Source organism: Gymnodraco acuticeps, unplaced genomic scaffold (assembly GCF_902827175.1).
Source record: "Gymnodraco acuticeps unplaced genomic scaffold, fGymAcu1.1, whole genome shotgun sequence".
NCBI classification, from domain to species: Eukaryota; Metazoa; Chordata; class Actinopteri; order Perciformes; family Bathydraconidae; genus Gymnodraco; species Gymnodraco acuticeps.
In genome coordinates, this window is record NW_022990277.1 from 1,255 (window position 1) to 73,343 (window position 72,089).

The 72,089-nt window shown below is 41.0% G+C and overlaps 3 protein-coding genes across 4 annotated transcripts in view; 1 reads left to right on the top strand and 2 right to left on the bottom strand.

Moving 5' to 3' along the window:
- LOC117549646 (dedicator of cytokinesis protein 3-like) overlaps positions 1-12,403 on the top strand; it is a gene marked incomplete at its 5' end in the record, with an annotated part of 12,857 nt that extends 454 nt beyond the window's left edge. Inside the window, 5 exon segments of one of the 2 annotated variants that reach the window (XM_034221702.1) lie at positions 502-617; positions 814-904; positions 2,259-2,375; positions 8,011-8,096; positions 9,021-12,403. In XM_034221702.1, coding sequence (XP_034077593.1) covers positions 502-617; positions 814-904; positions 2,259-2,375; positions 8,011-8,096; positions 9,021-9,530 — 920 coding nt within the window. 2 annotated transcript variants of the gene reach the window in all.
- Positions 12,404-25,754: 13,351 nt separating this feature from the next.
- On the bottom strand, positions 25,755-48,872 carry LOC117549644. Its single transcript, XM_034221700.1, has 6 exons — positions 48,687-48,872; positions 31,605-31,943; positions 31,304-31,339; positions 28,195-28,470; positions 27,968-28,108; positions 25,755-27,534 (listed from the first exon to the last, which is right to left on the bottom strand). The coding sequence occupies exons 1-6, from the start codon at positions 48,751-48,753 to the stop codon at positions 27,359-27,361; spliced, it is 1,035 nt and encodes a 344-aa protein (XP_034077591.1). The 5' UTR covers positions 48,754-48,872; the 3' UTR covers positions 25,755-27,358.
- A 2,960-nt stretch (positions 48,873-51,832) lies between these two features.
- On the bottom strand, positions 51,833-56,398 carry LOC117549637 (CD276 antigen homolog). Its single transcript, XM_034221691.1, has 5 exons — positions 56,101-56,398; positions 55,801-55,836; positions 52,660-52,935; positions 52,433-52,573; positions 51,833-51,999 (listed from the first exon to the last, which is right to left on the bottom strand). The coding sequence occupies exons 1-5, from the start codon at positions 56,378-56,380 to the stop codon at positions 51,896-51,898; spliced, it is 837 nt and encodes a 278-aa protein (XP_034077582.1). The 5' UTR covers positions 56,381-56,398; the 3' UTR covers positions 51,833-51,895.
- Positions 56,399-72,089: the final 15,691 nt, after the last annotated feature.

Below are 72,089 nucleotides of genomic sequence, written 5' to 3' on the forward strand. Positions count from 1 at the left end.
TCTCATGTTTCATTTCATTATTATTTTTTTAATTTTGTATTATCTGTTGGGAAAATCCTGAATGTCCTCTTCCAATGAGAGTAACATGATAACAAAGGTATCCCAACTGTAGCTGTGAACATGACAGGATGTGTGATTACCTAGAAGAGCATCAGGACTGTTTGAGGCATATGATAGCTCTGTGATTAACATGATGATCCAGCCTCTATGGAGAGAGACATCAAGCATGCTCATTTCTGACGTGGAGCTAATCTGAAGTAAACATTGAATACTGCTTTCTGTTCCTCCATCTTGTGACTGTGTAACTCCCTCTCTTGGATATCAGCATGTGAAGGACACTGTTCAGGAACTAGTTGATGCTCTGTATGTGATGACTCCTTCCATTCTGGAGAGGATCAGAAACACATGGATCCTGAGATTGAAGCTCAAGCCGGGGACGAGATGTTTCTAACAATTATTGTTTTACACGTTCAAAATAAATCAAATCTCTTGTGTCTGCAGTGGGCTCTCCTTCTCTTCCGGACAAATATCGACACAACCGAGAGATGTTGATGCTGCTGCCGCCTCACAGAGACCGGCCGAGCAGCGCCATGTACTCAAACATCGAGAACGGACAGGTAGGAGGCCAGAGAGTGACTTAATGATGCATTGAAGGTTTTTAAGTGTTAAATCATTATCTGAATCATACTCAACTCCTTTTTATGTCTGCTACTTGGAATACCTTAAATTACAATATTTGTATTTAAATATCTACGGTGTGTTTCAAGGACATTTAAAAAACCTTAAATCTTAACATGATTTATGTCTCTTCAGCCTACGAACCTCCAGAGGGCTTTGTTCCACCAGGTGATGATCGGACCGTGCAAACCCTGCAGCGACCCAAACCTCTCTGTGGCCGAGAAAGGTGAGAGGACCGTCAGAAAAACAGGAGGAGAAAGATATACAATTGGCATAAGTTGCATGAATTAGCATTAGTTAGCATATGCAGAGAATAGCTAAATAATGGCTTGGGCGATTTGGAACATTTTGGTGCTTTTTAAAAAAAGTATATTGAGGATGTTGAATTAATTTCATCTTTGAATCTGAGTTTTGAATCTTCTAAGACTTTCAAATCGACACAAAATGCAGTATACTCATCCCACCAGGGGTAAAAATACGGCCACTTTCTGGTTAAAACTAACATTTCTTTTTGCATTAGTTAGCATATGCAGACGATAGCTAAGAAATAGCTTGGCCGATTTGGACAATTTTGGTGTGTTTTTTTAGGTATATTGAGGATGTTGAATCAATTCAATCTATGAACGAGAGTTTTGAGTCTTCTAAGACTTTCAAATCAACACACAATTCAGCATAATTAGCCCACCAGGGGTACAAATATCAGAATCAGATTTAGAAACAGGTTTATTACCTAATAAAGGTTGACACCAGTGGTTGCGTTAACCGAACAAACAATAACGGAAAAATCTGAAAGCAGTCTGTCATTTTGACGGATTAGAACAAACTCGGAACAGCGCCAAAGTTTCCCCGCAGCGAGGCTCCGGTGTTATGCCGTGTTATGCATGCCCGCCAAAAAGGAAATGATATCGTTTCCAAACCTGACTTTGCAGAACAGATCATTGACATGTCTGGGAGAGTTTACGCTGCGCGTGCTCCCGCGAGGTGCAGTGAGCATGGGTAACACCGGTGCTAACAGTTCACGAGCGTGCGCCCCTCGTCAGAGTCGTGTACCGACCGACGGGTAGTAATGGATGTTGATGGAAATGTCGATCGATCCTGTCCGTCAAAATGACCGGCAGCGAAAAGGTCTAGCGCCACCTCTGGTTGACACGTGCGAGGAATTTGACTTGGTGTCATGGTGCATACATAAAAGTAAAAACACAGATAAGAGAACTATTTAACTTATAAGAAAACTATAATAACATAAAAAAACATTATAAATAATAAAAAATATAGTCAAATATAGCAGTTTTTACATATAAATAGACTGGAGTTAAATGGAATAAAATGTGGCAGTAATAAAAAAAGGAAACAAATATGGCGGCTTTCTGGTTACAACTAACATTCCGTTTTACCAAAGTTTGATGAAATAAATAATAATAATACATTTCATTTATAAAGCACACTTTAAAACAACGTCATCGCAACGTGCTTCACAATGCTATGAGGAGAAAATAATAAAACAAATAAAATAAAAAGTTATCGAAGGAGCATATTGAATAAAATATGAAATAAATAAATAGATGTTGATTCTCCTCCAGTCCTCACCACCCCCAGTAGCTGGAGTTTGGACAGCGGCACGAGAGACGTCCTCCCTTTCCTCTCGGCTCACGTTGGCGTCATGGCGCCTCCCGTTCCCCCCCGCAATCTGCCACATGGTACGACCCTCTCACTGTGTGTGTGTGTGTGTGTGTGTGTGTGTGTGTGTGTGTGTGTGTGTGTGTGTGTGTGTGTGTGTGTGTGTGTGTGTGTGTGTGTGTGTGTGTGTGTGTGTGTGTGTGTGTGTGTGTGTGTGTGTGTCACCTGCATGTTGTCTTGTTTGTTTGTATAAAATGTGATGTAAGTAGAAAGAAATACTGACATATTCCTGTAAATGCCTTAGTATGTATGAACTTAATAATTTTACAACTTTACAGAAGCGCTCCCACACATTGTATGTGATAGGCTAAGGGGCGGGACATCTCTAAGCAGTCGACCAATCACAACAGAGCCGGCCAGCTAACAAATCAGAGCAGACTGGGCTCTGGTTTCAGACAGAGGGTGAAAAGAGTTGCTGCAGCACAGGCAGTATGAGAACAATAAAGAGCTTTTTGAACATTAAAGCATGGAGACATGTAGAGACACTACATACTGATATACACCTGAACATCAGCAGGAGAGGACTCTTTAAAGTAGAGACACTACATACTGATATACACCTGAACATCATCAGGAGAGGACTCTTTAAAGTAGAGACACTACATACTGATATACACCTGAACATCAGCAGGAGAGGACTCTTTAAAGTAGAGACACTACATACTGATATACACCTGAACATCAGCAGGAGAGGACTCTTTAAAGTAGAGACACTACATACTGATATACACCTGAACATCAGCAGGAGAGGACTCTTTAAAGTAGAGACACTACATACTGATATACACCTGAACATCAGCAGGAGAGGACTCTTTAAAGTAGAGACACTACATACTGATATACACCTGAACATCAGCAGGAGAGGACTCTTTAAAGTAGAGACACTATATACTGATATACACCTGAACATCAGCAGGAGAGGACTCTTTAAAGTAGAGACACTACATACTGATATACACCTGAACATCAGCAGGAGAGGGACTCTTTAAAGTAGAGACACTACATACTGATATACACCTGAACATCAGCAGGAGAGGACTCTTTAAAGTAGAGACACTACATACTGATATACACCTGAACATCATCAGGAGAGGACTCTTTAAAGTAGAGACACTACATACTGATATACACCTGAACATCATCAGGAGAGGACTCTTTAAAGTAGAGACACTACATACTGATATACACCTGAACATCAGCAGGAGAGGACTCTTTAAAGTAGAGACACTACATACTGATATACACCTGAACATCAGCAGGAGAGGACTCTTTAAAGTAGAGACACTACATACTGATATACACCTGAACATCAGCAGGAGAGGACTCTTTAAAGTAGAGACACTACATACTGATATACACCTGAACATCAGCAGGAGAGGACTCTTTAAAGTAGAGACACTACATACTGATATACACCTGAACATCAGCAGGAGAGGACTCTTTAAAGTAGAGACACTATATACTGATATACACCTGAACCATCAGCAGGAGAGGACTCTTTAAAGTAGAGACACTACATACTGATATACACCTGAACATCAGCAGGAGAGGACTCTTTAAAGTAGAGACACTACATACTGATATACACCTGAACATCAGCAGGAGAGGACTCTTTAAAGTAGAGACACTACATACTGATATACACCTGAACATCAGCAGGAGAGGACTCTTTAAAGTAGAGACACTACATACTGATATACACCTGAACATCAGCAGGAGAGGACTCTTTAAAGTAGAGACACTACATACTGATATACACCTGAACATCAGCAGGAGAGGACTCTTTAAAGTAGAGACACTACATACTGATATACACCTGAACATCAGCAGGAGAGGACTCTTTAAAGTAGAGACACTACATACTGATATACACCTGAACATCAGCAGGAGAGGACTCTTTAAAGTAGAGACACTACATACTGATATACACCTGAACATCAGCAGGAGAGGACTCTTTAAAGTAGAGACACTACATACTGATATACACCTGAACATCAGCAGGAGAGGACTCTTTAAAGTAGAGACACTACATACTGATATACACCTGAACATCAGCAGGAGAGGACTCTTTAAAGTAGAGACACTACATACTGATATACACCTGAACATCAGCAGGAGAGGACTCTTTAAAGTAGAGACTCTACATACTGACATACACCTGAACATCAGCAGGAGAGGACTCTTTAAAGAAGAGACACTACATACTGATATACACCTGAACATCAGCAGGAGAGGACTCTTTAAAGTAGAGACACTACATACTGATATACACCTGAACATCAGCAGGAGAGGACTCTTTAAAGTAGAGACACTACATACTGATATACACCTGAACATCATCAGGAGAGGACTCTTTAAAGTAGAGACACTACATACTGATATACACCTGAACATCAGCAGGAGAGGACTCTTTAAAGAAGATACACTAAATACTGATATACACCTGAACATCAGCAGGAGAGGACTCTTTAAAGTAGAGACACTACATACTGATATACACCTGAACATCAGCAGGAGAGGACTCTTTAAAGTAGAGACACTACATACTGATATACACCTGAACATCAGCAGGAGAGGACTCTTTAAAGTAGAGATACTACATACTGATATACACCTGAACATCAGCAAGAGAGGACTCTTTAAAGAAGAGACACTAAATACTGATATACACCTGAACATCAGCAGGAGAGGACTCTTTAAAGTAGAGACACTACATAATGATATACACCTGAACATCATCAGGAGAGGACTCTTTAAAGAAGAGACACTAAATACTGATATACACCTGAACATCAGCAGGAGAGGACTCTTTAAAGTAGAGACACTACATACTGATATACACCTGAACATCAGCAGGAGAGGACTCTTTAAAATAGAGACACTACATACTGATATATACCTGAACATCAGCAGGAGAGGACTCTTTAAAGTAGAGACACTACATACTGATATACACCTGAACATCAGCAAGAGAGGACTCTTTAAAGAAGATACACTAAATACTGATATACACCTGAACATCAGCAGGAGAGGACTCTTTAAAGTAGAGACACTACATACTGATATACACCTGAACATCATCAGGAGAGGACTCTTTAAAGAAGAGACACTAAATACTGATATACACCTGAACATCAGCAGGAGATGACTCTTTAAAGTAGAGACACTACATACTGATATACACCTGAACATCAGCAGGAGAGGACTTTTAAAGTAGAGACACTACATACTGATATACACCTGAACATCACAGGAGAGGACTCTTTAAATAGAGACACTACTAATACTGATATACACCTGAACATCAGCAGGAGGACTCTTTAGTAGAAGACACTACATACTGATATACACGAACATCAGCAGGAGAGGACTCTTTAAAGTAGAGACACTACATACTGATATACACCTGAACATCAGCAGAGAGGACTCTTTAAAGAAGATACACTACATACTGATATACACCTGAACATCAGCAGGAGAGGACTCTTTAAAGTAGAGACACTACACACTGATATACACCTGAACATCAGCAGGAGAGGACTCTTTAAAGTAGAGACACTACACACTGATATACACCTGAACATCAGCAGGAGAGGACTCTTTAAAGTAGAGACACTACATACTGATATACACCTGAACATCAGCGAGAGGACTCTTTAAAGAAGAGACACTACGTACTGATATACACCTGAACATCAGCAGGAGAGGACTCTTTAAAGTAGAGACACTACATACTGATATACACCTGAACATCATCAGGAGAGGACTCTTTAAAGAAGAGACACTAAATACTGATATACACCTGAACATCAGCAGGAAAGGACTCTTTAAAGTAGAGACACTACATACTGATATACACCTGAACATCAGCAGGAGAGGACTCTTTAAAGTAGAGACACTACATACTGATATACACCTGAACATCAGCAAGAGAGGACTCTTTAAAGAAGAGACACTAAATACTGATATACACCTGAACATCAGCAGGAGAGGACTCTTTAAAGTAGAGACACTACATACTGATATACACCTGAACATCAGCAGGAGAGACATCTTAAGACACTACATACTGATCTACACCTGAACATCAGCAGGAGAGGACTCTTTAAAGTAGAGACACTACATACTGATATACACCTGAACATCGGCAGGAGAGGACTCTTTATAGTAGAGACACTACATACTGATATACACCTGAACATCAGCAGGAGAGGACTCTTTAAAGTAGAGACACTACATACTGATATACACCTGAACATCAGCAGGAGAGGACTATTTAAAGAAGAGACACTAAATACTGATATACACCTGAACATCAGCAGGAGAGGACTCTTTAAAGAAGATACACTAAATACTGATATACACGTGAACATCAGCAAGAAAGGACTCTTTAAAGAAGAGACACTACATACTGATATACACCTGAACATCAGCAGGAGAGGACTCTTTAAAGTAGAGACTCTACATACTGACATACACCTGAACATCAGCAGGAGAGGACTCTTTAAAGAAGAGACACTACATACTGATATACACCTGAACATCAGCAGGAGAGGACTCTTTAAAGTAGAGACACTACATACTGATATACACCTGAACATCAGCAGGAGAGGACTCTTTAAAGTAGAGACACTACATACTGATATACACCTGAACATCAGCAGGAGATGACTCTTTAAAGTAGAGACACTACATACTGATATACACCTGAACATCAGCAGGAGAGGACTCTTTAAAGTAGAGACACTACATACTGATATACACCTGAACATCAGCAGGAGAGGACTCTTTAAAGTAGAGACTCTACATACTGATACACACCTGAACATCAGCAGGAGAGGACTCTTTAAAGTAGAGACTCTACATACTGATACACACCTGAACATCAGCAGAATAGGGCCCTTTTAATATTGTATTTGTATAACACAAGATCAGAGTTATTTACAGTTTCTCAGCTCATTCTAAAGCTTTAAACAAAATGTAAAAACATATGAGTGTTTTATTTAAGCCGTGGACAGTCAAATGTATGTTTCCCTTTCCAGCACAATATAAATGTATTGTTGAGAGCTTGGAAAAGGATGAAAAAAGTTCCCCTTCACACACTTCCTCATTCACACACTCCCTCCTTCACAGACACTTTTCCTGCTGACTCTCTCTTCCCTTCCTCTCCGTCCCCCCGGTCTCTATTTCGGTCCACCCTCGACTGAATGAGACGTCCTATTTAAGTCGGAGGATGTAAATAAAGCTGCAAGATTCTCGACAGACTTCCCCTTTTCTCCGTCAGAAACAGGAAGTGTCGCAACTCTTGGAGGAAACATTTTTCACTCTAATGTTTATGAGCTGCTTGGATTTAGCAGCAGTTCATTGTTTGATTAAATCTACGGTGGCCGACAAATGCAAACGCGTAATGAAACCAAAAATGATTATATAACGACTGCTACTACTGCTCCTTTTATCTCATTTTCAGAGACACTTTAATGATAGTAGGGATAATTCAAACAGCTCTCATCACGAGGTACTTCAGATTAGTTTCACTACGTTAGAAACCTAGCCAAACTCACAATTCGAACGCAACCCATTACTCTTCCTCCTCCTCTTCTTCTTCTCTGGTTTGAGGTTGTCTCTCAGTCAGTCCTGCTGTGTCTCCCCCTGTAGGGCAACACCTGTCGATGCACTTTGACGCTTTCCACCACCAGGTCAGCGACCTTCCTCCAGCTCTCCCTGCGCGATCCTTAAGAAAGGTACCCTCCTCTTCTTCCTCTCCCTCCTCCACCTCTTCCTCCTCCTCCTCCTCCCCTTCACTCATGCTGTTGGTCTGGATGAATGTCTGTCTGTTAGTCTGCAACCCCCAAAGAAACGTTACTATTTGAGTGCATTTCTTTGTTTCCATTTCAGGTTGCAAGAAATGGGCTTTTTTTCTTTTGGTCAGATTTTGGATGCTGATACACTGATCAGCCAAAGTGGAAAACAGACACACTGTTAGCGTGTGCTGTTTCAAGTCCAGCATGTCCCTCTGAGTTTCTGTTTAATGCTCACAGCTCACAGTTCAATATATCAACGTTGACTTTAAAATAATCTGAGAGTTTTCAGATTGCAGTTTCTGAAGCAAAGAAATATGATATTCTTCTCCTTTATTGTACCGTCTGGTTTCCTGTCTGTGTTTTCTGGTTTTCCTCCTATTTTCTGATGTTTTTCTGTCTAGTTTTTTGTGCTTCTTTTCTATCCTCCCCATGGATATGAATATGATCATTAATTCCTATCACGCAGAAATATATACTAGCAACTGCAAAATCTGTTTTGTTAATGTATACATTTACCACTTTATATCACTACTGTTTATTCTAAGCAACAGTTTGTACATTTATTTTCATTTTCAGAGACACTTTCATGATAGTAGGGTGTCAGTATTAAGGTAAAACTTAAGGAGAAACGCACTGCAGTTTCAAAAAACATGCAAATAAAAACACACGTGCCATGCTTTGTGTTTTATAACTTATTAATTATCCCATCGAAGATATGAACTGGTTTCTGATTCTCACGCTCATTTTCTCCATTCTACACATTTCATCTACTAAATCCTGCCATTGTGCTTGAACTAAGTGATCCTCCTAATAACAATAACAACAATAATAATAAAGTATGTGTGCTGTTCTCTCTCTCTCCAGTCTCCCCTTCACCCTATACCTGCCTCGCCCACCAGTCCTCAGTCCGTCCTGGATGGCAGTAGCTCCACTCTGTCGGGCAGCGCCAGCTCTGGGGTCTCCTCCCTCAGCGAGAGTAACTTCGGCCCCCCGCCCTCCTCCTCCTGCGACCCCCCTATCGGCCCCCTAGATTCAGCCCCCATTAGCGCCGTGGACCCCGAGGACCTGGACTACCAACCCATCCGATTCAGTGGCTCCGAATCCGAAGTTGTGGGAGGAAACATCCAACAAGACCTCCAGAATATTCACTATTATCATCACTACATCCCCCATCTTCCGCCGCTTTACCACCTCCATCACGAGCCCCCCGCCCTGCCCCCTAAACCCTACCTCAGAGAGGGGTGCATCCCTGAAGAAGACACCCAAACACCGATGCCTCGCCCCATGCCGAGAAAAATCTCCCAGCCGATCATCGCTGCGACGAAAGAGGAGCAGGCGAAGGTGGCGTGGGAAACTGGGGTCAGCGAGGAGTAACGGGTGGGATCTAAATGTATAAACTTTTAATTCCAGAAGAAAGAATAAACTCAGAGTCGCTCTGATAACCAAACTAATGGAACATTTATATACTCGACTTTATCAGCTGAATCACTTTCACCAGACCCTCATGTTTCTTCCTGTCTGAGCACAATCAATGAATTCATCATCGTAATGTTGCACCTGTACCGGAAAGGCCACCATGGAGGGTTTGGAAATACCTTTTTTCGCCATAGAATCCCCCCTCGACGAATGATGTTGGTGTCAAATCATACATTTCTGATCACGTAGAAACCAAATTCAGACGTCAGGAATTACTCAGAAGCTTCTTCATACGACCTCTGAGACCATACCATCGAAACCATCTGCCAATGGAAAACTGGACCGCTAATAACGTTGCATCCTTACTGAAATTGCACAGACTCATGGGATTTCACTTTGACTCATAGGATTTTAATGTACATACTTTTTCCAGAAGCGGGAATAAACCAGGACTAACTCTCTCCGTATTTGAATACTCAACATCATCAGCAGAAACAACGTTTAACAATTCCTCATTAACTTTAAGATCCCCATTTATTTATCCCTGAGGGGAAATTAAATGTTTTTACATATTGCATCCTGTCTGAGCACAGTTAGCTTGATTTATTTTGTACTATTTAATCACTAAATCCATCGTAATAACGTTGCACCTGTACTGTAATTGCACAGACTGATGAGATTTCATTTTGACTCATAACATTATCATGGGGGGTCAAACACGCGTGATTTAAATTGACAAAACCTTTCCCAGAAGATAGATTACGTTAAGATACGTTAAGATACGACACGTTACTATTCAATACGTTACTATTCCATACGTTACAATTCCATACAATCCGTTACTAATCGATACGATACTTTTCGATACGATTCGATACAATTCGATACGTTACTATTCGATACGTTACTATTCGATACGTTACTATTCGATACGTTACTATTCGATACGTTAATATTCAATACGTTAATATTCGATACGTTACTATTCGATACGTTACTATTCGATACGTTAATATTCGATACGTTACTATTCGATACGTTACTATTCGATACGTTACTATTCGATACAATCCGTTACTAATCGATACGATACTTTTCGATACGATTCGAGACGTTACTATTCGATACGTTACTATTCGATACGTTACTATTCGATACGTTAATATTCGATACGTTACTATTCGATACGTTACCATTCGATACGTTAATATTTGATACGTTAGTATTCGATAAGTTACTATTCGATACGCTACTATTCGATACGTTACTATTCGATACGTTACTATTCGATACTTTACTATTCGATATGTTACTATTCAATACGGTAATATTCGATACGTTACTATTCGATACGTTACTATTTGATACGTTACTATTCGATATGTTACTATTCGAACGTTACTATTCGATACGTTAATATTCGATACGTTAATATTCGATACGTTACTATTCAATACGTTACTATTCGAACGTTACTATTCGATACGTTACTATTCGATATGTTACTATTCAATACTTTACGATTCCATACATTACTATCAGATTCGATTTGTTACTATTCGCTACGTTACTATTCGATACGTTACTATTCGAACGTTACTATTCGATACGTTACTATTCGATATGTTACTATTCGATATGTTACTATTCAATACTTTACGATTCCATAAGTTACTATCAGATTCGATTTGTTACTATTCGATACGTTACTATTCGATACGTTACTATTCGAACGTTACTATTCGATACGTTACTATTCGATATGTTACTATTCAATACTTTACGATTCCATAAGTTACTATCAGATTCGATTTGTTACTATTCGATAAGTTATTATTCGATATATTACTATTTGATACAATACGTAACAATACGATTCGAAACACTTAATTTTCCTCGTAAGGAAATATGTTTTGGACCCAAATCATAAACACTACACGGTACACGACAGAAGACATATTCACACATGACTACATGAACACAAATACACAGAATAACCCGGGAGATGCTCCGATAAACAAACTCAGCGGACATTTGAATAACTTTATCAGCAGAAACACCATTCACCAAACCGTCGTTGCATCCTGTCTGAGCAGTCTGCTTTATTTACTATTTAATCACTAAATCCATCATAATAATGTTCCACCTGTCCATCTCTTGTGATTTAATTTGAATTCATAACATTATCACGCAGAAGGTTAAAGATTTCATATAAAAATGAAGAATCATCCCGTGCTGTGACCTCGCTCTGAAGACAAGCAGGACTTTAACAAAGCAACAGAGCACCAAAACAAAAAGCAATTACAATTTAAACTTATTTTTACGTGTGCATTTTAGATTCTACACAAGCAGAGTGACGACCTCCCTGTAAACAAATAATTAATAATAATAAACACAAACAAACGACGGATTCTCCAACAAACGACCGGCGAAAAAGTATATATATTTTCCCAGAGGAACATCAAAGTATGTAGATAAATGTAACACAGTATATATAAGTATATAAATCTAATTTATATTTAATCGTAACACTTTTGACTGAAGGTGAAGTGTAGAAATATGCAAGATGAACGCCGTCCCGAGCCGAGGACGTGCACAAACACGCAGAAATAATTTAATTTAAACTTGAGGGTTTTATTTTTGACGAGGCGACGAAGGGAAGAGGATCAACAACGTTTTTAGAGAATAATAACTATAATAAATATACACTTTTTGCCATTTTTTAAAATAATGACTGTACATTTTTAAAGTGTTTTGTATGCATGTTCATTTATTAAGACTTTGAGCACTGGATGTCTTGATAGACGTGGAGTAAAACTACTGTGAACGAACATTTTATTTTATTTTTTGTTATGTTGGTATCTTAAAATGTGAAACTCTTTTCTTTTTAAGCCACCAGTTTAAATGATGTACATATTGTCCTCTGTTTAATCGCGCCTCTCCTTTGTGTTGGACACATTTAAAGGACCTTTTAAAGTTATATTACTTTAAAATATGTTAAAATATATTGCAGGGGATATCTTTCTTCTTCTTTTGTTGCAATTAATACAAGAACTGCAAATGTGGATCCTTCCGCCACTGAAAATAGTCCCCATGAAACCACAGGAAAATAATGATGTTTTTTTTATTTTTAAATATAATTAAACTACATATTTACAAGCCATTTCAACCCCAATAAGTCCAGGTCAATTTTGCTTAATATTGCAGATTTGTTAAGATTTTCTTTTTTATTATTTAGCATTTTCTATTTTTTTTCTTAAAATGGTATTTTCCTGCACAAACTCAGCTGTTACACTTGCTTTTATTAAGTGAATTTAACACGTTTGAAAACGGCTAAAAGCACCAGTTTAGGATGAAATCCCAACACGGCTGTGTGGTGTTATTCTCACACTGTACATTATGATTAACAAGTTTATATTTTATTTATTTAAATCATTTGAGTGATATTGGAGATAATTAACACAGAGAGAGAGGAAACAGTTATGTTGATATACTGTACACACACTGACATGATAAGATACGGTGTTAAATGTATTACATTTAAAGGCTGATTCGCTCTGTCCACTCTAATCAATAGGTGCACCAAGCTAAAGCTAATGCTAATAGAAGCATCCTGCAGGAAATCCTTCATTATATTTCTGTATAAATTCTGTAATTTTTGTATATGCATGATAAAAACCCCTTTTGATTCAACAGAATTAAGAATCTAAAATGGTCATAAAGTTACTAATACAAATGACGAACTTCAAAAAGATGGATTTATTACAGGACTGACTGTTAGCTTGGTGTAGCTAATGATAGCACACGTAGTTTATTCTCACTCCTCCTGTGAACACAATAAAGTAACGTTTGGGGAAAAAAAGTTAACTATGCAAAGCCTGCTACGATCACAAGACGTTTTAATATTCGATGTCCACTTTAAATTATTTAGGGTTTTTGGAGTTGGTACGGTGGCCGACAGGTGCAAACACGCTGCAGCTTCAGAAAGGATGCAGATATAAAAACACAAATGTTCCAGATGAAGAAACATCTTCAGCAACTTGCAGCACATGCAGCGTTTAGAGAAGATTCAGCAACTTGAGGAGACATGGCAGCGTTTACTAAAAGCTGCAGACACCAAACGCTGCAGATACAAAACGCTGCAGAAGCTCAACACACAACGGAGACCAGGGGACACTAAAGAGTGACGCACACAGCTGGGAGACCAGGGGATACTAAAGAGTGACGCACACAGCTGGAGATCGGGGGACACTAAAGAGTGACGCACACAGCGGGGAGACCGGGGGACACTAAAGAGTGAAGCACACAGCTGGGAGACCAGGGGACACTAAAGAGTGATGCACACAGCTGGGAGACCAGGGGACACTAAAGAGTGAAGCACACAGCTGGGAGACCAGGGGACACTAAAGAGTGACGGTCAGACACTCTGTGACTGGTCAGACTACTGCTTGACCTTTCATCTAGAACCCACCTCACCTCTGCCCACTTTGACAACCTAGGATGGCTTAGAGTAGACGACAGAGTACAGCTACTTGCAATGGGCCTGGTCTACAAGATCCACTACACCTCTATGGTACCCATGTACATGTCAAAATTCTTCCCAAAGGTCAAGGAATACCATGATCATAACACCAGAGGGAGCTCCACAAATCATGTGAAACCCAGATTTGGCACAAAAAAGGGGGAATACACGTTTCGCAATTATGCCACATCAAGGTAGAACGCTCTTCCCACAACTGTAAAGGAAAGTAAAACTATACTTACCTTCAAAACCTCTCTTAAAGAGCACCTTCGGGGGAGAGCATTGCAAAACTGGCCCCGGTAATGGTACAAATCTCAACCTGTCGTTCAATGGACAGCTTCCCCCCCCCCATCTATGTATATACTCGCATTTTAGACTCTGTTACTAACTGTATATCTGTAGACTTGGTATGTCTTAAATGTCCGGTTAGGATGTATTAGAACGAAATCTAAAATGAAAATTGTAAACAAGCAATCTGTATGTAAAAAACCACCTGTATGTAAATTGTAAATAAGCCATCTGTATGTCAAATATGTCTTATATGTCTTAAATGATATGATGAATTGGAAATGGGGGACCCTGATGTAAACAAGACGAAAGTCTTTCTCTGGTCTGCATCCCCTTAACAATTGTATGTTTTGAGCTGTACTGTACTATACCCAATATACAAGCTGTTAATAAACTTTTCAATCAATCAAAACGCACACAGCTGGGAGACCAGGGGACACTAAAGAGTGACGCACACAGCTGGGAGACCAGGGGACACTAAAGAGTGACGCACACAGCTGGGAGACATTCAGGCCCAATCCCAAACCACTCCCTTGACCCTACCCCTCCGTGACGGAGTGAACTCCGTCTGTAGCCTCACTCGCAGCTCAACGAGGCTCCCTCCTGTCAGATGGAGGGAGTAAATACAGCAGCAAGCTTTGGGACGGCCTCCCCTCTCTCCGGCAGAAACAGGAAATGCCGTAACTGTATGTAACAACGGTTTCAAATCAGCATCTCTTAAACTAAAAGTTTAAATGAATAACTCAAATAAAACTCCAAACATCTTTCATTGTGTTTCAAAGCTCTTTTAGTTTTAAACCTAATGTTTATAAGCTTTTTAGTTTTTGCAACAGTCTGTAAATGTACACAACTTTATAATAAAATGCACACATTTACCTTTTTCTAGACTAAACACAGGTATGATCCTAAGTTAAAAACATATGAGGTTATCATGAGGTTGTTAACATCGCAGTTTATCAGTGGATGTTTGCTGGAACTACTTGTAAACAGCGTGTTTCCTGACGGACACACACAGCGTGACTCCGGTCAGGTAGAGACCGGTCTCAAGTCAGCACCGCTGCAGACTCGCTGTTTGAGGGCTTGATAGCCCACTCCCCCTCCACACCGCTCCACACTCGTTGCTTTGGAACAGCCCTCAATATGGCGGACCCTCCGCGTGAACGCGCAAACGGAGGGGTAGGGTGTAGGGGTAGGGTGTAGGGGTAGGGTGTAGGGGGCGGTTTGGGAATGGGCCTCAGGATTATAAAGCTGAACAACTGTATCTGTTATTCTGGCTCATATCTGTGAGAGTTTGTCAGTATATCTGAAATGACTAGCTTCACTCTTTAGTGTCCCTTGGGGTGTTTCTCAATGTCCAGGAAGAATGCTCCAGAGCCACTATTCCAAGCATACTAGGTAATCGAGTGCCGCCGAAGGACGGTTCCAATGTCCAGCATACTTGGAATTCTACCGAGGCCGGCGTACTTCGTAGCGAGAAATTTCGAGGCTGCACATGTGTAGACTCCGCGGTCTTAGAATCCCCACAATGCTTTGCGAACGGACCAATTTCCAAATCTTTGGTGGAAATCGCCCTCCATTTAAGGCGGGGCCTCGCATATGACGCACACCTGTTAGCCTGTTCCACCATTCTTTGTTTTCCGAGGCTAGGAAGGATTCTTGCCTCGCTTCTGAAGGACCTGACTCGGAAGACATACCAAGGAAGCGTCCTCGACATTAAGAAACACCCCTGGTCTCCCAGCTGTGTGTGTCACTCTTTAATGTCCCCTGGTCTCCCAGCTGTGTGTGTCACTCTTTAATGTCCCCTGGTCTCCAGCTGTGTGTGTCACTCTTTAATGTCCCCTGGTCTCCCAGCTGTGTGTGTCACTCTTTAGTGTCCCATGGTCTCCCAGCTGTGTGCGTCACTCTTTAATGTCCCCTGGTCTCCAGCTGTGTGTGTCACTCTTCAGTGTCCCCTGGTCTCCCAGCTGTGTGCGTCACTCTTTAGTGTCCCCTGGTCTCCAGCTGTGTGCGTCACTCTTCAGTGTCCCCTGGTCTCCCAGCTGTGTGCGTCACTCTTTAGTGTCCCCTGGTCTCCCAGCTGTGTGTGTCACTCTTTAGTGTCCCCTAGTCTCACAGCTGTGTGCGTCACTCTTTAGTGTCCCCTGGTCTCACAGCTGTGTGCATCACTCTTTAGTGTCCCCTGGTCTCCCAGCTGTGTGCGTCACTCTTTAGTGTCCCCTGGTCTCACAGCTGTGTGCATCACTCTTTAGTGTCCCCTGGTCTCCCAGCTGTGTGCGTCACTCTTTAGTGTCCCCTGGTCTCCGCTTCTGCAGTGTTTTGTATTAGCAGCGTTTGGTTTCTGCAGCTTTTAGTAAACGCTGCCATGTCTCCTCAAGTTGCTGAATGTTCTCTAAACGCTGCAGGTGTTGTCAAGTTGCTGAAGATCTTTCTTCCAGTGGAACCTTTGGGTTTCTATTTCTGCATGTTTGGGCCGTTGTAGCGCGTTTGCACCTTTCGGCCACCGTACATTATACTGACCTCTCACTTCGAGTAGCACTCAGCAAAACTCAAACACACTTTTTTTGTATTTAGTTTTTCGTACACACTGTGATGGATGTAAATCGGAGGGGTTGTATTTCTGTGTACATAAACAAGCAGAGTATTTATACGGACCATAAAGGGCAAACCTTGTAAACATGTAGATTGTGATGTCTCGCCTTTCTGATGTTTAACTGTTTTCAAACCTAGAAAACAGAAAACAAAATCTCCTTTTGTCGAATTATTCTGATTTATGTCAGGGCAGCTGAGGGTTTATTATTATTATTATTATTTTGTGTATTTTTGCAGATAGTGACTATGATGGGATGTCTTTGTACAACGATGCTAATTTCTTCTGTGTATATAAAAGTCTCTATTGTGTTAGCATGGGTATAAACTGTGACGTATCTGACAGTAGATGTAAATACTCACTTTTCTTTTTTCCTACTCACTAAACAAACTGCTGTGTTGTGGATTCATGATTAATGACATTAAACAATAATGTTTTATTGACTCAGTTACGATCCCGTCTGACTTCATTTCACATGTTGGAGTTAAAGGTATCATGCTATTTTTAGGCAATAGCATAGGTCTCAGATGTATACAAATATATCAAAAACATGTCTGAAGTGTTTTGCTCAAAATACCAAACAGATCACCCATTCTAGCCATGCCTCATATCCAGTGGCGTTTTTATATGTACAAAAGTGGTGGGGCATAAAAAACGTAGATGTCTATATATAAGCTTCTGCAGTGACGTGCAGTGAGGTTCATGGCTGGTGAGGCTCTGACTCTTCAGGTTTACAAATATTATATTTTGACCTAAATCAAAATATAATATTATTTTCAAAAGCTTTTTTTGTCGGATGCCTCGATTAATTTTAAACAGACAGTTCAACAAAAGGATACCCAAAAAAATGTAATTTTATCATTTAAATATTGAATTGTTCTCTCTTAGTAAGATCCCATTTTCAATAAAATTGTGGTCTGACCTTGACTTGAAGATGAAGTCAATTTGCCTATCCTTCTGGACAAAAATCTCTATTACTTTTTTGTAAAAGTCCTCCTTATGTTCTTGTAGTTTCAAAAGTCTATCATAAATTATATTATCCGGCTGAACAAAACGTGCATTTATCTAACAGGTATGTTTCCCACAGATCTTATTTTTGAGCTATTTTCTAAAATCCTATGGAGAAATCTCATTGCTTTTCTGTCGAGGGAAGCCATGCGCAGCTTACTTCCGGGTTTTAGGACGCGTCACTGCAGCTCTCTCGTCTCCTCTTCACACACCACACCTTTCGCGGCACACGTACTTACAGCCAATCAGCTTTGAATTATGTGAGATGACGTATGGTGGGGATGGCAGCTCAGTGCCCCTATGCAGGGGCGGTTCTAGGGGGGGGGAGGCAGTGCCCCCCTAACACTGCCTTTGGACCCCCCTGTGGCACCCCTGAAAATGGAAAAAAAAAAGTTTATGATTAAACGATTTCTTGGCTGACGGAATAGGTGGAACTAACGATATTTGTAATTCTAGTCGGACCCATTAGAGAGAGCACACATTTATCTATTTCATATAGTTGTAACAAATAAAGTAAGAAATCAATTCCAATGTGTACTATAAGACAGTAACAAAAATTTAAAACAGTTTAAAAGGGGAGTGATTAGTAAAATATGCATAAATAAAAAGAAAGAATGCTAACTAGGTAACATAAGATAAGAATAAACAAGTTTAAATTATTTGTTATTGGTTGTGATCATATTCTAAAGATGTTTGGATTATTGAAAAGTATACAGCTCCCTTTCATCTGAGTGTAAATTTATGCTGTGCTCAAAGTGCACCAGATTGATGCTTTTCACTTCAACATTTAAAAAAATTGTTTTCCCGGAGGTGCATGCCCCCGGACCCTAGAGGATGTGAGGCCCACCCCCAAATAAAGCAGGTTAAAATAATTAAATTGCATACATTTTCTTTTAGTAAACACTCAAAACGGGTCCCACATACCCAACAGCACACAAAGGTTAAAGGTCAGCATATAATAATGTTAAAATGTGCTAAATATATACACTGCAAAAAACAAAAAAAGAGGAGTAAAAGTAGCTCACGACTTGTTTTATTTTTTGAAAGTAGCTCTCATCCTAAAAAAGGTTGGAGACCCCTGCATTAGAGCGTACAAACTGTAACTATAAGTATCTTAAATAAATATGTGTAATGAAACAAATACCAATAACTGTATTGCATTGTTTTCTTATGCGCAATTACTTCATACTGTCTTTGTCTTTTTTATCCTGCATTTATTGGGCCCCCATCAGAAAATAACTGGCCCCACCCTGGCCCCCCCAGTCAAATTGGTCTAGAACCGCCACTGCCCCTATGGTCATTATTTTTTTTCCACACACATTAAATTGAAAAATACTCTGAGCATGCGCAGTGTAGTTTTTATAGTCACCGTTCACTTAGACAGGGAGAGGGAGGGGCAGGATCGGGTTTTGTCCCACATGGCTCTAAACAGCTCAATAGGCACACACTGTACACACTAATTAGAAGAACACAGACTAAAACAGCAATGTACAGACGAATCAGATGAAACATGATCTTAAAATATATTTTATATATACACTGAACAAAAATATAAACGCAACACTTTTGTTTTTGCTCCCATTTTTGCTTTATTGGGGGGGTCTGGGGGGGTCCGAAAACCAGGCAGTATCTGGTGTGAGGGGTAGGGTTAGGGGTATGTAATGTTGTGAATCGAGTGGCCTGTGTTCGTCGTCCATTACATACGCCTGCCCATACCATAACCCCACCACCACCATGGGCCACTCGATTCACAACATTACCCTAACCCAGTGTGCAACTAGTTTTTGACAAGAAAGCTACTGGAGACTTCTAGAATTGTGTGAGTAACACTGTGTTTGTAGACTTCTCTGTTTCAGTGTGTGTACTCTGTATCAATGCTCTGTAGTTGATCTGACTGGAATTGTGTTTTTAAAAACTCAAAACCGCTATGCATCTGTCAGACAGAAACTTGGGAAAAGTCATTTGACTGAAACTTTAAAAGTGATCTAACTGACTACTAGGGTTAACTTTGATTTAAACATTTGTAGAATACTAAGAGCTTTATTGAGTAGGTGTAACTGTATTAAGGGTTAAACTCAGAACTTTATAACTTAGGGTTTAATGTAATTGACTTAAAAGACAATAAGAAATCAGGACGAAGCCAGTCTAGATTTCCTTTTGAGGGCCACCAGCTGCAGAGAGTTAACTAATTAAAAGGACGTTGCCCCACAGCTGTGAGAACTCAGCAATCAGGTGTCCATTTTAGGTAGCACTTTCCTGGAGCGTCAGCTTAAGCGTCAGACAGGCTAAGACTGGCAAAGACATTAGAGTCCTGTGGGAGTAAGACTGGCAAAGACATTAGAGTCCTGTGGGAGTAAGACTGGCAAAGACATTAGAGTCCTGTGGGAGTCACGAGGGAGGCAAAGAGGAGGCAAATCATACTTTGATTGAGCTAAGTATCGCTGGTGTTTTTTATTTTGTTTCATTTTATTTGGTTGTTTAGCCCCTCATGCTATAATCATGTGTATTTTCTCCATTCCTGTTCATGCGTCTTCTCGCAATTATCACTGGCCCCGTGTATCTCGTAATCGCTATAACCGGCCTGCTCTCGTCTATCCCACATGCTCCACTGAGATCCAACATCTAGTTTCAGGTGGCCTGTGGAACTGCCAGTCAGCTGTTCCTAAGGCTGACTTCATCTCTGGCTACGCCTCCCTGCAGTCTCTGGATTTCCTTGCTCTCACTGAGACCTGGATTACTCCATCCAACACATCCACCCCAGCAGCTCTCTCCACTGCATATTCCTTCTCCCATACACCCAGACCAACTGGCAGAGGAGGTGGCACTGGTCTCCTGCTCTCTCCCAAATGGAGCTTTTCCCTCTTCAAGCTACCTAACTTCAATCCTTCCACCTTTGAATTCCATGCCGTCACAGTAACCCATCCTATACAATTAACCATTGTTGTTCTCTACCGTCCACCAGGCGCCTTGGGCGACTTCTTGGAGGAATTAGATCATCTCCTCTCACACATCCCTGAAACTGGCCCTCCCGCTATACTTCTCGGAGACTTCAACCTCCAGACGGGGAAGATAGACGAACTAACATCTCTGTTAACCGCCTTTGCTTTCTCACTGTCTCCGTCCCCACCAACTCATAAAGCTGGCAATGTCCTTGATCTCATATTCTCAAGGAACTGCGCTACTTCTAACCTCTCTGTAAACCCGCTCCACACATCCGATCACTTCTTCATTTCATTCTCTCTATCCCTTTCCAAACATAACAAACTAATCTCTTCTCATCCTGCACTTGTCCGCCGTAACCTTCGCTCCCTCTCCCCCTCTAGCTTTGCCTCGTCGGTGCTCTCAGCCCTCCCTTCCTCTGACTCGTTCCAACTCCTGCCTCCAAACTCTGCTGCAGAAACTCTCCTCTCTACTCTCTCATCCTCTCTGGACTCTCTCTGTCCTCTCACATCTCGGCAGGCTCGTCAGTCCCCTCCTGCTCCCTGGCTAAATGATGCACTGCGTGCTAATAGAACCGTCCTTAGGGCAGCAGAGCGGAAATGGTGGAAATCCAAACACCGTGACGACCTCCTAACCTATCAGGCTCTCCTCTCCTCTTTCTCTGCTTCGATCTCTCAGGCAAAAAGCACTTTCTTTCAAGATAAGATCCAATCTTCCTATTCCAATCCTAAAAAACTATTTTCCATCTTCTCCACCCTCTTGGACCCTCCAAAAGCTCCTCCCCCCTCCTCACTTCTGTCAAGCGACTTTGTTACCCACTTTGAAAAAAAGGTTGATGATATTCGCTCTTCTTTTTCTGACTCACCTTTACTCACCGCTGGGTCACCAGACCCTCCTTCCACCAACACACTAACCTCCTTTTCCCCTCTCTCTCCAAGTGAGGTTCTTACCCTCATTACCTCTGCCCGCCCTACCACCTGTCCTCTGGACCCTATCCCTTCAAACCTCCTTCAGACTATCGCTCCTGATATTCTACCGTTTCTCTCTCCCATTTCATCAACACTTCTCTAACTTCTGGTCACTTTCCAAACAGTCTCAAGGAGGCAAGAGTAAACCCTCTCCTAAAGAAACCCACTCTCAACCCGTCTGATGTTATAAACTACAGGCCTGTCTCTCTCCCTCCCGTTCCTATCTAAATCACTTGAACGCGCTGTCTTTAAACAACTCTCCTGTTATCCTCCATCAGAACAACCTTCTGGATCCGCACCAGTCTGGTTTCAAGGCAGGTCACTCCACAGAAACTGCTCTCATTGCTGTCACGGAGGAACTGCACACTGCCAAAACTGCATCCCTCTCCTCTGTCATCATCCTGTTGGACCTGTCTGCTGCATTCGACACGGTGAATCATCAGATCCTCCTTCGCACTCTCCAAAAACTTGGAGTTTCAGGCTCTGCACTTTCCCTCCTCACCTCATACCTGAAAGACCGTACCTACCGGGTGACTTGGAGAGGGTCTGAGTCCGACCCTTGTCAATTAACTACAGGGGTCCCTCAGGGCTTTGTTCTTGGTCCCCTCCTCTTCTCCTTGTACACAAACTCGCTCGGATCAGTCATTAGCCCGCATGGTTTTTCATACCACTGCTACGCTGACGACACCCAATTCATTCTGTCCTTTCCCCGCTCAGAGACCCAGGTCGTCGCACGCATCTCTGCTTGTCTAGCTGACATCTCTCAGTGGATGTCTGCTCATCACCTCAAACTCAACCTTGACAAGACTGAGCTGCTCTTCCTCCCGGGAAAAGATTGTCCCACTCTTGACCTAACAATCAACATCGGCACCTCAGTTGTTTCCCCGACTCAGACTGCAAGGAATCTGGGTGTGACCCTAGATAACAACCTGTCCTTCACTGCAAACATCGCTGCTACAACCCGTTGCTGCAGATACACGCTTTACAACATCAGGAGGATGCGTCCCCAGCTGACCCAGAAAGCGACGCAGGTTCTGGTCCAGGCTCTCGTCATCTCACGCCTAGACTACTGCAACTCCCTCCTGGCTGGTCTACCTGCATGTGCCATCCGACCTCTGCAGCTCATCCAGAATGCAGCGGCTCGTCTGGTCTTCAACCTTCCTAAATTTTCCCACACTACTCCGCTCCTACGCTCGCTTCACTGGCTTCCGGTAACTGCTAGAATCCACTTCAAGACACTGGTACTTGCTTACCGTGCTGCGAATGGATCTGGCCCTTCCTACATCCAGGACATGGTTAAACCGTACACCCCAGCGCGTGCACTACGCTCTGCATCAGCCAAACGACTCGCTGCGCCCTCGCTGCGAGGGGGACCCAAGTTCCCAACGGCGAAAACACGTGGGTTTGCTGTCCTGGCTCCAGGATGGTGGAATGAGCTCCACATTGACATCAGGACAGCAGATAGCTTGCACATCTTCCGGCGCAGACTGAAAACTCATCTCTTTCGACTCCACTTCGAGCGATAGAACTATTAACGAAGCACTTTTATACTAATAAAGGACTGGCTTACCTAAAGCCAGTTGAGTAGCACTTGAAATGTTTTTGTTCTATGAAACGTGATGTACTTATATGATTCTGTTTTCTTCAAGTTGTATTTTGTTGGACGAACGCACTTATTGTAAGTCGCTTTGGATAAAAGCGTCAGCTAAATGCAATGTAATGTAATGTAATGTAACCCTACCCCTACCCCTCACACCAGATACTGACTGGTTTTCGGACCCCCCCCCCCCAATAAAGCAAAACTGCACGTTTCAGAGTGGCCTTTTATTGTGGCCAGCCTAAGGCACACCTGTGCAATAATCATGCTGTCTAATCAGCATCTTGATATGCCACACCTGTGAGGTGGGATGGATTATCTCGGCAAAGGAGAAGTGCTCACTATCACAGATTTTTTCAGATTTGTGAACAATATTTGAGAGAAATGGTTATTTTGTGTATATAGAAAATGTTTTAGATCTTTGAGTTCATCATGAAAAATAGGAGCAAAAACAAAAGTGTTGCGTTTATATTTTTGTTCAGTGTATATATTTGTTTGTTGTTGTTGGTAATCATTATTTTTTTATACTTTCTGTGCCCTACCTGCCCCTAATGATCATTCGCCGCCACTGCTCATATCCCTCTATTTCACTTCCTGTTTCAAAAGTGCTGATTCTGGGTATAAAGCTTTGAAAAAGAAAACATTTATTAAAAAGAGGGGCGGAGCTTATGCCTGCTCATGCGGGAGATTCTACCGGCAGATACTGCGGTGATGAAAGACCATATCATGGATTATCAAGGATCTGAAACAGTCTGGAGCACAAAGGCTTTCTCTCTTGCCGGTTATACCACAAGGTGAGTTCCTTTTTACTTCCTGCTTCTTCACACACATGCTCTCCAGTACAGGTTAGCTCTGAGTGTTAGCGATGCTAATGTAAACACGTCCAAAACAGTCGGGCATTGTTTCTGATAGCAACGTTTCTGATTGGGCCGTGGGTCCACATTTCAGATATTACGTCATATCGGACGCAAATCTGGATCAGCTCCGTTGTTCCCCGTTTTTAGAGATGTGGGTACGGAGGAAAAGAGAGAGGGTTTTATTTCTGACGCTGCGTGCATTCATATTTTTAATTAGATAAAATACATGTGTATTCTCAGTTGAATTTTGGACCTCTGAATTATTGTATTATACTTTTTTGATAAACTTTAGTTCAATTTGAATGTGTTCATGTATTTAATATATATCACTCTTTACATGTTTTCACATCATTTTCCAACATAAATACTATTTGACACATCATAGCATTACTTTTTTAGAGTCTAATATTTTTGATATACGTGACTTTTTAATAGTTTTACTAATACTTTAACATTTATTTTTTATGGTGTTGTATAGTGTGACAACTGGTCTTATTCTCATACTTTTTGATATTTTCTAACATATACTATAATTGCTTTCATATCCTTTTAAATATAATACAATTACCTTTTGTAGGATTTTTGACATACTGTACTGACTTTTTATGGCATTAGTGTTTATATAATGTTTCAACATACTGTTCTTAGACTTCTCTATGTATCCATGACCGTTTGACGTATTTACCAAAAACTGACATTTTTCATATTTTTACTAGTTTTCATTGAATAGTTTTGCCAACATACTTATTTGAGGTTGCTATATAATTATATGACGTGCTTTACTAGGATTTGTATCAGAAGTCCATCTCTTCCCAAGAAAGGCTCAGAAACACCATGAACATCTTTATTCCAGTAAAAAATTACAAAACAAGCGACCTGAGCTTCAACGGGCAGAAACAAGCCATTTGGAAAACAAAAGAGCGTTAAGTAAATAATGCCAACAAACTTTCAGACAACATGGCTTTAAAATAACTTAAACATACAGATATAAAAACATACAAAAGAGCTGGTTTGTGGCAAGTCTGATGCTGCTGTTTAAAAAAGGAATGGTGTCGAACACACACACACACACACACACACGAGCAAAGTGGAGAAGTGCGATCACAGAGCCTGCCGAGGCTATAAATGACTTTGATATGTTGTTTAAATAGGGGGCCTACAAAAACTATCAGCCCCAGGGCCTGATGGCAGGTTAAGGCGGGCTTGCATGAGATCACACTTACTCCTGCCTCATTCTCACACACAATCACTCACAAACATACAAGGTATAAGGAGGTTTAATATGTAAGAGTGTGTTTATGAGTTTGGGAATGAGGGAGTGAGAGAAAAAGAGAGAGAGAGAAAGAAAGATATGAGGCGAAAACTGCGACTTGCTGTAAACCAAATCTACTGTATATTGTTGTCTCTGTACACACACACACACACACACACACACACACACACACACACACACACACACACACACACACACACACACACACACACACACACACACACACACACACACACACACACACACACACACACACACAGAGCATAGAAAATGGTACTTTTACACACAAATAGCTTTACATGTAATGAACACATCTGAAAACTTGGAAACGAAATGAAGATCACTTTGGTTCTTTCCTAATGAAACTCCAGCACTTTGAGTACAGGGTGTATGCAGGAATCCTGAAGTCAAATGTAAGACCTTTTAAGACCCCGCGGACACCCTGGAGTAACACAAAGAGATATATAACTGCCTATACAAAGAAAACGTCAGTAGGAGAAAACACTGATAGGACTTCATTTGCAAAAACAGACAAACACTAGGATTGATTGATTTTCGCTTCAGTGCAAATGATTTAAATAAGAAAATTGAGACCAACCAAGCACTTCTGTGATTGGCATTGAAAAACACCCCAAACAATGATATCTGTTTTTGCAAATTCACCCTGTAACATTCAACACTTCCATATTTACAAAAATATTTTAACAGCAATGAGGACATTATTATATTATAGACAGTAACAGCTTCAGTCTTAAATCTAAAAGCAGGTTTGTTTATAAAACACTAGTAAGACTGTTAATTATATAGCTTAAAACTAAACTCAGAAAGTTGTCTCTTCTCTCTCTCAGCTGTCCATTGCACATTCACAGTCTCTGCTACATTCACATCTCAGATTTTTTAATGCTTCAAACACCATTTAATGGGAGAAAGTAATATGATTTACTTCATAAGCTGCAGCCGGCCTGTACCACGAAGCCAGTTCAACACACCCTGGATTTCTTTATCTTATCGAAACACAATCCCTCTAAGCTGCCTGATATCAACTCGTTCATCGGGCCCTTTTGGGTGCAAACACTAGCTGTCATTTGAATGGCGGTAAATACAGATTCAATCACATCAAAATATGAAGAAACCCACGCCTGGTTTTATCTACAAGAAGCCCAATTACGATGGTCAGACAGGCAAACTATTAAACCATGATATTGGAGATTGATGATCGGCTCAGTTTGTAAAATGTAACTCCAGACAGTGTTGTATCTCATGGTTAAGAGTAATACTCCTACGGCGGTACTTCAACTTCCGTATCAGTCCGTGACGTCACCCGGCCCAGAAAGACTTTTCCCCATTGACTAACATGGGGACAGAGACGTCTGTAAATCAGCCCTTATTAGAATCATTCGGTCCTTAAAGTTGTAAAATGCACTAAAAGCCGAAACTAGATTTATTTTCTCTCTCCATTAATTCTACTGAGCCGAGAGCGGATGCTTTCCTTGAACCTCATGAATCCCTTATTCTCAGAACTTTTTAAAACACCATTCCTTTTAATATTATTCCCATCTAAAAAGGTAATGGAAATGCCCGTCCTGTCAAAACACTGTGAGGAGAGAGGACAAAGGTGATAAGTGATTTTACACCCTTTTTTCAAATGAAAACTTAATTAGTTCTTCTCCTGATTTTGTCTTGGCTATGCTCCGGAATGTGTGTGTGTGTTCTTAAAGCTTATCTTATTTGAACCGTCAGGAAGGTTTATGAAGGATCAGCCAAACTATCCTCACACACAAACTCAGGTTGTTCACACACCTTAACATCAGATGTAACGCTAATACTCAGCTGACTGCAGTGGCAGCTTTGAAGCATCTTTACCAGGATGTTTGTCCCGTTAGACGGTAGGTTGATCTCCTCTTCTCCCTTCAGAGCAGAATCTGCAGCAGAGAACATAAAAACATATATTACATAAAGTCAACTTTGATACAACCCAGAAATGTTATTTATAACCCAAACCAAACATGTCCATGTTGGTAGTGTGTGTTAGTTATTGACTGAATGTTCTTCAGCAGGAATGAATGTGTGATTGACAGATGAACCCTGAGGACCATCAGACTCTCATCTGCAGTCTGACTGATACTTTTATTTATACTATGTTCACTTCTCATTCAGGTAGTTCTCTATTTTCACTGCTGTAAATTAATCACACATTCAGTCGTATGGTTTCATCGTTTATATATTGATGTTTGTGGGGTCAATAAATCAACCTGATGTAAACACTAACACAATGAAGCACATCTGAGAAGACACAGAGACAACACTCTGGTGTCTGCTAATTAAAAATAAATACAAATTATGTTTTTAACTCACCTTTATTGTGGAGTATTTTGATGCACTTTGCAAATACAAGCAAAGCCAGAACTGCAGCCAGATTTACAGCTCCCAAAACGAATGAAGTGATGCCAACCATAAGCATGCTGTAGCATTCCTTACACTCCATCTTTTGTTTCTCTGAAAGACATATTCAAATATATAAATGTACCTTTATATCACAATTAAAGACAATTAACATCATTTTAGATCCAAACTCATCTCACCACTAATGAACACAAAGGTCTGAGCAGAGACCCGATGCTTGATGTCCTCCTGAGAGACCACACAGCGGTAGAGGTCTGTCCTGGTCACATTAACGCTGAGAGAGATGAAGACGTGGTCGTGGTCTTTCTCTGGGACTCGTTTCTCCTCAGCTTCGAGTCTGTTTCCATCTCCGCTCTGCCACTCTGCTTTAGTGTTTAGAGAAGCACCAGGAACCTCACAGTGCAGAAGAGCCCAGTCGACTGTGAGAGTCGTGACGGACGGCTTTGGAGTTGCAGCTGTGAACATGTTAAACACAACAGCTAAGGAAAACAAATGTGTCTTGCAGTCTGGTAAAACAGAGAAACATGCTCACAGACTCACTCAAGTACAACAAACATTTACAGCCAACTTCAACAGGAAACCTCACTATTAAATACCATCATTTCAAGTCAATAAAATCATTTCAAATTATATTGGGAGTCGAGTCATTAGTTTGTTTGTGCAGCGACTTTGTCATTATGGGGGAAAAGACACCCTTCAGGATGATCAAGATCACAATGGAAGAGAGCATGTGGCAAACTCCTGAGTTCATTAGCAGGAAAAAACAAGGTTAGAAAATTGGGTGGAAAAGGAATCGGAAAACAGCAGCCACTTCTTCTAGACAAAAATATAGAATTTGAATGTTTAGTATGTGCAACACATTCCCTCCTGCGTTAGAGAGAGGAACAGTTAAAACAACCTGTAGGTGGATATTAGGTTAAGAGTAGCCACACAGTTATGTTCATCACAATGTGTCAGTAGAGAAGTCTTGTCTTGTCTTTTTGTCAACAACTGTGTAATTGGTTAGGTATCAGTTTAGTCTTAGTCCTGTATCAAATGTCCTTGTTAGTTTTAGTCACCTTCATCCTGTTTTTATTTAGTCATGTTTTAGTCGGCTAAAAGTCTGAGCATTTTCGTCAAAGACAACTAACTATTTTAGTCTACTTTTTGTCAATGAAAAAACTTTTTTAGTCATCAGATTATATAGAACATTTCAGTAAAACTAGTCTAGCCAAAACCAATAATTTGTCATTTTAGCATATATAAATAAATAAGATTATATCTTGTCCTTATTTGATGAAAAACACAGGTTGAATGATTAAGAATGCAGCTTTGCAGAGAGTCTGGTCAGGTGTGTGGTACCTGTGTTATGGCCACATTGCTTCCCTTCTGATAAAACAATGCATTCCTGTTTTTCTCCGCCTCATTGTAGCGAAAATGGGCCCAAATATCACATCGTTTCTTTCTCCCAAGCAGTGGTGGCGTTAGACTTTTTCGTTGTCAGTCATTTTGACGGACAGGATTGTAACATTTCCGTCATAATCCATTATTACCCAACTTGTCACTCACTCGCGGGGGGGGGGGGGGGGACGACACTGCTCCCAAACCCTGTTGTTGCCATTTTATTTTAAATAAGGTTCGTTATATCCGAGTCTTCCTGACAGTTCATATTGTGCCGCTGCCCGGTGTAATGTAATTGTACCGCCGCGCGCAGCACAGACACACAGCTGCTGCCCTGCCGCAGCACCGGAAATGGAACTGCTGGGAGAAAAACTGACTATCAGAGATGTAACGTTATCTTTGATAATATTTCGTCTCCTCATTTTTCGTCAACGAAAGTAAAGACAGATTTTGGCATAGTTTTTATTTACTAAACTACATTTTCGTCTCGTCACTTTTCGTCAACGATATTGCATGATGATTTCGTTACAGTTATTGTTTACTGCCGTCTCGTCATCGTCTCGTTTTCGTCATGGAAAAAAAGGTCGTTGACGAACATATTTCGTCATAGTTTTAGTCAACGAAATTAACACTAGTATCAGTCTATGGCAGACCCAGTATGGGTGTGAGATGTTTAAGTCATTAAAGCTCTTGGAATAGAAGGAGAGACTCAATAGATTTGTCCCTCTGCTGTGATCACAAATCCTAAATAAGTAACTATTATTAGTCTGAGCTAATTGTAATTTGGATAGATTTGCTTTGTTAGCAACAGCAGCCAGATAATTTAAGAGGGCCTCAAATGGACTGCAAATCAATAAAATCATCAAATTACTGTATTGATGTTGAACCTTCTGGAAGGTAAAGATTGATGAGGCTGTCGCAGAGCACGCTGTGGAAAACCACATGACTAGAACTAGTTCTGATGTTGAATAATTAGTGAGGTTGATGTCATAACTGCTCGTATACATCACCCATTTTGCTGCGCAGCGTTTTTGGGATCCCGCCCAACAGGCCTAAAATCAGTAAACTGCATCTGATGATAAAACAACATCCTCCTATTTCACAGTGTGGAACGGACAAACTCCATCAAATAGTGATTGCTAAGGGACAGAGAAACACAGAAGCAGCAGCAGACTCTTCTGTCCAGGAATACAGACATTGTGGCTATAGATTCTACTAAAACTATATAATCCTGTTCTTTTAATATGCGTGATCAATTTAGATATTTTCAAAAACCTTCTGTTCCTTCATTGAAAAAGCAATTATTAACTGGTATTATTTTAGCTTTAGTTTCTAATGGTTGTATTGCAACCATTGTTTTTATGATCATGAGTTTGGGACTCACCAAACTTGTGGCTTCGGTTCCGTCTCTGGGTCCATTCCACCCTAACTCCACGTTAATGTCTTTCTCTTCTAACCCTACTTCTCTCCCTCTCTATTTAATTGTTTTAACTTATCGATGTCGCAAAACACTTTAAAACATTTTCTGAATGGAGATTTGATCTACCAGGCTAAGCTAACGTTGTATCTGCTCTGTCCAAACTCACAACAACGTCATACAGAGATAAATAAAGACTGTATTCGCCATGAGTCTGTGGTTTATTCATGTATAACTTTTATCCAGTTTCTGAACAGATATGAGGAGCTCTGAGTGCTAACAGCTAACGGCTGCTGTTCTGGTTTTCTGAATCAACGTCAGTGACGGCAGGCTGAGATCCTCACCACTGATTGGCTAACCTGAAAACGCATCATGTGAATTCGAAGCTCGAGTTGAAGAAATTGAACTCTTGCGTATGACATGAGTCGCATCAATCACGTCCTTAGTCTCGAGAGCTGCAGCACAAACTGCTCAGTGACATCATGGCTCACCTGGGTCTTCTCCTGATCGGTCCTTAAAGTGGAGATCTGACAGACAAAAAATAAGATTCATTTCTTGTCAAAGGTTTTTGCCTTCTAAGGGTGAGTTAACTCCAATGTCTTTTTTTATATATCGCATAATATATATATAAAAATGTTGGTGCTGGTCCAATATTTGCTGTGTTTATAATTTTCCTTAAAAAAAATTGATAGGAAGGATATAAGAAGAATGAATAAAGACATTCTTCTTATCCATCTTTCAGGCTTTATTTGCATAAAGACTGAAAGACACAAGGAGTGAGAAAGTACTCACCAACATCCAGCTCAAAGTAGAATGTCTGAGGAGGCTGCAGACGTGGAAAATAACAGGTGTAGTTTCCCCTGTCGGTTGCTGTCGTGTTGCTGATGACGATGGAGGCGTTGCCGTGCTTCAGTTCTGCTGGGAAATGTGAGACTCGTCCTTTGAACTGCGGACTCTGACCTGAACGACCGTTGTTGTAATGGATGCCTGCATCATACATGAAAACCTCCTGAAAGACTTCTCCTCCAGGACCGACTTTTCTCCAGTCAAAGAGAAGTCTTTCAGCACCCATGTTGATGGATACTGGGAATAAAGCCTCTCCACCTTCTAGAACAACCACTCTGACGGAACCTGGGGGATAAAGCACATTGTAATCAGTATGCGTAAATACATAAATCAGATAAAGGCAGAAAAGTGGATAAAATGTTACCATGCCACCTCAGCTTAAAAGCAAAACATTTCCCTTTAATTGAGGAAGAGAACATATTTACTTGTTTCTTAGGATCGACCCCAATAATTCACTATTTGTTCATTCAGGTATTCAGTATTTGGGTTTAAAATAAAAAATAAATCTGAGTAGTGGGTTCAACCCCTCAGGATTACAAAAGTGCATTAATCACCTTTTAGTAAATAGGCTTGTTTGAGACAAGCGATCTTCCATCTTGAGTACCGTCCCATGGCTCTTATTTTTGCCGGAGGACCGATAATGGAGGAGCGATAACCGAGGAACCACCAAACCATCCTCCGATGAAATCCTCAGACACTTGTTCCGCCCCCTTACTGTGTATCGCTCACTGATTGGGCGATGCAGTGCATGCACTGATCTGATGCTTCTTGACATGAGAGCCGTTTCCCAGCGGAGTGAAGAAAACACATGAAACTCACGGGAGTCACTCCTCAGTTTAAACCGTGTTTTGTTTCAATTCATGTTTCATTTAGTTACAAATATGTGATATATCTGAACAACAAAGTGGTCAAAAATCATTTTATTCATTTTTTGGAAACATTTTCATGATCGCTTTTTTCGTTTTACATTTTCATTTATTGTCATTTCCATTCAGTCAGTCATTAAGTGCTATTGAAATGTTAATGTGCTACATATCCACACAAACACACAAAGTGTGCAATCCAATGAATGTTATCTAACTGGGTTTTGATAGATAACATATCTCTTTTTCTTCTCTCAATTATTTTATTTCTATTGTGCACTCTGATCAATATTAATCAAACTATTGTTCGTTTATACATTTTAAGAATGGCGTTTATCTTTTTTGAGAATGTGTTCTTATTTAATTTAATGTATTTGGGTCTACAACAGATGATACAAATGTGTGTGTCAGTAAATGTGTACTAACAGAGGCGGGGGGGGGGGGGGGGGGGGGGGGGGGTGTGGAAATAACAGGGACAGAGCTGCTGTCAGACGATCAGCTGTGCAGCGTCATCACAAACGGATGCTCTTAAAACTCATTTCCCTCCTTTTCGTGGGTTGCGTTCCGATAATCAGCTCCTAAATTCTAACCCTATCTCCTATTCCTTGACCTCTGAGTGAAAGGTCACGGGGTTAAGGGATAGTGGATAGGAGAATTCAAAAGGACTTAGGAGAAGAGACCGCGGTACTTTAGAGAATCGACTGCACTTTCACTATCCGACGTGTTTATGATGCACCAGCGGACGTCCTGAATGTGCGTCTGCTGCTGTGGGGAAACTATGGAGACTACAGTTTTCTATACAGCGGACTACAACATGGATGTTCAATAAGAACGAGGGACTCCTGTGAACTCATCTAGAGACTCTGTGCTCTGACGCTGCTGCTTTATGCTTTATGAACGGGGACAACAGAGAAACAGATTCTTCAGGACCAAAGCTGGAATTGAAATAAAAAGGAAAGTGAAACTTCTACTCGTCCCCCTCTCCCTCCGGTCCTCATTAATACAAATGATCCCAATACGTATGATTGATGAAAATATCTTAAATCAATACAGATGTATTTATTATAAACGTTAGTCCTTAACATCTATCGCTGTGTATATCACCATTCAAACATCTTTTAAAAGTTGAGCAAACCCCACAGCTCAGTAAAGACTGTGAGATGTTGACTTTATTTGATCATTTCAGTAAAAACTAACGTTCATATTTCTCTTTGATTATAATACTGATGAACGTTCAGAACAAAGCACTTTGGCAACTTACCACATACGTTTTAAAATGCTTAATAAGCACCGTAACTTTCATGATATAATTTCTCCGTCATAATCGTTTGTGTCCGTGAACGGCCGACTGTTGAGTGACGGCAAATGCTGCGGCTGCAATGCATTGTGGGGCAGCATTTTCTCCTCTCCTTTCGGTTAGGGAGGTCCAGTGGTTCCTAAGCTAAAGGAGGTTATAAAGGAAGTTTGAAACCTCCTTTCCTTTCATTTGGAGAATTGGAACGGCACTTATCATGGCTGCCACTGAGGGACTTCCGGGTCATTTCACTCCGTTAGGAAGGTTCCTAAGCTAAATGGACTATTGGAATGCAACCGTGGTTTCCTTGCATCTCTCCATGCTTCCCTGATGGGAGGGACTAGACGCAGGGAAACGACGCAAGGATTTCATTTAACCGACCTGAGACCAAGCCCCCAGGAAGTGCGCCGGACTCAGATGAAAATATTCGTGCTGGCCAAACGGCGGTACTACACTTCCGCTTGGTTGCCAGGCCCGGAAACACTTTTTCCCATTGACTTACATGGGGAAAGAGTGGTCTGTAGCTCGTTGGATAATTTTTTTTTAAACTAAATAAACTACCCAGTATGAACACTTGTATAGCCCTTATTAAAAACATTCGTTCCTCAAGTTGTAAAAATGTGCTAATAACGTTATTCTGAGTTATTTCTAGGGTTGGGAACCGAAACTCGGTTCCAGATGAGAACCGATAAGAAAATGCCGGGTACCGGGTACCCATACAAAATACACAATTTCGGTTCTGCTTAACGGTTCCTAAACGCGGTAGACCCTGTATTCCAGCGGGTCCGTCTGCACTGCGGTGCTGCGGTGACCCGGTGGAATACAGGGCGGACCTGGAGAATCACAGAATGGCCGGTCGTCAGCGGGCCGTTGACGGCCGGCTCGGTACGCTGACGGCCGGCACCGCCCTTCATTTTTTTAAACGGCATCATATAAATTGCGCTGACAGGCGACAGAGGTCCACAGTTGCCCCGCAGCGATGCTCCCCCGCCCTCCCGTAGACATTTCACGAGCTCAGTCACTTCATAACACCAAAGATAGGTCGCGGTAAACACTCTGAAGTGAGGCTCCACTACACTAAAAAATAAAAATAAAAGGCAAAGTGTAATGCCTGTTAATAGCTTGCCACAGGCATAGCTCAGTTAAAATAAAGCACAGCTATTGTGCAATACATTTGTATTGCATGTATATTTTTTAGTAACAATTTCAGTTAAAGCTTTTAAGAATAAATATATTTTTGTTATCTAAACGTTTGACCTCTTTATTTTACAATTTTGGAATCGAAACGGGGAATCGATAAGAACCGGAATCGATAAGCAGAACCGGAATCGAAATCGGAATCGATAAATTTCAAACGATACCCATCCCTAGTTATTTCCCTCTGCATTATGAACGCGAATCTAACCCACGGGGCCGCGCCGCCCGGCACATTCACGTTACGTGTCCCAACCAAACAGGGAGGGTGGGGGCTGGAGCTTTTGGAGCTACAACGAGCCGTTAAAGGCAGAGAGTGAAATTCAGTGAATACACGTAGTTTACAGAGATGCTGTATGAGGAACCAATGTGAGTTGCGTTTATCTTTACCCATGGATGCACAATAAGAACGGATCCATATCGTCTCACTGCCATCCCACGGAGCTGTAATAATGGATATATTGCACATGTTTGCTGTAATTCATTATCATACTACATGGGCTGTATGATTAAATCTTGTACCGTAAATGTTGTATTAAATAAAGTTAATATTACTTATTATTATAAGTATATATATATATATTATATGCAATAATTATTTCATGCTAAATGAAGCTCTGTTGGATATCACTAGATCCTGTTACAGCGTAATATAAGTACATAACGATTGATGTTACATTAGCATCATTACTAGCTAGCCGCTAGCTGCTAACTGCCGCCTCGTTCATATCAAATCCATCTTAATAACAATCCATTACCATGCTGTCATGAACGCGCGGTGCTGTTACGTGTACGCAAATTGACGTGCTTGATGTGAACGAGCATTTTGGTCAAAGTTGCGCATGCTCTATGAGTGCACATACGGGTACTTCTCAGGCATGCTGGGTAATCTGTGACGTTTCACTCTCTCAAAAGTTGGGCCATTTTATCATCATGCGCTAATGAGCAACTCTCATAGGAATGAATGAGGCCCCGCCTCCCACGCTGTATCCGGGGCTGCTTCTCAGGTCGATTAAATGAAATCCTTGCTTCCCTCACTTGCGTCGTTTCCCTGCGTTTAGTCCCTCCCACCAGGGAAGCATGGAGGGACGCAAGGAAACCACGAGAAGCAGGGAAATGAGTTTTAAGAGCAATGGGACGTCCTTTCCTCCGGAGCGTCACGTGAAGCGACGTCCGTTTGTGATGACGCTGCACAGCTGTTCGTCTGGCAGCAGCCAGCTCTGTACCCGTTATTTCCACAAACACCCCCGCCTCTGTTAGTGCACATTTACTGACATAAACATTAGTATCATCTGTTGTAGATCCAAATACATGAAATAAAATAAGAAGTCATTCTCAAAAAAGATAAACGCCATTCTTAAAATGTATAAACGAAAAAAGCGATCATGAAAATGTTTCCAATAAATGAATAAAAAAATGTTTGACCACTTTGTTGTTTAGATATATCACATATTTGTAACTAAATGATACATGAATTGAAACAAAACACAGTATAAACTGAGGAGTGACTCCCGTGAGGTTCATGTATTTTCTTCACTCTGCTCTCATGTCAAGAAGCATCAGATCAGTGCATGCACTGCCTCGTCCAATCAGTGAGCGATACACAGTAAGGGGGCGGGGTGAGTATCTGAGTATTTCATCGGAGGATGGTCTGGTGGTTCCTCGGTTATCGCTCCTCCATGATCGCTCCTCGCTCCTCGCTCCTCGCTCCTCCGGCAGAAATAAGAGCCATGGGACGGTACTCAAGATGGCGCAGGCAAATCAACTTCCGGTGAGACCGAGGACCGAGGAGCGAGGAAATGAAAATAGTCGACCTGAGAAGCAGCCCAGTTCTTATTATAGCCTACATCCATGCCTGAGACGGGGCCCTGCTCTGGAGGCTCGCCTACATGAGACGTTGAAATCTCGCGGGACAAAGACGCCCGCAGCCTTGAGAGTGAGGCGCGGCGGCGCAGTTCCTCTCCAAGGGCTGCGGAAGCGAAATGCTTGATGGGAAATGACTCGCTGGTATCTCGAACTCATTGGTGGTTTTTACCCCGTGCTGCTGATGAAACTCTCCAATTGGCTCGGCAAAAGTTTGTTGTTGTTTTGTGTCAGTTTGACGTCGCCACATCCATTCCCATTTTTCATCATTGTTCCACAATGTTTATCATCATGAAATGAATATCTATATATTCTATACTATACTTGCACTGCTTACCGTTTCATACTTTATATATCTTAGCATATTCATACACACTGTTCATACTGCTCTCAGGCTGCTGTGTATATCTAGTGTATTCATAGCCCTCACTGTTTATTCATCATTCAATTCATTCTATATTTTATTCTGTAGATTGTGTACATTACTTTTCACTTTACTGCTTGTTGCACCTGGTTAGAAGCTAAACTGCATTCGTTGTCTCAGTACCTGTAATATGTGCAATAACAATAAAGTTGAATCTAATCTTGAGCAGGAACAAATGTAATTACTTAGTACATATCTGACATTAACGATTAAACACGTGTGCATTCTTTATAAATGCAAACCGAGTCAAGTCGACTCCGGAGGTGGCGGTATGCACCTTAAAGTTGTTTGCAATCCGCCAAAAAACCGAGAGAAGAAGAAGAAGGCGAAGAAGAAGCCGACTCGGAGCTGTCCGACTTCAGGCCAGCTTTTTGAGACCTCCCCCGGCTGCGATCGGCTATTCTCGTCTACTTTCGAGGCGACCCGCAACGCGTCTCAAACAAGCCTAATGTCTTATTTACACCCAACATCACAGCTGCTTATCCTACTTTCTGCTCATGTGTTATTTTACTGAAACACCGTCTAGCCCAGCGGTTCACAACCTTTTTCTCAAGGGGCCTAAATGCATTTGCTTTTAAATATATTATTTAAATTGGCTTATAGATTAAGAATGCGCAATTTTAAATTAAGAAATAAACGTTTGACACATATTGTATCGAGTTGTAAATTAGACATGAATCAAAGAAACGCTGACATTAAGGTGGGTCCACAGACGGTACGTGTACTACCGGTGTTCCGGATTAACTGGTTTCCCGATCAACTGGGGCACAGATGTGGAGGCGTGGCCTACCGACTGAAATACACATTTCGATCGCTTCTTCTGTCGTTTACATAAATCTTTTGGTATATTTGGCTCCATAGGAACACTTTGATGCACTTTCAGTACCAGTGTGTGAGGTTGTGGTTACGATGGAGATATCCAGACGCGAACAGCGGGGACTACAAAAAGAAAAACGTGTTGGGGATGTCTGTTCAAAACATTGCGAGCTCCAATAAATCATTTAAACCAGCTATTGTTGCCAGTAGTGCTGTAGCGACGCGTCGACAACGTCGACTTCAAAATATCGTCGACGACATATTTCCGCGTCGACGCGTCGCTACACACACGTGGGTCACCCAAAGCAACAAGCAGTTCACAATCGCACTTCAAACACAATGGAGACTGAAACGGCTACCACCTCCTCCTCACAGGATTGCGCACGAAGCCCCCAAACGAAAACATCTCGCCCTAGGTCTTCAAAAGCATGGGAATATTTTAAAGTTAGTCCAAAACGCAAAGATATTTATATATTTATATCTCACTGAGACTGCTGCATAGCCTAGCAGAAGCAGCAGCTAGCTGTGGTGGCTACCATTAGCAGCTAGCATTTGCTCTCCGATTTTTACATACAATGGAATTATGGATTATAAATTAAATCATTTTTTTATACATAGACGTTAAAAACCTATGGATTAACCGATTCAGCCGCGTTTTTTCTCATTTTATTGCCATTGAACACGTCTTTTGATCAGATTACGGTGGTGAGACGATCTCCCGAGAAGCTCTGTGAAGGTACGTGTTGTGATGACTGTATTTGCTTCACCTGTCGCGAGTCCGGATCACTCAGTGATGATACTATATACCTACATAATCTGTGGAGTCTCAGCTTTAATCGGATATATTGTATGTGCAGCTACGATAAGTAATAAGGGTACTTTTATCTTGAGTTCTGTGCCAATGTCCGTTAGCATTTTTCGCTCAGGGGTCATTTAGATGCTTCTTATGAGACTTGTGTTTTGTTTTGGTAAACATGGTCAGTTAGCTGAGATTATTACCGTTAATCTGGTATAACATATTAATAGGTTCTTAAATATTAAGATCCCCTGAGACACAGTATCGTGAAAAAAATTTTTTTTACATTACGTTTTTTATGAATTGAACAACAGAAAAATAATCGTTAGATTAGTCGACTAATCGATCAAATAATCGCCCGATTAATCGTTTTCAAAATAATCGTTTCCCCCCCAGCACTAGTTGCCAGACTTATTACTGAATATCGTTCTTAATGTGATACCAAGTCCATCTGAGACCTGTGTACACCTTCAGACAGCCTCCCAGTGAAGCACACGGTGTTTACTCACAGTTTGAAAGCAGCGTGGAGAAGTCTTCAGCTGTGTTAAGCTGTGATCCGCTCGAATACATCCTTAAAACCAGCTATTGTTGCCCGACTTATCACTGAATATCGTTCCTAATGTGATACCAAGTCAATCTGAGACCTGTGTACACCTTCAGACAGCCTCCCAGTGAAGCACACGGTGTTTACTCACAGTTTGAAAGCAGCGTGGAGAAGTCTTCAGCTGTGTTAAACTGTGATCCTCTCAGGTAAACTGTGATCCTCTCAGGTAAACTGTGATTCGCTCAGGGTCAACTGGGATCCACCCAGGGAAAAATGGGATCCGCCCAGGATAAACTGTGTTACGACTTCTGTGGCTATCTACCAGCGATCATGTTTAATATGAAAGACACACACATATACATCTCTTATAAAAACGGCATTCAGCAGCACTCATCCAGATCACATGTGACTGTTAACTCGTTTTGCAAAGATAGCAGCAGAAATGTCATTGCTGCATGTGCAGGGATATTAGACTTTAAAATGCTGATGGGTCATTAATGTTGGTGTCGGCAAACAATATTAGGAATCCTCTATTCAAACTACATAATATTCAGTGTCCATCGACATGCAAATAGTTCATGCTGGACTCAAACCCGAGTCCCAACAGCAAAAGTCACTCCAGCCCTGCGCGCTATGAGTGCACCACGGATCAACACGATACCTCCCAGAGAATCAAAAATGAAATAACAGTGTTCAAAACACTCACGTCAATTACATTACATGACATTGCATTTACCTGACGCGTTTATCTAAAGCGACTTACAATAAGTGCATAAGACCAAGAAGATACAACCTTGAAGAAAACAGAATCATATAAGTACATCAGGTTTCATAGAGCCAAAACATTTAAAGTGCTACTCAACTGGCTTTAGATAAGCCAGTCCTTTATTAGTATATAAGTGCTTTGTTAGTAATTCCAACGTCAATAAATCCTTTACAAACTATTCTTGTTGTCAGTCTTACATTTGTATCATATCGTTATTAATATGATGTTGAGTCGATTTGATACCCGTTTATACTTACAATTGAACAACAGGTGTACAGACTTATCATTAATTGGGGCATGGGTCCAGTCTATATAAATTGGATTAACCTTTTGTGAGGTAGTGAGGAGATCGAGAGAGATACAGAGAGATACAGAGGAATACAGGGGAAGGATCAGATGAAAAAGGATCAGACTCCACTACAAACTCCACATCAGATTCTCCTTCTCATGTTTGGCAAAAAAGTGTTTTATCTTTGTGCTGACTCCTTTCAAGCACAGTTCAGATCCACACCAGATTCTCCTTCTCAGGGTGTTTCTGTTTCAGAGGATGAGTCCTGCAGCTGAAGTTAGGGGCTGCATGAGACCTCTTGTCCCACAGAGAAGCTCCTCTTCAACTTACTGCTTGTTGCGTATCACAGGAATGAAATGACCATCCAGCCAAACGACACATATTTGAAGCTTTGGCTTTGCAGCCAGGTGTTTTTATTTACTTCAAGGAGTGTATGTATGGCTGTGTATGTCTGTTTGCTAAAGAGACATTATCAAAGGACTTTGAAGTTCCAAACAATTCAAAACATTGAAGTCAAGCTGGGTCAAGATCATACATCTGTTTACCTCAAAGACACATGAAATAGCACAAATGAAAAACAAAACGCTATGAGAGCAGGGCCGCCTTAATGCACGGGCTGACCTGGGCTGAAGTCCAGGGGCCTACGGAGATCGGGGGCCTATCATGAGCCAATACAACAACAACAAAATTCAATTTATTTTTTTTTCCGGGTGTTTTTTAAAAATGTTAAATAAACAAAGTCTTGGCTTTCAGAATATGAAACTTTTATTTCCAAAATCACACGATAAATACATTTTTGAAGCTTGTAAAGGGAAGATGACAGCTCTCACTCACCACCCTGCACTTCCACAGCGCCGCCGCCCCCCCTCCCTCCGGCTGAGATTATTAATGTAAGGTGTATAGTAATCATAGATAACACGGCAGGGTCCGTTATAGTTTGTTTTCATCTGATTTCAAATAAACAAAGTCTTGGCTTTCAGAACATTAAACTTTTTTCGGCAAATTCAGATGATAAATACAGCTTTGAAGCTTCGGCATAATTACAAGCGGAGAACGGAGTAACTTGACGTCACAGCAGGCACAACAACAGCCGGTGTTTCTCCTGAGGGTTTTCCCCGGGAAACAAACACAATACACACAAACGCAAAATTACACAAACACACACACGTATACACGCACACACACACACACACACACACACACACACACACACACACACACACACACACACACACACACACACACACACACACACACACACACACACACACACACACACACACACACACACACACACACACCACACACACACACACACACACACACACACACACACACACCACACACACACACACACACACACACACACACACACACACACACACACACACACACACACACACACACACACACACACACACACACACACACACACACACACACACACACACACACACACACACACACACACACACACACACACACACACACACACACACCACACACACTCACTCGTGAGCTTCCCCCAGACCAGTAATCCAAACGCAAATATCTTCCCTCCGTACTATTTTGATCATTTGCTCCGCTAATCAATCAGATCGATGGATTCCAGAGATGACTCCGAAACAGTCAGTGGGCACCACCTAACAGCCAATCAGAATGAGAATATGTTTCACATGTGACTTATTGAAATTGCGAGTGATTGAGTGACAGATGAAGGTTGTTTAGGAGAAAATGTCGAAGAAGAAAAAGTTTGAGAGTGGCGCTCGGAAAAGGAAATTGTTGAGGGAAAAGTAGTTTTGAGACAAGCAGCTATTACAAAACATGCCGAAGCTTACAGGTTATTTTAAACCTGTAGGCCAGGATGAGGAGGAAGGACAGATGAGTTCTGTACCGAGCGGCAGCGGTGCCGGCCGCGGGGCCTCGGAGCCAAGTAGGCCGTCTGGTTCTGATAGCGATGGAGTAGCGGGAGAGGAAAAACAGACAGGAGGGATGTTGGAGGAGATGGGAGGATGACGAGGACTTGCTACGTGGAGGGGAGCTAACGGCAACCGGACAAATACATGAGGGAGGCCCGATACGTCACTCATCTGGAGGAGAGGACCAGGCGCGCGTAGAGCAAAGTGGAGAAGTGCGATCACAGAGCCTGCCGATCGAGGCTATAAATGACTTTGATATGTTGTTTAAATAGGGGGCCTACAAAAACTATCAGCCCCAGGGCCTGATGGCAGGTTAAGGCGGGCTTGCATGAGATCACACTTACTCCTGCCTCATTCTCACACACAATCACTCACAAACATACAAGGTATAAGGAGGTTTAATATGTAAGAGTGTGTTTATGAGTTTGGGAATGAGGGAGTGAGAGAAAAAGAGAGAGAGAGAAAGAAAGATATGAGGCGAAAACTGCGACTTGCTGTAAACCAAATCTACTGTATATTGTTGTCTCTGTACACACACACACTGTACATCCACACACACACACACACACACACACACACACACACACACACACACACACACACACACACACACACACACACACACACACACACACACACACACACACACACACACACACACACACACACACACACACACACACACACACACACACACACACACACACACACACACACACACACACACACACACACACACACACACACACACACACACACACACACCTCAGCTGATACCACTCTTCTACATCCATACCAACACACCTACATTATATTAGTTGCATACATGGCAATGGCTGGCAGGGCCCCATTATACAACAGGCAAAGAAACCAAGAAATGACAAGCATGTAATTCAATGGTAAAATGTCACATCTGGTTTTTACAGTAAAAAGGACAAATTGAACTATTTTCCTCCAATATAAAACCCTGACATTACAAAATGCATGTTTTTATACCGGTATGGCGGAGAGATCAAAAGATGTGGTTATAATGGGAGTGGAAGTGGACATTTTTGTCCGCGAGTGGCTAATGTGTGACTTTTTTGTTTAATCTGATTCTGTGCAAAAACTAATAATCAACCAAAATCAATGTTGTTGCTAATCTTTGACATATCCAAGACTGTGATAAAAAAAAGCCGACCCCCCCCAACATTCATTATATGGAAAATAACTGCCTTTTTGTGCATGTTTTTCATAGAAAACGCAAATTTGTGTTTTCAAACTGGCAGTTAAAGGGTTAAAATCCTGAACATAAGTTAACATTTGGTATTTTTGATCAGGACTGAAGTTGATTGAAAGATTTAACCCCAAAAAAGTTTTTTAAAATATTAATCTGTTGTCATTTTAGAGCAGTTTTTGGAAGTGGACATTTTTGTCCCGAATGACTAATTTGTAACTTTTTTGTTCAATCTGATTTTGTGCAAAAACTAATAATGCAAAAAAATCCATTTTGTTGCTAATCTTTGACATATCCAAGACTGTTATTAAAAAAAAAGAGCCAGTCCCCAGATATGTATTTTTTGGAAAATAACTAATTTTCTCTGTTTTCATCATGAAAAAAAACAGCGGTTTCATGTATTCAAAATGGCATTTAAAGGGTTAAAATCCTGAAAATGATTACATTTTTAGTATTTTTCTATTAGGGCGGAAGTTGCTTTAAAGATTGAACCCAAAAAAGTGGTGAAAAAAACCTTTTAATATAATGTTTTTATCAAAGTCTTTTGCAGTGGACATTTTTGTCTCGAATGACTAATTTGCGTAGTCCAATCGAATGATACCGGAGGGTTAATGTAAACTTTCATTTGTTCATTTGTTATAGTTTACACGTTGTCTTCGGAGAAAGAGAGAGAGGGAGAGAATACAACTTCAAAAGACATCAGTATGTTCGTGGCCTTATTTATTGGACCGGTGTAGCTGCTGCACCAACCTCTTTAAACATCCATGTTTATAACACAGACACATGAAGCTGTTTATAAAGTCACCACAACATCAACACAGCTCCTCTATACAATAAAACCAAGCCTGACATTTAGATGAAATCCCTTTAACAGCACTTTTCTACTTCAGTAATGACAACAAGAAGTTATGGGACACTTTGATAGCTCTTTAAAATTAGCTATAATAACGATAACACACATTACAATGAATATGCACACATGTATAAGACAGTGGCGAGCCGTGACTTTTATACCTAGGCCCTCTGACCCCCCTTCCCTCTTGGAAAAAATAAGAGTTATTACGTCACAGCGTATACTTCAGCGGAATATCAAAACAGTGGTCCGGGGTGCAAAACGCATCAATGACAGCGACCCTCTACCACACAAAACAACACCATTTATATAAACACCTATCATGACAGGGCTCCCACAGCCAAGTACCAATTACAAATGAATTAAGTCGGCACGGCGGCCCGCATTGAAAATGACTTAGGCCTACCTTTGATGATCAAATCACTGAAACACAAAGTCCATCCTCCTGTCCTTTTGGATGAAGCACTTGCGGGTCATTCAACGATGTCATCACTATCACTGAAGTGAGCCATCATGAACAAACTTATGCTAATCATAAATCTATCGATTAGATTTATGATTCGAAAATAATAAAAGTAGGGTAGACATGTGGATATTATCCGGCTGAACAAAACGTGCATTTATCTAACAGGTTCGTTTTCCACAGACCTTATTTCAAGCTATCTCCCAAAATCCTATGGAGAAATCCCACTGCTTTCTGTCGAGGGAATCCGAGCGAAGCTTACTTCCGGGTTTTAGGACGCGTCACTGCACCACTTGCATAGACTTCACAGCGGGCGGAACTTGTCATAAAGTCCGCGAAAATAAAGCCCGCCCATTTAGAGGGAAGATATGATTGGTCAATTGTACTGTCATTTGACATTACTCTCTCGTTGAGTTAGGCCCATTCCCTAACCGCCCCCTACACCCTACCCCTCCGTTTGCACGTTCACGCGGAGGGTCCGCCATATTGAGGGCTGTTCCAAAGCAACGAGTGTGGAGCGGTGTGGAGGGGGAGTGGGCTATCAAGCCCTCAAACAGCGAGTCTGCAGCGGTGCTGACTTGAGACCGGTCTCTACCTGACCGGAGTCACGCTGTGTGTGTCCGTCAGGAAACACGCTGTTTACAAGTAGTTCCAGCAAACATCCACTGATAAACTGCGATGTTAACAACCTCATGATAACCTCATATGTTTTTAACTTAGGATCATACCTGTGTTTAGTCTAGAAAAAGGTAAATGTGTGCATTTTATTATAAAGTTGTGTATATTTACAGACCGTTGCAAAAACTAAGAAGCTTATAAACATTAGGTTTAAAACTAAAAGAGCTTTGAAACACAATGAAAGATGTTTGGAGTTTTATTTGAGTTATTCATTTAAACTTTTTGTCTAAGACAGGGGTGGGGAACCTCCGGCCCCCGGGCCGTATACGGCCCGCGAGACCATTTGGTGTGGCCTTCGAGGTAATTTATAAACACACGCAAAAAAGATTTAAAAAATAATTAAACAAGTGAGTGCCTGTTTTTCCTGGCCAATGTCAGGGTCCTTGAACACAACACACGCCTAACGTGTCATCACGTGGTATATGTCTCGTCTGACAGGGGTGTAGTTCTGACGGAGAGCACCAGAACGCAGCTCCGCTCCGGCACTTCCAAAAATGGCAGTACCCATAAGGAGCCGTACACATGCTGCAGTTTTTGCGTGGCTGTGTCTTTAGCTGAAAGCCCAGTGGCGATCTGTTCATCTGTCACACTGATCATACAGACAGTCAATAACTTTGTTGTTATTAGCATCTGGTTAGCTAGCTATGCTAACGAATATAAGAAGCTTTTTCTCCAACCAGTGAGGTAAAGGCACATCTTTATATGATCATTATAGTTATAAAAAAATAAGAGAATAAAGTAAACAGGTATAAAATACTATATGACAGTAAACAAAAGTTTTGTTTTTTTTAATTAATAAACAAGAATACAGTTTGAAAGGAGAGTGATTTGTAAATATCCATAAAGAAAATCTGCTTACAGTTCTGTTCCATATGGGTGTTGAGAGATGTATCCATAGATCTACTAATGTTGCTCTCAAAGTGCACCAGATTGATGCTTTTAACTTCAACATTTAAAAAAAAATCTTCCCGGGGGAGCTTGCCCGCCCGGACCCCCCAAGAGGAGGTTAGGTCCCCCCCCCACTTAAATCATGTTCACATGGATAGGAAACTAAATACATTTGCACACATCTTGTGTCCATATCTTTCTGTTTGGGTGGTCATGCCACAACCGTGCACGTGCATCAGTGACGTGCGGTGAGGTTCATGGCTGGTGAGGCACTGACTCTTTCAGAGTCAGATTTACAAATATCATATTTTGACCTTAATCGACATATTCGATTATTTTCAAAAGCTTTTTTAGTCTGATGCTTCGATTCATTTTAAACAGACCGTTCAACAAAAGGATACCCACAATCTAAATATTGGATTGTTCTTTCTTAGTAAGATCCCATTTTCATTACAATTGGGGTCTTACCTTGACTTGAAGATGAAGTCCATGCTCTCCTTCTGGACAACAATCTCTATTACTTTTTTGTAAAAGTCCTCCTTATCTTCCTGTCGTTTCAAAAGTCTAGTTTGTTGTTTGCGTCGCGTCTACCGCCATGGTCTACCCATGGATGTATAATAAGAACGGGTCTACCCCGTCTCTACGTAGAATAACAGTAGCAACAAGAACCTGTGGGCTCACTTGCGCCCCCTTCAGTGCGGCAGAGGTTATGGCTGCCTCCCCTGGTGCTTTTTTCATTGCCGTTGTATGATGAGCCCAGCGAGCCTAAATATCATATATACGTGAAATAAGTTATTTAGAGACTATGGATGGCGAGGATAAATGTAATAAAGGGATCTACAAACATTACATTGGTGACATACAGTGAGATGGTGCAGGCATGCGCTTAGGGCCCGCTTTCCAGCCAGTTTCTGTGGGGTGACGCATTCTGAGGTGAGGCAGAGCTCATCTGTGCCTCACCTCACCCCACAGTAACTGGCTTGAGCGCGCTCACAAAATAAGTGCCCGCGTTAAATTAGTGCCCGCGCTCCAGCCAGTTACTGCGGGCTTACGAGAGGCAGAGCTCGTCCCTGCCTCACTTCTCATCGCTACCCGTAGTTGTAGCGGAGGAGCTCTGCAAATGTGCTGATTTTGACTATAAAAAGCGATTGGAATCATACAGAAATCACATTTACAAGTTACAACACAGATCAGTGGAGACATTTTATTATTATTACTATTTAGTTTTTTCTTTAGTTGTTTTTCCGTTACATTGGAGTATGACAGGTGAGGCTCTGCCTCCCCTGCCTCCCCTGACTGCACGTCGCTGACGTGCATGCATGCATGCTTTTCCTTTACACAGCATGAAAGAAAGATTTTAGTATTTTTAAGCAGAGGTCAATAATTTGTACGGCCCTCGGAGGATGTTGAAAACATTGAAATGGCCCTTGAGAGGAAAAAGGTTCCCCACCCCTGGTCTAAGAGATGCTGATTTGAAACCGTTGTTACACACAGTTATGGCATTTCCTGTTTCTGCCGGAGAGGGTAGGCCGTCCCAAAGCTTGCTGCTGTGTTTACTCCCTCCATCTGACAGGAGGGAGCCTCCTTGAGCTGCGAGTGTGGCTACAGACGGAGTTCACTCCGTCACGGAGGGGTAGGGTCGAGGGAGTTGTTTGGGATTGGGCCTTACTATAGCGGGCCCTCTGTGAATGTAGAGAGGGACCAACAAGCTCTCTCGTCTTCACAGTAACTCGCAGAGACGGTTTTAAACCCTTCACATTCAAACAGAAACTGAACAGGCAGATTCGAAGGATTTATTTCTTTGGAAATATTATTTTAAATACAATTAAATCAAGTTATTTTGGTAAAACTAATGAAAAATGTAACAACAAAAAAATGTAAAAAATAATATTTAAAAATGATTAGGCCTATTATTTTTTTTATGTTTTAAAATATAATTTTTTTAGAATATCTTAGGCCCTCACAGAGGGCCTAGAGGGCCCTGACGGCTCGCCACTGGTATAAGATCATATTAATGAGAGAGACGTCAACACCTTGTCAGTCTATGGTCAACACTAAGCTAGTTAGCTAACGTTAGCTCCACTTGACTGAAACCAATGCATTCTGCTGCTAACGTTAGCATTAGCTTTAGCATAACAAAGCAGTTGAGAGCAGCTTCTTACCGTCTTCCTGTCCCAGTGTAACTCCACATGTCAGCAGGAAGAGAAACTGAAGACCGACACCAAACATGTGTTCCCTCTGGAACAACACTAGTTGACAGAGAGTACACTTAGCTCACTGTGAATAACTATATTTGAAGTTAAATGTCAGAAATATGTAGAAGTAAACATCGTTAGGCTATTTCCTGTTTCTTCTGACTGAAACTGAAGGGAGGAGTTTTGAGTTTTCTCCTGTGACTCACTGTGGGTGTGTTTTTTTTAATGTATTTATTTAACCTACAATTGTAACGGAAAACATCATTAACAGCAGCTTTGTAGAAGCCAGCAGAGGTGGAGGAAGTACTCAGTACTAATGTATTGAAGTAAAACCATCAATACTACAGTCTAAGAAGAATACTGAGTTACAAGTACAAGTCCTGCATTCAAAATAACACTAGAAGTAAAAAAAAAAGCAATAGCATTTATGTAAAATAGCCAGTTCTCATTACTTAAAGTAATTGTTAGTCATTACATTCAGAAAAATAGAATATATATTAATGTATACATTTGAATATAAGATTATTATTTTTAAATGACCACTAGAGCTTGGTATTATTGTAAAAGTCACTAAACATTTATTATTATCATTTATCTATTTCTAAAGATATGTTTCACTTATCAAGATAACGTTATTTCAATTAAAGCTTTCCTTGACAACATTTTTGCATTTAGGAAGAATCCATAATGTCAATAACAACAGTTTCACCAAAACATCAGAAAGGTTCATAGATATTCCTAAAACTGTAAGGCTTCTTTAATCTTGCAATCTGTAATTGATCTGTTATCATGAAGTGCCATGTCATTAAATAATCCTATAAACGTAGAAGACATGAGAAATAAACCTTTGAGAATGTAATATATTGCCAATATAATCAAATGATTATTTCCAAATATCCTCACAGCAGCTCCACGTGCAACATGAACACAGACAGATACCAAGACAAGAGACAAGGAGACTTTTAACAGAACAAACGATCGCTGAAGACAACATGGAGAAGACCCTCTGATCTGATCTGGGATTTCACTCTGAGTTCATTTCATTCACTGATTCTGTAGGAGAGGTGTTCCCCTCCTGGTCACTGCCGAGGTGCCCTTGAGCAAGGCTGCACGCTGCCCACTGCTCCCAGTACTAAGATGGGTTAAGTGCAGAGGTTCAACTCCCTGTGTGTGCATGGGTTTCATCCTCTAATTCTTCTACTCGTACCTCACACTGCTCTGTAACCTTTACTCATGTCTTTTAAACCTGTGTTATTCATGTGTTGTGTTTATTTGATTCTCTTTGCTCTGTAATGACTGGTTTTAAATTACATGTTATAATGTGTTTCTTAATGTCTTTCTTTTATAAAGCCCTTTGAGGTGCCTTGTGTTGAAATGTGCTGTATGAATACACAAAGTAGACGTTCAGTGTAACCTTATATTCACAGAGATCTGGGGAGGCTGCTTTCTGTTTCTATGGAGCAGCTTCCCATTGGAGCTTTTAAAGTAGATTAAAGACCCATGTTTTTATGTTGGGGTCATTGTATTGGTCTCACTGATCATGTTTGATGGCTCTGTGATATCAAACTGTATTTTTCAGTTAAAGGAATTGTATAAATTAAGAATAATGGGACTATATGAAGCAGAATGTGAAGAAGTCGATGTACTCTGGTCCTGCTTCGGTACATGTTTGATGTGATGTCTGTTCTTTATTTACAGGTCCCATTGTTATTATTATGATGCGCCGCTCTCCGCCGTCTCCTCCAGCAGGACTCAGGTGAGGGTGTTGCACTTTTCCTTTCCCTTACATGTGAGGTTTCAGTGTTGGTGTGTTGTTTCTTTCCGTTAAGTATTTCTTGTGTTTCTCTTATTCTCCTAAGATACTGTTTGGCTGTGAAAAAGAAATATGAAGGACAGACCATCTATTTCTATTTATTTAGAAAGGGGCGTGTCATATGAGATTATCTTCTTCTCCCTGCTCCTTTTCGGTTAACGGGGTGTTTACAGACATGTTATGTTTATTATTATACATGAAGTTTTGCATACCATGAACGGAACAAAATGAAATATAACCCTTTGTTTGTTTATAACTTGTTGTTAATAATGTCCCTCACTCTTTGTGTCGTCTCTGTAAAGCTCTTTGGGCTGCATGTTGCATGAAAGGTATAAATAAAGTGTATTATTAGTGAGGGTTGCCATGTGTCTCAAAACGCTTACATCTTTACACAGATCGTGCGAGTATGTCTTCAGAGTTTTGTTTTGACTACATTACTGAAAAACAGTCAATTACTTTGATGTAAATGTTTTTATTGATGTACCGTGTTTTACCGAACTCAATTCAATTCATTACATGTGTCTGTAAGGCAAGGCAAGGCAAGGCAAGGCAAGGCAAGGCAAGGCAAGGCAAGGCAAGGCAAGGCAAGGCAAGGCAAGGCAAGGCAAGGCAAGGCAAGTTTATTTATATAGCACTTTTCAACACAAGGCAATTCAAAGTGCTTTACAAAAAATGAAAGAGATTAAGAAGTCTGTAAAGTCTTTAGTGAGACAGGTGTTGCATCGGAGAAACACAGTACAATAAACCATGACTCACACGTGCACTCATATAACACAGGTACAGGGTTAAGTGATTCCTATTCAGTTCTCTTAACAAAAGCAGAAGTGCATTTCTTAGATGGGCATCAGGCATTACGGGCATCAGGCATTACAACAGGTTCATTTTTGGCAGATAATACACTCAGATAACACATGATAACATGTTCAGGAGCATTAGCTGAGAGCAAAGACAAGAGAAACTGAGAATATTAAAAAGGCACATATTTCATCTGCAACTTAAAGAAATCCCCTCAATAAGTCTCACTGAGGAGAGAAACGTGTGTAACGACATGATTTACAGTTAAATTATCCCCAGACATGTATATTTAATACATTCATTAGGACATCAGTCAAATAACAAATCCAGAATGACAAACACTTGATGGCTAAACTACATTTCATAGCTTTGATCACTCGGTATACAAAACAATGCTGTGTGGAAAAGAGGTTACGGTTTTTCACCTGGAGTAACTCTTGTTTAACATCAACCTTATTCTAACTGGTCCCTCAGAAAGGCTTTTGAAGGTCTGCACCAGGTGAGGACCTGAATGTCCTCTCACTCAGGAAACTCAGGTTGTTCACACACCTTTTCATCAGATGTAACGCTAACACTCAGCTGACTGCAGTGGCAGCTTTGAAGCATCTTTATCAGGATCGTTTGTCCCGTTAGACGGTAGGTTGATCTCCTCTTCTCCCTTCAGAGCAGAATCTGCAGCAGAGAAGATAAAAACATATATTACATAAAGTCAACTTTGATACAACCCAGAAATGTTATTTATAACCCAAACCAAACATGTCCATGTTGGTAGTGTGTGTTAGTTATTGACTGAATGTTCTTCAGCAGGAATGAATGTGTGATTGACAGATGAACCCTGAGGACCATCAGACTCTCATCTGCAGTCTGACTGATACTTTTATTTATACTATGTTCACTTCTCATTCAGGTAGTTCTCTATTTTCACTGCTGTAAATTAATCACACATTCAGTCGTATGGTATCATCGTTTATATATTGATGTTTGTGGGGTCAATAAATCAACCTGATGTAAACACTAACACAATGAAGCACATCTGAGAAGACACAGAGACAACACTCTGGTGTCTGCTAATTAAAAATAAATACAAATTATGTTTTTAACTCACCTTTATTGTGGAGTATTTTGATGCGCTTTGCAAATACAAGCAAAGCCAGAACTACAGCAAGATTTACAGCTCCCAAAACGAATGAAGTGATGCCAACCATAAGCATGCTGTAGCCTTCCTTACACTCCATCTTTTGTTTCTCTGAAAGACATATTCAAATATATAAATGTACCTTTATCTCACAATTAAAGACAATTAAAATCATTTTAGATCCAAACTCATCTCACCACTAATGAACACAAAGGTCTGAGCAGAGACCCGATGCTTGATGTCCTCCTGAGAGACCACACAGCGGTAGAGGTCTGTCCTGGTCACATTAACGCTGAGAGAGATGAAGACGTGGTCGTGGTCTTTCTCTGGGACTCGTTTCTCCTCAGCTTGGAGTCTGTTTCCATCTCCGCTCTGCCACTCTGCTTTAGTGTTTAGAGAAGCACCAGGAACCTCACACTGCAGAAGAGCCCAGTCGGCTGTGAGAGTCGTGACGGACGGCTTTGGAGTTGCAGCTGTGAACATGTTAAACACAACAGCTAAGGAAAACAAATGTGTCTTGCAGTCTGGTAAAACAGAGAAACATGCTCAGACTCACTCAAGTACAACAAACATTTACAGCCAACTTCAACAGGAAACCTCACTATTAAATACCATCATTTCAAGTCAATAAAATCATTTCAAATTATATTGGGAGTCGAGTCATTAGTTTGTTTGTGCAGCGACTTTGTCATTATGGGGGAAAAGACACCCTTCAGGATGATCAAGATCACAATGGAAGAGAGCATGTGGCAAACTCCTGAGTTCATTAGCAGGAAAAAACAAGGTTAGAAAATTGGGTGGAAAAGGAATCGGAAAACAGCAGCCACTTCTTCTAGACAAAAATATAGAATTTGAATGTTTAGTATGTGCAACACATTCCCTCCTGCGTTAGAGAGAGGAACAGTTAAAACAACCTGTAGGTGGATATTAGGTTAAGAGTAGCCACACAGTTATGTTCATCACAATGTGTCAGTAGAGAAGTCTTGTCTTGTCTTTTTGTCAACAACTGTGTAATTGGTTAGGTATCAGTTAGTGTTAATTTTGTCAGCTATTTTTTTATTTAGTTTTAGTCTTAGTCCTGTATCAAATGTCCTTGTTAGTTTTAGTCACCTTCATCCTGTTTTTATTTAGTCAAGTTTTAGTCGGCTAAAAGTCTGAGCATTTTCGTCAAAGACAACTAACTATTTTAGTCTACTTTTTGTCAATGAAAAAACTTTTTTAGTCATCAGATTATATAGAACATTTCAGTAAAACTAGTCTAGCCAAAACCAATAATTTGTCATTTTAGCATATATAAATAAATAAGATTATATCTTGTCCTTATTTGATGAAAAACACAGGTTGAATGATTAAGAATGCAGCTTTGCAGAGAGTCTGGTCAGGTGTGTGGTACCTGTGTTATGGCCACATTGCTTCCCTTCTGATAAAACAATGCATTCCTGTTTTTCTCCGCCTCATTGTAGCGAAAATGGGCCCAAATATCACATCGTTTCTTTCTCCCAAGCAGTGGTGGCGTTAGACTTTTTCGTTGTCAGTCATTTTGACGGACAGGATTGTAACATTTCCGTCATAATCCATTATTACCCAACTTGTCACTCACTCGCGGGGGGGGGGGGGGACGACACTGCTCCCAAACCCTGTTGTTGCCATTTTATTTTAAATAAGGTTCGTTATATCCGAGTCTTCCTGACAGTTCATATTGTGCCGCTGCCCGGTGTAATGTAATTGTACCGCCGCGCGCAGCACAGACACACAGCTGCTGCCCTGCCGCAGCACCGGAAATGGAACTGCTGGGAGAAAAACTGACTATCAGAGATGTAACGTTATCTTTGATAATATTTCGTCTCCTCATTTTTCGTCAACGAAAGTAAAGAGAGATTTTGGCATAGTTTTTATTTACTAAACTACATTTTCGTCTCGTCACTTTTCGTCAACGATATTGCATGATGATTTCGTTACAGTTATTGTTTACTGCCGTCTCGTCATCGTCTCGTTTTCGTCATGGAAAAAAAGGTCGTTGACGAACATATTTCGTCATAGTTTTAGTCAACGAAATGAACACTAGTATCAGTCTATGGCAGACCCAGTATGGGTGTGAGATGTTTAAGTCATTAAAGCTCTTGGAATAGAAGGAGAGACTCAATAGATTTGTCCCTCTGCTGTGATCACAAATCCTAAATAAGTAACTATTATTAGTCTGAGCTAATTGTAATTTGGATAGATTTGCTTTGTTAGCAACAGCAGCCAGATAATTTAAGAGGGCCTCAAATGGACTGCAAATCAATAAAATCATCAAACTACTGTATTGATGTTGAACCTTCTGGAAGGTAAAGATTGATGAGGCTGTCGCAGAGCACGCTGTGGAAAACCACATGACTAGAACTAGTTCTGATGTTGAATAATTAGTGAGGTTGATGTCATAACTGCTCGTATACATCACCCATTTTGCTGCGCAGCGTTTTTGGGATCCCGCCCAACAGGCCTAAAATCAGTAAACTGCATCTGATGATAAAACAACATCCTCCTATTTCACAGTGTGGAACGGACAAACTCCATCAAATAGTGATTGCTAAGGGACAGAGAAACACAGAAGCAGCAGCAGACTCTTCTGTCCAGGAATACAGACATTGTGGCTATAGATTCTACTAAAACTATATAATCCTGTTCTTTCAATATGCGTGATCAATTTAGATATTTTCAAAAACCTTCTGTTCCTTCATTGAAAAAGCAATTATTAACTGGTATTATTTTAGCTTTAGTTTCTAATGGTTGTATTGCAACCATTGTTTTTATGATCATGAGTTTGGGACTCACCAAACTTGTGGCTTCGGTTCCGTCTCTGGGTCCATTCCACCCTAACTCCACGTTAATGTCTTTCTCTTCTAACCCTACTTCTCTCCCTCTCTATTTAATTGTTTTAACTTATCGATGTCGCAAAACACTTTAAAACATTTTCTGAATGGAGATTTGATCTACCAGGCTAAGCTAACGTTGTATCTGCTCTGTCCAAACTCACAACAACGTCATACAGAGATAAATAAAGACTGTATTCGCCATGAGTCTGTGGTTTATTCATGTATAACTTTTATCCAGTTTCTGAACAGATATGAGGAGCTCTGAGTGCTAACAGCTAACGGCTGCTGTTCTGGTTTTCTGAATCAACGTCAGTGACGGCAGGCTGAGATCCTCACCACTGATTGGCTAACCTGAAAACGCATCATGTGAATTCGAAGCTCGAGTTGAAGAAATTGAACTCTTGCGTATGACATGAGTCGCATCAATCACGTCCTTAGTCTCGAGAGCTGCAGCACAAACTGCTCAGTGACATCATGGCTCACCTGGGTCTTCTCCTGATCGGTCCTTAAAGTGGAGATCTGACAGACAAAAAATAAGATTCATTTCTTGTCAAAGGTTTTTGCCTTCTAAGGGTGAGTTAACTCCAATGTCTTTTTTATATATCGCATAATATATATATAAAAATGTTGGTGCTGGTCCAATATTTGCTGTGTTTATAATTTTCCTTAAAAAAAATTGATAGGAAGGATATAAGAAGAATGAATAAAGACATTCTTCTTATCCATCTTTCAGGCTTTATTTGCATAAAGACTGAAAGACACAAGGAGTGAGAAAGTACTCACCAACATCCAGCTCAAAGTAGAATGTCTGAGGAGGCTGCAGACGTGGAAAATAACAGGTGTAGTTTCCCCTGTCGGTTGCTGTCGTGTTGCTGATGACGATGGAGGCGTTGCCGTGCTTCAGTTCTGCTGGGAAATGTGAGACTCGTCCTTTGAACTGCGGACTCTGACCTGAACGACCGTTGTTGTAATGGATGCCTGCATCATACATGAAAACCTCCTGAAAGACTTCTCCTCCAGGACCGACTTTTCTCCAGTCAAAGAGAAGTCTTTCAGCACCCATGTTGATGGATACTGGGAATAAAGCCTCTTCACCTTCTAGAACAACCACTCTGACGGAACCTGGGGGATAAAGCACATTTTAATCAGTATGCGTAAATACATAAATCAGATAAAGGCAGAAAAGTGGATAAAATGTTACCATGCCACCTCAGCTTAAAAGCAAAACATTTCCCTTTAATTGAGGAAGAGAACATATTTACTTGTTTCTTAGGATCGACCCCAATAATTCACTATTTGTTCATTCAGGTATTCAGTATTTGGGTTTAAAATAAAAAATAAATCTGAGTAGTGGGTTCAACCCCTCAGGATTACAAACGTGCATTAATCACCTTTTAGTAAATAGGCTTGTTTGAGACAAGCGATCTTCCATCTTGAGTACCGTCCCATGGCTCTTATTTTTGCCGGAGGACCGATAATGGAGGAGCGATAACCGAGGAACCACCAAACCATCCTCCGATGAAATCCTCAGACACTCGTTCCGCCCCCTTACTGTGTATCGCTCACTGATTGGGCGATGCAGTGCATGCACTGATCTGATGCTTCTTGACATGAGAGCCGTTTCCCAGCGGAGTGAAGAAAACACATGAAACTCACGGGAGTCACTCCTCAGTTTAAACCGTGTTTTGTTTCAATTCATGTTTCATTTAGTTACAAATATGTGATATATCTGAACAACAAAGTGGTCAAAAATCATTTTATTCATTTTTTGGAAACATTTTCATGATCGCTTTTTTCGTTTTACATTTTCATTTATTGTCATTTCCATTCAGTCATTAAGTGCTATTGAAATGTTAATGTGCTACATATCCACACAAACACACAAAGTGTGCAATCCAATGAATGTTATCTAACTGGGTTTTGATAGATAACATATCTCTTTTTCTTCTCTCAATTATTTTATTTCTATTGTGCACGCTAATCAATATTAATCAAACTATTGTTCGTTTATACATTTTAAGAATGGCGTTTATCTTTTTTGAGAATGTGTTCTTATTTAATTTAATGTATTTGGGTCTACAACAGATGATACAAATGTGTGTGTCAGTAAATGTGTACTAACAGAGGCGGGGGGGGGGGGGGGGGGGGGGGGGGTGGAAATAACAGGGACAGAGCTGCTGTCAGACGATCAGCTGTGCAGCGTCATCACAAACGGATGCTCTTAAAACTCATTTCCCTCCTTTTCGTGGGTTGCGTTCCGATAATCCAAAAATCAGCTCCTAAATTCTAACCCTATCTCCTATTCCTTGACCTCTGAGTGAAACGTCACGGGGTTAAGGGATAGTGGATAGGAGAATTCAAAAGGACTTAGGAGAAGAGACTGCGGTACTTTAGAGAATCGACTGCACTTTCACTATCCCACGTGTTTCTGATGCGCCAGCGGACGTCCTGAATGAGCGTCTGCTGCTGTGGGGAAACTATGGAAACTACAGTTCTCTATACAGCGGACTACAACATGGATGTTCAATAAGAACGAGGGACTCCTGTGAACTCATCTAGAGACTCTGTGCTCTGATGCTGCTGCTTTATGCTTTATGAACGGGGACAACAGAGAAACAGATTCTTCAGGACCAAAGCTGGAACTGAAATAAAAAAGGAAAGTGAAACTTCTGCTCGTCACCCTCTCCCTCCGGTCCACATTAATACAAATGATCCCAATACGTATGATTGATGAAAAGATAAATCAATACAGATGTATTTATTATAAACGTTAGTCCTTAACATCTATCACTGTGTATATCACCATTCAAACATCTTTTAAAAGTTGAACAAACCCCACAGCTCAGTAAAGACTGTGAGATGTTGACTTTATTTGATCATTTCAGTAAAAACTAACGTTCATATTTCTCTTTGATTATAATACTGATGAACGTTCAGAACAAAGCACTTTGGCAACTTACCACATACGTTTTAAAAAGCTTAATAAGCACCGTAACTTTCATGATATAATTTCTCCCATAATCGGTTGTGTCCGTGAACGGCCGACTGTTGAGTGACGGCAAATGCTGCGGCTGCAATGCATTGTGGGGCAGCATTTTCTCCTCTCCTTTCGGTTAGGGAGGTCCAGTGGTTCCTAAGCTAAAGGAGGTTATAAAGGAAGTTTGAAACCTCCTTTCCTTTCATTTGGAGAATTGGAACGACACTTATCATGGCTGCCACTGAGGGACTTCCGGGTCATTTCACTCCGTTAGGAAGGTTCCTAAGCTAAATGGACTATTGGAATGCAACCGTGGTTTCCTTGCATCTCTCCATGCTTCCCTGATGGGAGGGACTAGACGCAGGGAAACGACGCAAGGATTTCATTTAACCGACCTGAGACCAAGCCCCCAGGAAGTGCGCCGGACTCAGATGAAAATATTCGTGCTGGCCAAACGGCGGTACTACACTTCCGCTTGGTTGCCAGGCCCGGAAACACTTTTTCCCATTGACTTACATGGGGAAAGAGTGGTCTGTAGCTCGTTGGATAATTTTTTTTAAACTAAATAAACTACCCAGTATGAACACTTGTATAGCCCTTATTAAAAACATTCGTTCCTCAAGTTGTAAAAATGTGCTAATAACGTTATTCTGAGTTATTTCTAGGGTTGGGAACCGAAACTCGGTTCCAGATGAGAACCGATAAGAAAATGCCGGGTACCGGGTACCCATACAAAATACACAATTTCGGTTCTGCTTAACGGTTCCTAAACGCGGTAGACCCTGTATTCCAGCGGGTCCGTCTGCACCGCGGTGCTGCGGTGACCCGGTGGAATACAGGGCGGACCTGGAGAATCACAGAATGGCCGGTCGTCAGCGGGCCGTTGACGGCCGGCTCGGTACGCTGACGGCCGGCACCGCCCTTCATTTTTTTAAACGGCATCATATAAATTGCGCTGACAGGCGACAGAGGTCCACAGTTGCCCCGCAGCGATGCTCCCCCGCCCTCCCGTAGACATTTCACGAGCTCAGTCACTTCATAACACCAAAGATAGGTCGCGGTAAACACTCTGAAGTGAGGCTCCACTACACTAAAAAATAAAAAGAAAAGGCAAAGTGTAATGCCTGTTAATAGCTTGCCACAGGCATAGCTCAGTTAAAATAAAGCACAGCTATTGTGCAATACATTTGTATTGCATGTATATTTTTTAGTAACAATTTCAGTTAAAGCTTTTAAGAATAAATATATTTTTGTTATCTAAACGTTTGACCTCTTTATTTTACAATTTTGGAATCGAAACGGGGAATCGATAAGAACCGGAATCGATAAGCAGAACCGGAATCGAAATCGGAATCGATAAATTTCAAACGATACCCATCCCTAGTTATTTCCCTCTGCATTATGAACGCGAATCTAACCCACGGGGCCGCGCCGCCCGGCACATTCACGTTACTGTCCCAACCAAACAGGGAGGGTGGGGGCTGGAGCTTTTGGAGCTACAACGAGCCGTTAAAGGCAGAGAGTGAAATTCAGTGAATACACGTAGTTTACAGAGATGCTGTATGAGGAACCAATGTGAGTTGCGTTTATCTTTACCCATGGATGCACAATAAGAACGGATCCATATCGTCTTACTGCCATCCCACGGAGCTGTAATAATGGATATATTGCACATGTTTGCTGTAATTCATTATCATACTACATGGGCTGTATGATTAAATCTTGTACCGTAAATGTTGTATTAAATAAAGTTAATATTACTTATTATTATAAGTATATATATATATATTATATGCAATAATTATTTCATGCTAAATGAAGCTCTGTTGGATATCACTAGATCCTGTTACAGCGTAATATAAGTACATAACGATTGATGTTACATTAGCATCATTACTAGCTAGCCGCTAGCTGCTAACTGCCGCCTCGTTCATATCAAATCCATCTTAATAACAATCCATTACCATGCTGTCATGAACGCGCGGTGCTGTTACGTGTACGCAAATTGACGTGCTTGATGTGAACGAGCATTTTGGTCAAAGTTGCGCATGCTCTATGAGTGCACATACGGGTACTTCTCAGGCATGCTGGGTAATCTGTGACGTTTCACTCTCTCAAAAGTTGGGCCATTTTATCATCATGCGCTAATGAGCAACTCTCATAGGAATGAATGAGGCCCCGCCTCCCACGCTGTATCCGGGGCTGCTTCTCAGGTCGATTAAATGAAATCCTTGCTTCCCTCACTTGCGTCGTTTCCCTGCGTTTAGTCCCTCCCACCAGGGAAGCATGGAGGGACGCAAGGAAACCACGAGAAGCAGGGAAATGAGTTTTAAGAGCAATGGGACGTCCTTTCCTCCGGAGCGTCACGTGAAGCGACGTCCGTTTGTGATGACGCTGCACAGCTGTTCGTCTGGCAGCAGCCAGCTCTGTACCCGTTATTTCCACAAACACCCCCGCCTCTGTTAGTACACATTTACTGACATAAACATTAGTATCATCTGTTGTAGATCCAAATACATGAAATAAAATAAGAAGTCATTCTCAAAAAAGATAAACGCCATTCTTAAAATGTATAAACGAAAAAAGCGATCATGAAAATGTTTCCAATAAATGAATAAAAAAATGTTTGACCACTTTGTTGTTTAGATATATCACATATTTGTAACTAAATGATACATGAATTGAAACAAAACACAGTATAAACTGAGGAGTGAGTCCCGTGAGGTTCATGTATTTTCTTCACTCCGCTGGGGTATTGCTCTCATGTCAAGAAGCATCAGATCAGTGCATGCACTGCCTCGTCCAATCAGTGAGCGATACACAGTAAGGGGGCGGGGTGAGTATCTGAGGATTTCATCGGAGGATGGTCTGGTGGTTCCTCGGTTATCGCTCCTCCATGATCGCTCCTCGCTCCTCGCTCCTCGCTCCTCGGTCCTCCGGCAGAAATAAGAGCCATGGGACGGTACTCAAGATGGCGCAGGCAAATCAACTTCCGGTGAGACCGAGGACCGAGGAGCGAGGAAATGAAAATAGTCGACCTGAGAAGCAGCCCAGTTCTTATTATAGCCTACATCCATGCCTGAGACGGGGCCCTGCTCTGGAGGCTCGCCTACATGAGACGTTGAAATCTCGCGGGACAAAGACGCCCGCAGCCTTGAGAGTGAGGCGCGGCGGCGCAGTTCCTCTCCAAGGGCTGCGGAAGCGAAATGCTTGATGGGAAATGACTCGCTGGTATCTCGAACTCATTGGTGGTTTTTACCCCGTGCTGCTGATGAAACTCTCCAATTGGCTCGGCAAAAGTTTGTTGTTGTTTTGTGTCAGTTTGACGTCGCCACATCCATTCCCATTTTTCATCATTGTTCCACAATGTTTATCATCATGAAATGAATATCTATATATTTTATACTATACTTGCACTGCTTACCGTTTTCATACTTTATATATCTTAGCATATTCATACACACTGTTCATACTGCTCTCAGGCTGCTGTGTATATCTAGTGTATTCATAGCCCTCACTGTTTATTCATCATTCAATTCATTCTATATTTTATTCTGTAGATTGTGTACATTACTTTTCACTTTACTGCTTGTTGCACCTGGTTAGAAGCTAAACTGCATTTCGTTGTCTCAGTACCTGTAATATGTGCAATAACAATAACGTTGAATCTAATCTTGAGCAGGAACAAATGTAATTACTTAGTACATATCTGACATTAACGATTAAACACATGTGTGCATTCTTTATAAATGCAAACCGAGTCAAGTCGACTCCGGAGGTGGCGGTATGCACCTTAAAGTTGTTTGCAATCCGCCAAAAAAACCGAGAGAAGAAGAAGAAGGCGAAGAAGAAGCCGACTCGGAGCTGTCCGACTTCAGGCCAGCTTTTTGAGACCTCCCCCGGCTGCGATCGGCTATTCTCGTCTACTTTCGAGGCGACCCGCAACGCGTCTCAAACAAGCCTAATGTCTTATTTACACCCAACATCACAGCTGCTTATCCTACTTTCTGCTCATGTGTTATTTTACTGAAACACCGTCTAGCCCAGCGGTTCACAACCTTTTTCTCAAGGGGCCTAAATGCATTTGCTTTTAAATATATTATTTAAATTGGCTTATAGATTAAGAATGCGCAATTTTAAATTAAGAAATAAACGTTTGACACATATTGTATCGAGTTGTAAATTAGACATGAATCAAAGAAACGCTGACATTAAGGTGGGTCCACAGACGGTACGTGTACTACCGGTGTTCCGGATTAACTGGTTTCCCGATCAACTGGGGCACAGATGTGGAGGCGTGGCCTACCGACTGAAATACACATTTCGATCGCTTCTTCTGTCGTTTACATAAATCTTTTGGTATATTTGGCTCCATAGGAACACTTTGATGCACTTTCAGTACCAGTGTGTGAGGTTGTGGTTACGATGGAAATATCCAGACGCGAACAGCGGGGACTACAAAAAGAAAAACGTGTTGGGGATGTCTGTTCAAAACCTTGCAAGCTCCAATAAATCATTTAAACCAGCTATTGTTGCCAGTAGTGCTGTAGCGACGCGTCGACAACGTCGACTTCAAAATATCGTCAACGACATATTTCCGCGTCGACGCGTCGCTACACACACGTGGGTCACCCAAAGCAACAAGCAGTTCGCAATCGCACTTCAAACACAATGGAGACTGAAACGGCTACCACCTCCTCCTCACAGGATTGCGCACGAAGCCCCCAAACGAAAACATCTCGCCCTAGGTCTTCAAAAGCATGGGAATATTTTAAAGTTAGTCCAAAACGCAAAGATATTTATATCTCACTGAGACTGCTGCATAGCCTAGCAGAAGCAGCAGCTAGCTGTGGTGGCTACCATTAGCAGCTAGCATTTGCTCTCCGATTTTTACATACAATGGAATTATGGATTATAAATTAAATCATTTTTTTATACATAGACGTTAAAAACCTATGGATTAACCGATTCAGCCGCGTTTTTTCTCATTTTATTGCCATTGAACACGTCTTTTGATCAGATTACGGTGGTGAGACGATCTCCCGAGAAGCTCTGTGAAGGTACGTGTTGTGATGACTGTATTTGCTTCACCTGTCGCGAGTCCGGATCACTCAGTGATGATACTATATACCTACATAATCTGTGGAGTCTCAGCTTTAATCGGATATATTGTATGTGCAGCTACGATAAGTAATAAGGGTACTTTTATCTTGAGTTCTGTGCCAATGTCCGTTAGCATTTTTCGCTCAGGGGTCATTTAAATGCTTCTTATGAGACTTGTGTTTTGTTTTGGTAAACATGGTCAGTTAGCTGAGATTATTACCGTTAATCTGGTATAACATATTAATAGGTTCTTAAATATTAAGATCCCCTGAGACACAGTATCGTGAAAACATTTTTTTTTACATTACGTTTTTTATGAATTGAACAACAGAAAAATAATCGTTAGATTAGTCGACTAATCGATCAAATAATCGCCCGATTAATCGTTTTCAAAATAATCGTTTCCCCCCAGCACTAGTTGCCAGACTTATTACTGAATATCGTTCTTAATGTGATACCAAGTCCATCTGAGACCTGTGTACACCTTCAGACAGCCTCCCAGTGAAGCACACGGTGTTTACTCACAGTTTGAAAGCAGCGTGGAGAAGTCTTCAGCTGTGTTAAACTGTGATCCGCTCGAATACATCCTTAAAACCAGCTATTGTTGCCCGACTTATCACTGAATATCGTTCCTAATGTGATACCAAGTCAATCTGAGACCTGTGTACACCTTCAGACAGCCTCCCAGTGAAGCACACGGTGTTTACTCACAGTTTGAAAGCAGCGTGGAGAAGTCTTCAGCTGTGTTAAACTGTGATCCTCTCAGGTAAACTGTGATCCTCTCAGGTAAACTGTGATTCGCTCAGGGTCAACTGGGATCCACCCAGGGAAAAATGGGATCCGCCCAGGATAAACTGTGTTACGACTTCTGTGGCTATCTACCAGCGATCATGTTTAATATGAAAGACACACACATATACATCTCTTATAAAAACGGCATTCAGCAGCACTCATCCAGATAACATGTGACTGTTAACTCGTTTTGCAAAGATAGCAGCAGAAATGTCATTGCTGCATGTGCAGGGATATTAGACTTTAAAATGCTGATGGGTCATTAATGTTGGTGTCGGCAAACAATATTAGGAATCCTCTATTCAAACTACATAATATTCAGTGTCCATCGACATGCAAATAGTTCATGCTGGACTCAAACCCGAGTCCCAACAGCAAAAGTCACTCCAGCCCTGCGCGTTATGAGTGCACCACGGATCAACACGATACCTCCCAGAGAATCAAAAATGAAATAACAGTGTTCAAAACACTCACGTCAATTACATTACATGACATTGCATTTACCTGACGCGTTTATCTAAAGCGACTTACAATAAGTGCATAAGACCAAGAAGATACAAACTTGAAGAAAACAGAATCATAAAGTACATCAGGTTTCATAGAGCCAAAACATTTAAAGTGCTACTCAACTGGCTTTAGATAAGCCAGTCCTTTATTAGTATATAAGTGCTTTGTTAGTAATTCCAACGTCAATAAATCCTTTACAAACTATTCTTGTTGTCAGTCTTACATTTGTATCATATCGTTATTAATATGATGTTGAGTCGATTTGATACCCGTTTATACTTACAATTGAACAACAGGTGTACAGACTTATCATTAATTGGGGCATGGGTCCAGTCTATATAAATTGGATTAACCTTTTGTGAGGGTAGTGAGGAGATCGAGAGAGATACAGAGAGATACAGAGGAATACAGGGGAAGGATCAGATGAAAAAGGATCAGACTCCACTACAAACTCCACATCAGATTCTCCTTCTCATGTTTGGCAAAAAAGTGTTTTATCTTTGTGCTGACTCCTTTCAAGCACAGTTCAGATCCACACCAGATTCTCCTTCTCAGGGTGTTTCTGTTTCAGAGGATGAGTCCTGCAGCTGAAGTTAGGGGCTGCATGAGACCTCTTGTCCCACAGAGAAGCTCCTCTTGAACTTACTGCTTGTTGCGTATCACAGGAATGAAATGACCATCCAGCCAAACGACACATATTTGAAGCTTTGGCTTTGCAGCCAGGTGTTTTTATTTACTTCAAGGAGTGTATGTATGGCTGTGTATGTCTGTTTGCTAAAGAGACATTATCAAAGGACTTTGAAGTTCCAAACAATTCAAAACATTGAAGTCAAGCTGGGTCAAGATCATACATCTGTTTACCTCAAAGACACATGAAATAGCACAAATGAAAAACAAAACGCTATGAGAGCAGGGCCGCCTTAATGCACGGGCTGACCTGGGCTGAAGTCCAGGGGCCTACGGAGATCGGGGGCCTATCATGAGCCAATACAACAACAACAAAATTCAATTTATTTTTTTTCCGGGTGTTTTTTAAAAATGTTAAATAAACAAAGTCTTGGCTTTCAGAATATGAAACTTTTATTTCCAAAATCACACGATAAATACATTTTTGAAGCTTGTAAAGGGAAGATGACAGCTCTCACTCACCACCCTGCACTTCCACAGCGCCGCCGCCCCCCCCCTCCCTCCGGCTGAGATTATTAATGTAAGGTGTATAGTAATCATAGATAACACGGCAGGGTCCGTTATAGTTTGTTTTCATCTGATTTCAAATAAACAAAGTCTTGGCTTTCAGAACATTAAACTTTTTTCGGCAAATTCAGATGATAAATACAGCTTTGAAGCTTTGGCATAATTACAAGCGGAGAACGGAGTAACTTGACGTCACAGCAGGCACAACAACAGCCGGTGTTTCTCCTGAGGGTTTTCCCCGGGAAACAAACACAATACACACAAACGCAAAATTACACAAACACACACACGTATACACGCACACACACACACACACACACACACTCGTGAGCTTCCCCCAGACCAGTAATCCAAACGCAAATATCTTCCCTCCGTACTATTTTGATCATTTTCTCCGCTAATCAATCAGACCGATGGATTCCAGAGATGACTCCGAAACAGTCAGTGGGCACCACCTAACAGCCAATCAGAATGAGAATATGTTTCACATGTGACTTATTCAAATTGCGAGTGATTGAGTGACAGATGAAGGTTGTTTAGGAGAAAATGTCGAAGAAGAAAAAGTTTGAGAGTGGCGCTCGGAAAAGGAAATTGTTGAGGGAAAAGTAGTTTTGAGACAAGCAGCTATTACAAAACATGCCGAAGCTTACAGGTTATTTTAAACCTGTAGGCCAGGATGAGGAGGAAGGACAGATGAGTTCTGTACCGAGCGGCAGTGGTGCCGGCCGCGGGGCCTCGGAGCCAAGTAGGCCGTCTGGTTCTGATAGCGATGGAGTAGCGGGAGAGGAAAAACAGACAGGAGGGATGTTGGAGGAGATGGGAGGATGACGAGGACTTGCTACGTGGAGGGGAGCTAACGGCAACCGGACAAATACATGAGGGAGGCCCGATACGTCACTCATCTGGAGGAGAGGACCAGGCGCGCGTAGAGCAAAGTGGAGAAGTGCGATCACAGAGCCTGCCGATCGAGGCTATAAATGACTTTGATATGTTGTTTAAATAGGGGGCCTACAAAAACTATCAGCCCCAGGGCCTGATGGCAGGTTAAGGCGGGCTTGCATGAGATCACACTTACTCCTGCCTCATTCTCACACACAATCACTCACAAACATACAAGGTATAAGGAGGTTTAATATGTAAGAGTGTGTTTATGAGTTTGGGAATGAGGGAGTGAGAGAAAAAGAGAGAGAGAGAAAGAAAGATATGAGGCGAAAACTGCGACTTGCTGTAAACCAAATCTACTGTATATTGTTGTCTCTGTACACACACACACTGTACATCCATACACACACACACACACACACACACACACACACACACACCACACACACACACACACACACACACACACACACACACACACACACACACACACACACACACACACACACACACACACACACACACACACACACCACACACACACACACACACACACACACACACACACACACACACACACACACACCTGATACCACTCTTCTACATCCATACCAACACACCTACATTATATTAGTTGCATACATGGCAATGGCTGGCAGGGCCCCATTATACAACAGGCAAAGAAACCAAGAAATGACAAGCATGTAATTCAATGGTAAAATGTCACATCTGGTTTTTACAGTAAAAAGGACAAATTGAACTATTTTCCTCCAATATAAAACCCTGACATTACAAAATGCATGTTTTTATACCGGTATGGCGGAGAGATCAAAAGATGTGGTTATAATGGGAGTGGAAGTGGACATTTTTGTCCGCGAGTGGCTAATGTGTGACTTTTTTGTTTAATCTGATTCTGTGCAAAAACTAATAATCAACCAAAATCAATGTTGTTGCTAATCTTTGACATATCCAAGACTGTGATAAAAAAAAGCCGACCCCCCCCAACATTCATTATATGGAAAATAACTGCCTTTTTGTGCATGTTTTTCATAGAAAACGCAAATTTGTGTTTTCAAACTGGCAGTTAAAGGGTTAAAATCCTGAACATAAGTTAACATTTGGTATTTTTGATCAGGACTGAAGTTGATTGAAAGATTTAACCCCAAAAAAGTTTTTTTAAATATTAATCTGTTGTCATTTTAGAGCAGTTTTTGGAAGTGGACATTTTTGTCCCGAATGACTAATTTGTAACTTTTTTGGTCAATCTGATTTTGTGCAAAAACTAATAATGCAAAAAAATCCATTTTGTTGCTAATCTTTGACATATCCAAGACTGTTATTAAAAAAAAAGAGCCAGTCCCCAGATATGTATTTTTTGGAAAATAACTAATTTTCTCTGTTTTCATCATGAAAAAAAACAGCGGTTTCATGTATTCAAAATGGCATTTAAAGGGTTAAAATCCTGAAAATGATTACATTTTTAGTATTTTTCTATTAGGGCGGAAGTTGCTTTAAAGATTGAACCCAAAAAAGTGGTGAAAAAAACCTTTTAATATAATGTTTTTATCAAAGTCTTTTGCAGTGGACATTTTTGTCTGGAATGACTAATTTGCGTAGTCCAATCGAATGATAACCGGAGGGTTAATGTAAACTTTCATTTGTTCATTTGTTATAGTTTACACGTTGTCTTCGGAGAAAGAGAGAGAGGGAGAGAATACAACTTCAAAAGACATCAGTATGTTCGTGGCCTTATTTATTGGACCGGTGTAGCTGCTGCACCAACCTCTTTAAACATCCATGTTTATAACACAGACACATGAAGCTGTTTATAAAGTCACCACAACATCAACACAGCTCCTCTATACAATAAAACCAAGCCTGACATTTAGATGAAATCCCTTTAACAGCACTTTTCTACTTCAGTAATGACAACAAGAAGTTATGGGACACTTTGATAGCTCTTTAAAATTAGCTATAATAACGATAACACACATTACAATGAATATGCACACATGTATAAGACAGTGGCGAGCCGTGACTTTTATACCTAGGCCCTCTGACCCCCCTTCCCTCTTGGAAAAAATAAGAGTTATTACGTCACAGCGTATACTTCAGCGGAATATCAAAACAGTGGTCCGGGTTGCAAAACGCATCAATGACAGCGACCCTCTACCACACAAAACAACACCATTTATATAAACACCTATCATGACAGGGCACCCACAGCCAAGTACCAATTACAAATGAATTAAGTCGGCAAGGCGGCCCACATTGAAAATGACTTAGGCCTACCTTTGATGATCAAATCACTGAAACACAAAGTCCATCCTCCTGTCCTTTTGGATGAAGCACTTGCGGGTCATTCAACGATGTCATCACTATCACTGAAGTGAGCCATCATGAACGAACTTATGCTAATCATAAATCTATCGATTAGATTTATGATTCGAAAATAATAAAAGTAGGGTAGACATGTGGATATTATCCGGCTGAACAAAACGTGCATTTATCTAACAGGTTCGTTTTCCACAGACCTTATTTCAAGCTATCTCCCAAAATCCTATGGAGAAATCCCACTGCTTTCTGTCGAGGGAACCCGAGCGCAGCTTACTTCCGGGTTTTAGGACGCGTCACTGCACCACTTGCATAGACTTCACAGCGGGCGGAACTTGTCATAAAGTCCGCGAAAATAAAGCCCGCCCATTTAGAGGGAAGATATGATTGGTCAATTGTACTGTCATTTGACATTACTCTCTCGTTGAGTTAGGCCCATTCCCTAACCGCCCCCTACACCCTACCCCTCCGTTTGCACGTTCACGCGGAGGGTCCGCTATATTGAGGGCTGTTCCAAAGCAACGAGTGTGGAGCGGTGTGGAGGGGGAGTGGGCTATCAAGCCCTCAAACAGCGAGTCTGCAGCGGTGCTGACTTAAGACCGGTCTCTACCTGACCGGAGTCACGCTGTGTGTGTCCGTCAGGAAACACGCTGTTTACAAGTAGTTCCAGCAAACATCCACTGATAAACTGCGATGTTAACAACCTCATGATAACCTCATATGTTTTTAACTTAGGATCATACCTGTGTTTAGTCTAGAAAAAGGTAAATGTGTGCATTTTATTATAAAGTTGTGTATATTTACAGACCGTTGCAAAAACTAAGAAGCTTATAAACATCAGGTTTAAAACTAAAAGAGCTTTGAAACACAATGAAAGATGTTTGGAGTTTTATTTGAGTTATTCATTTAAACTTTTTGTCTAAGACAGGGGTGGGGAACCTCCGGCCCCCGGGCCGTATACGGCCCGGGGGAGGTAATTTATAAACTGTTAACTGTGATGGTTATTCTCGCGTCCAGGAAAGAGAAGCTTAAAAAGGAGACAAAATGGAGTCTCTGAGATGTTTTCAAATTGGTACTTTAATTCATAAAAGGCGCGGTACAGTCACAAACAGGATATTGTCCGACAGAAAAGCAGCTGTCTCTGGCCCTCGCTAGCAGAGAAAAGAGGCCGAACCGCTCAGGTGCTGCTCTTATATAGCTTCTGCAGGCTCCTCCCTGCGGGCCGGCCCTCCACATCTTAATGTCCGTTGTTACGTTTAAACAGAGGATTCAGGCATTGTACATTCAATACATACTTAAACACGCCTCTTCTCCTCATATTGTCTTTCATCACTTTTCCTTTAACACATTCTAAACGTTGTAGTTAATATTCTAAAAAATACAGAAAATACTTCACGGCTGGTTTGGTTTCTGGTCATTCCGGAAGTTGTCACATCTTACCCAGGTCTGTAAACAATAACTTTATTCAAATAAACTATACCTTCATTTAATATTCAGCAATAATAATACGTCTATAGTTGCAGTGTTAAAATCAGTAGGTTTCTGTGTGCATCACTCCATGTCATTTCGCTACTAAATTAACCTCTATAAGAAATGGTAAACTAGCCACATGCTAACCGGAGATGAAGGATTTTCAGAATAAAAGCTTAACTGGTTGTGCACAATAATTTTCTGGTTTTTCAGTATAAAACAGCATTTAAACTGAAGGTACATTTAAGGTACATTATGCCATCAAAATATTGATTTTAATTTCTAACAGTCCCTCCTTACACACCTAAAAGGTGTGTATAATACTGAAATCAATGAGTTCTTCATCTGAACTCTGCATAGTACATAATTCATATCAAAAACATACAAACAAAATGGAATAGTGCGAATATCCTCAATTTTACAAAAATACAGAAATACTTTGACTGTGTTCAAACATAAAAGTTTTCCCTTGTGCATAACTTCTAGTGTTAACATTCAATATGGCTCTTCAAAATAGCAGCAATGGCTTGGTATCAGAACATTTCTTCCTCCCTCCTTTCACAGAAACCGTTCTCATACCACGCTCAGTGTTAAGTCACTTGTTTTTACAAAGTGAAAAGAAACTACCCATTTTAGAATTGTAATGATTCGAAAATACATGAAATCTACCATATAGAACAGTGAAAAATAATAAAAATGAAATAAACTATCTTGTAATAGTATAAGTAAATTGAAATGGATTCACTCCATTTTAGCATTTTATTTTGCTCACTTCTTCACATGATTTCATCATTTAAAGAATCACATCGGCTGGACATTCATTGAACAACCTCATCTCTGAACATCCATATCGTTTAACATCATTCAAACTAACTCATCATTTTCATCAACATCTGTATTGGGGTGGGCCGTCTTGTTCTACTAGCATTTGTAACTGTCTCCTCATGAGAAATGTACCCTCCCTCCTTTCATACCATTTAAGGTATGAAAGTAATATGTTCTCTAGAAGAGGCCGTCGTGATCAATCGGTATTTTAGGACATGGAATGAGTGCTACATTTAGGCCTCCCCTGGGCGCCCCTATGCTATCCTTTTACCCTGGAGCCTAAACTCCCCCTGGGACTGGTCTCTTAGCCCTACTGGCTTTGGGGTGGTCTGTTCTAATGCAGTGATAAAGTCCCTGAAATGGTGTGAAAACCGGTGGAATATCAATAACTCATTATACTAATTTATTTTCATTTCTGGTCTACTTAAATAACTATGCTAACCCCCTTTAACAGTGTGTGGAACCTTGGGTGCTCTAACAAGGACTTCAAAAACAGAAGTCATTTAATGGTTTGTAGTTCAATTCAGGAATTTTCACTCATGGCAGATATGTTTCTCCTTTTAAATAACATCTCTAAATGTCAGGTCATCACTGATTAAATGGAGGAGCATTAGGAGGTGGTGGCACTTGTCTTTTAAAACTCATACTCTGGTGCCGTGCGCTCCCTCTGAAGCTGCAAGTAAGATTT

What these genes read in the sequence shown, in the direction of transcription:
- LOC117549644 (XM_034221700.1), bottom strand. Translation starts at nt 48,753, where the DNA reads ATGTTTGGTGTCGGTCTTCAGTTTCTCTTCCTGCTGACATGTGGAGTT. An exon ending in GACCTTTGTGTTCATTAGTG is followed by an intron (nt 28,109 to 28,194) that starts GTGAGATGAGTT and finishes TATGTCTTTCAG; the next exon opens with AGAAACAAAAGATGGAGTGT. An exon ending in CAAAATACTCCACAATAAAG is followed by an intron (nt 27,535 to 27,967) that starts GTGAGTTAAAAA and finishes TCTCTGCTGCAG; the next exon opens with ATTCTGCTCTGAAGGGAGAA.
- LOC117549637 (XM_034221691.1), bottom strand. Translation starts at nt 56,380, where the DNA reads ATGGGTGCTGAAAGACTTCTCTTTGACTGGAGAAAAGTCGGTCCTGGA. An exon ending in GACCTTTGTGTTCATTAGTG is followed by an intron (nt 52,574 to 52,659) that starts GTGAGATGAGTT and finishes TATGTCTTTCAG; the next exon opens with AGAAACAAAAGATGGAGTGT. An exon ending in CAAAATACTCCACAATAAAG is followed by an intron (nt 52,000 to 52,432) that starts GTGAGTTAAAAA and finishes TCTCTGCTGCAG; the next exon opens with ATTCTGCTCTGAAGGGAGAA.